This window comes from Durio zibethinus, chromosome 24, assembly GCF_047325235.1.
Source record: "Durio zibethinus cultivar Kanyao isolate XHJ-2024 chromosome 24, ASM4732523v1, whole genome shotgun sequence".
Taxonomy (NCBI): domain Eukaryota; kingdom Viridiplantae; phylum Streptophyta; class Magnoliopsida; order Malvales; family Malvaceae; genus Durio; species Durio zibethinus.
In genome coordinates, this window is record NC_143185.1 from 3,208,166 (window position 1) to 3,280,254 (window position 72,089).

At 31.4% G+C, this 72,089-nt stretch overlaps 4 protein-coding genes, 1 long non-coding RNA gene and 2 pseudogenes across 7 annotated transcripts in view; all 7 read right to left on the reverse strand.

The window, feature by feature from the left end:
* The window catches only part of LOC111316297 (uncharacterized), a 3,455-nt gene extending 686 nt beyond the window's left edge, over positions 1-2,769 (reverse strand). Inside the window, exon 1 of the mRNA XM_089753927.1 lies at positions 146-2,769. Within this exon, the coding sequence (XP_089610053.1) occupies positions 146-2,714 (2,569 nt within the window). The 5' untranslated portion in view covers positions 2,715-2,769. The remainder of the gene's footprint in view (positions 1-145) is intronic.
* Positions 2,770-12,746: 9,977 nt separating this feature from the next.
* On the reverse strand, positions 12,747-15,911 carry LOC111315973 (uncharacterized). Its single transcript, XM_089753432.1, has 3 exons — positions 14,810-15,911; positions 13,662-14,732; positions 12,747-13,323 (listed from the first exon to the last, which is right to left on the reverse strand). The coding sequence occupies exons 1-3, from the start codon at positions 15,909-15,911 to the stop codon at positions 12,938-12,940; spliced, it is 2,559 nt and encodes an 852-aa protein (XP_089609558.1). The 3' UTR covers positions 12,747-12,937.
* Positions 15,912-16,355: 444 nt separating this feature from the next.
* On the reverse strand, positions 16,356-19,724 carry LOC111316294 (DExH-box ATP-dependent RNA helicase DExH18, mitochondrial pseudogene; annotated as a pseudogene).
* Positions 19,725-19,973: 249 nt separating this feature from the next.
* Positions 19,974-21,340, reverse strand: LOC111315976 (protease Do-like 8, chloroplastic). The gene is made up of 3 exons (XM_089753850.1): positions 21,185-21,340; positions 20,849-20,935; positions 19,974-20,718 (listed from the first exon to the last, which is right to left on the reverse strand). The coding sequence occupies exons 1-3, from the start codon at positions 21,323-21,325 to the stop codon at positions 20,569-20,571; spliced, it is 378 nt and encodes a 125-aa protein (XP_089609976.1). The 5' UTR covers positions 21,326-21,340; the 3' UTR covers positions 19,974-20,568.
* A 266-nt stretch (positions 21,341-21,606) lies between these two features.
* LOC111316299 (uncharacterized) lies at positions 21,607-22,804 on the reverse strand. The gene is made up of 4 exons (XR_016333330.1): positions 22,670-22,804; positions 22,492-22,558; positions 21,824-21,916; positions 21,607-21,728 (listed from the first exon to the last, which is right to left on the reverse strand). It is a non-coding gene; the product is annotated as an uncharacterized LOC111316299 (long non-coding RNA).
* A 10,125-nt stretch (positions 22,805-32,929) lies between these two features.
* Positions 32,930-41,179, reverse strand: LOC111316286 (uncharacterized). 2 transcript variants are annotated; one of them, XM_089753849.1, is made up of 2 exons: positions 38,377-41,179; positions 32,930-33,731 (listed from the first exon to the last, which is right to left on the reverse strand). In XM_089753849.1, the coding sequence occupies exons 1-2, from the start codon at positions 41,081-41,083 to the stop codon at positions 33,694-33,696; spliced, it is 2,745 nt and encodes a 914-aa protein (XP_089609975.1). In that variant the 5' UTR covers positions 41,084-41,179; the 3' UTR covers positions 32,930-33,693. The 2 variants fall into 2 exon arrangements, with proteins under 2 accessions (XP_089609975.1, XP_089609974.1); XM_089753848.1 differs by lacking the exon at positions 32,930-33,731 and adding an exon at positions 37,506-38,045.
* Positions 41,180-51,983: 10,804 nt separating this feature from the next.
* On the reverse strand, positions 51,984-55,301 carry LOC111316301 (uncharacterized; annotated as a pseudogene). Its single transcript, XR_016333396.1, has 2 exons — positions 53,265-55,301; positions 51,984-52,600 (listed from the first exon to the last, which is right to left on the reverse strand). The product of XR_016333396.1 is annotated as an uncharacterized LOC111316301 (transcript).
* Positions 55,302-72,089: the final 16,788 nt, after the last annotated feature.

Sequence of the window (72,089 nt, forward strand, 5' to 3'; positions counted from 1 at the left end):
ATTGATGTGTGATTTTTTTCTTTTTTATCATCACTCAAATATTATAATATTGAAAAAAAAACAAATATAATCGAAAGAGGATCAATATTGAAAAAAGAAAAGAAAAGAAGGCCAATGATGTAATAGAACATAAACAAAAAATTACCTGGGGCTAAATAGCCATATGTACCGGCGAGAACAGTCAGATTAGATGAATCAAGATGTAGCATTCTAGCAGTTCCAAAATCAGCAACAAAAGCCTCCAAGCTTGAGTTTAGCAGAATATTGTTACTTGAAATGTCTCGATGAACAATTGGAGGGGCGCAATCATGATGCAAGTAAGACAAGGCATGAGCAACGGATCTGATGATCTCAACTCTTTTTATCCAATTCAATTCTACGGCTTCATCATCATTACTTAGGACCCAGAACAAGCTTCCTCTTTCCATGTATTCATATATCAGAAACATGTACCGCCGGTGTAGACAATATCCATAAAGCTTCACAATATTTCGATGTCGAATTTCAGACAAAATTTTCACCTCATTCCTGAAACTCTTGTCGAAACCCAGATCCTCAGCTTCTAGGTGATGGAGTTTTTTCAAAGCAACTATTCTACCACAAGGTAGTTGTGCTTTGTAAACACTTCCATAACCCCCAGTTCCAATGCAGTATCGAATATCAAAATCTTCTGTTGCTGCAATAATGTCTTCATATGCTATCCTTCCATCAAAGTTCCATATTGAGCACAAGTCCCCATGTTTTTTTGTTTGTGAACCAGATTGGTTCTTCTTGGCCTTGAACCGCCACAAAAACAAACTCCCCAGAATAGAAAAAGTAGGGAATATGGCAATAGGGAGGAATCTTTTCGTGAAGTAAGGAGTTCTACTGCTCTTGGTTTGATTGGTTGGTGAAAAACAGGGGTAGGGTGCTAAATCCTTGTTACCTCCAAATGGATCGGGATAGATAGTTATATAACCAGTACTGGTACAAAAACTCTTAAGATTAGTGGCAGACAAGATAGGAATTTCACCTGAGAGTTTGTTGTAGCTGAGATTTAAAAGTTGTAGCTTTGAAAACTTGCCTATTTGAGAAGGGATCTTCCCCTCTAAATTATTGCTGCTTAGATCCAACAGCCGCAAATTTAAGCAACTCCCAATTTGAGGAGGGATGTACCCCTTCAAATTATTGTTGCTTAGGTACAATCCCCGCAAATTTAAGCAACTCCCAATTTGTGAAGGTATAGAACCACTCAATTTGTTTTCAGAGATGTCTAATAGATATAGTGCTTCTAAATTCCCAATTTCTTTTGGTATAGGACCTTCTAGAAGATTTGAATAAAGGAACAGATATTGCAATTTTGATAAATTGCAATTCCCAATAGAAGAAGGGATTGAACCACTCAATTTGTTTCCAGACAGGGATAATTGAGTTACTGCATTTAAATTTCCAATTTCTTTTGGTATAGGACCTTCTAGAAGATTTGAATCGAGGGACAGATATTGTAATTTTGATAAATTACCAATAGAAGAAGGGATTGAACCACTCAATTTGTTTCTAAAGAGGGATAATTGAGTTAATGCATTTGAATTCCCAATTTCTTTTGGTATAGGACCTTCTAGAAGATTTGAATCAAGGGACAAATCTTGCAATTTTGATAAATTACAAATAGAAGAAGGGATTAAACCATTCAATTTGTTTCCAAAGAGGGATAATTGAGTTATCGTATTTAAATTCCCAAGTTCTTTTGGTATAGGACCTTCTAGAATATTTGAATCAAGTGACAGAAATTGCAATTTTGATAAATTACCAATAGAAGAAGGGATAAGGCCAGTGAGGTAGTTACCGTCGAAATTTAGAGATTCGAGGTTGCTAAGCTTTCCTATATCTGAAGGAATGGAACCATTGATTTCATTTTGGACAAGGTAAACTTCTTCCAATTTTGTCAAACGACATAAAGCTAGAGGAATAAGACCAGTAAATCTATTATTAGTGATGCTTAAAAACCTGAGGTTCATCAAATTTTCAATATTTTGAGGGATGGAACCTTCAATTTGGTTATTATCAAGGTACAGATCAGACAAATTGGTTAATTGATATAAAGTGGAAGGCATTGGACCAACAATTTTGTTGTCTTGGAGGTATAAAACAACTAAATTCCTTAGATTTCCAATTTCTGATGGGATGGCGCCGCTAAGACAGTTGTCACTCAAATTTAAACTAACAAGCTTTTCCAAATTCCCTAGTTGTGGAGGGATGGAACCATTAATGTTATAATTATAGGAAATGTCAAGAAATTCTAGTTGGGTTAGGTTTCCAAAGGAAGAAGGTAACTCACCAGATAACTCACAATAGGACAAGTCCAGGTACTTCAACGCGGAGAGATCACCTATCTGAGGCGGGATATTTCCACCAAGTTTACGATCGCTAAGATCAAGAAGGACAAGATTTGCAAATGAAGAGAAATTCAAATTTCCAAATCTATCACCAACCTGAATCAAGTCAGGAGATGGGTTGATTTTGGTGATGCTTCCTGCATTGTTGCATGAAAGACCGGGCCAGTTGCAACGTCGTGAAGTATCGTTGCTATAGCTACTCCACCAGCCACTCTCTAGCAAAGCCACAGCTTCTGATTCCAGTGAAGATACTGCTGCTAACAGGGTTGTAGCAAAGGAAAGAAAGATGGTACTCCAGAACACCCCCAGAAAATTGGAATTGGTTAAGGAAGAGGCCATGTCTATTTAGCTTGAATATCTGGGAAAGGTTCAGTTGTAGTATGTTATGATTTCCAGAGACTAATGAATTTATATGGAGATGGAGTAGTCGAGGTCTTCTACTTTTTGTTAGTCAATTGTTGTCATTGATTGTTCTGTAAATGTCATGGAATTATACATATGAATAATGCATTTTCCCAGCAATTTGTTGCATAGACTTGCAATACCGTGTTTAGATGACTTGAAAAAGACAAGTATCTTTCCCTGTTGCTAGCTAATCTTTAAAATGCATAAGGTATAAGGTAAAATATTTACCAATCTAAAAAACTCAATCCTCACTTTGATTTTAGTACTTTAACAGTTCTTTCTTTTCTTTTGTTTTCGGCCATAAAATTAAAGTTTTTTTTTATCTAAAATTAAGATGTAAATAATTTATATTAAAATTTACTTTTTTAATAAAAATTATAATAAATTAAATTTGAATCAGCCGAATCAAATGCAAATTATACATATTTTTTGGGTTGAGATTAAAGACCAAAAATAATAACAGGAAATCAAGATGGATTATATTCAAGTGAAAGAATTAAAAAGTCTAGTCAGATTCAATGCGAAAAAAAAAAACAGTCGTCTCATCTCTTCACTATCCTTAATTTTTAAGGCATGCCATCTCTTTTATTTCTTTTATTCTTTCTTGTTTTTAATTCTCCTTACAAAGGAAGCAAAAACTTGTACCTGTAACAGCCACATTTGTCATACGTTTTCCATTGAACAGGAGTACAAGTTTATTGACTACTATTCATTTCAAATAGAAAAGAAAACACGTTGGATCGAAGTGGAGAATTTGTCTTCCATAGCAGCCAAATAAACAAGATCATTTCACATATTGTAGCATTGTGTTTAGACGAGTGCAAGCAATAGCCACATTTTTCATGTATTCTATCTCTAAAAGCTAAAAGTAAATTAGAAAAGGATCCAATGCGGATTAGCTTTTGCTTGGATGTTTACTTAAAGTCTCCTTTTCTAATTGATTAATAATATTATTGCAGAGAAAGTTCAAAGAAAGGACATGTACTTGCTCTTTCTTCTCCACCATACAATTTCTTCAATTTGCATGTATTTTTTATAATTGGAATGTTACCAATTTTATTCTATGTATAATAAGCTTCTAGTAAATAGCACAGATGAAATGTTATGTAAAAACTGGAAATTTGTCTTTCAAAATATTTTAGACATTGTCTCCATTATTTTTTTTTTTGGATAATTGATAATTGTATTAAAATCCAAAAAAAAGAAGCAGATGTTAGTTCGCTACACGAAAACATTAAGAGTCGAAGTCTTACCAAAATTAAACAAAACAAAATAATAATGATAAAAAAAAACCAATTTTTGGAGTCGAAGTCTTTTCTTCTATCTTTCTTCGAAATGTTCTATCTTTCAAACGAGATAAGCCCATGCAAAGGGTCATATTAAATGTGGTAACTATTCATACTGATTAACTTTGAAGTGTTCTATATTCTAGGAATTAAGCAATAATACTAGCTAGTTCTCAGTAACAACAAACCTTAAGTGTCTTTAACGTCTATTGACTTGGAATGGGAAACAGAATCCATTGGACCAAAGTGGAGAATTTTTTTCCTTGATGGTATGGACAAAGAACAATTTTATTTTCCCTGTATTTTGGTGCATGTTCTTCTGCACTTTCCAACCTTTTTTTTTTCTTACTTCTAGAGTACTTTAGAAAGCAAGAAAACTGATTACTAAAGGTCTCTTCTTTCATGTTTTCTATACATTAATTGCAAAGAAAATTCCAAGGTCTCTCCCTTTTCCAATTCTCTGTTTTGAATCTCGCTTCCTCCTCCTAGGCAGAAAATTTTGTGATGGGAATTCAACCTAAAATTAACTAATAATAAGACGATAATTCAATTTAACAATTTTTTAATATACCTTAACTAATTATTTGTTGAAACAAGTTTTTTGATAATACCATTTAAACCATCTTGATAGAAATGTTTATGCTCTTACACATTTGTGGTATGCCATTGATGATATAAGAGATGATGTTGGTATAATATAGTACAAACTCTTGAAAATTGGAACTTTCTTTTTTCTTGTTTTTTTATTATTTTTTTATTTTTTTATAAGATTTATTTTAAAAATAACAAAATTATCATAAATTTTTACTATATATTTCATTATTTATTTTTATTTGTTAATATTATAAAACAACAAAAATTTATTCTAGCAAATTTAAACATTTTAACATGTATAAATATTAATAATAAAATTTAAAATAACAAAAATAATATTTAAAGAAAATCAAAAAATTCAAAAAAAAATTTTTTTACCTGAACCGGATCGATCAATGTCGGTTCAACGATCTGGTCGCGATCAACAGTTCGGGACCTGTCCGACTCAGGTTCAGCAGTTCGGGGCCAATCCGGATCGGGTTTAGCAATTTGATGTTGGTTCAGTCAGACCGATCAGAAGTTAAAGGTGAAACAGGTCGTTGGGTCGGGTGTGCGAACTCCGGGTCAAGTCAAGGGCTAACGCGCAGATCCTTCGGGTCAAAACAATGTCGTTTTGACTCTTTAATGAAACATTGTCGTTTTGGCTTTCGGCCTTTTATAAAGTCAAAAAAAAAATTTTCTCTCATTTTCTCTTCTCTTTTTCTCTTTCTACATTCTCAAACCCTCTCTCTCTAGAACCTGCTGGCGGTGGTTGTCCGTCATATCAGCCTTTATCTTTAGTCACTGGTTGCCAGTCACCGATGATCGAAAAATCATTAAAGGCTCTAAAAAGCTCTTTGTATCCTCCTGAACTTCAATCCGACCTTCCTTTCACTATAAACTGCCTCGATCGACGTAGTTCGGGGTTTGAAAGTTTTTGTTTCTTTTTTTTTTTTGTAAAACGAATACTGATATATTTTTTGTTTTTGCAAGGGGCTTTGACGTTGAGGTTCCTCCTTGTAGGGAGGACTGTGTTTGTTTTTATTTTTTTTTGTTTGCATACTGTTTTTTTGGGTATGAGTGTGTATTATTTTTTTCTGTTGTGTTTGGGGTGTGTTTAGTGCAAGAAGGATATAAGGGCACGACTAGGATTGGTGGGCTTGGGATTCATAATTGGGTGGTGTTGTGGTGGTTTTGAGCATGAGTTTGTGGATACTGAGTTTAGGAAATGAAGGTACAGGCCGTATGCCAAGGCTCTCCAGTTGGGGGTTCTCTAGAATGGGTTGGTGCTTGAGGGTAGAACATAGAGGCTCATGGGGATCCCTTTTGATTAGGAGTTCAAATTGGTTTTTGTAGAGATCTAGGATTGACATGGTATGAGGCTGTGGCATAGTGGTTCATGATGTACGATGGAGTGGATATGTACTAATCAGATTTTATTAGATGTGGTCAGTTAATCCATATCTATCCATCTATCCATTTAGTAATTTCATAGAGAAATTGGACAAAATGACTGAGAGGAAAAATGCATTTTAGACAAATACGCCTGAATTGCATGCGTATTCAAAATTTCCAGTAAATTGATGATAGGATTAGACAATGAAGTTGACAATAACCATTTACTATAAATTGATACAAAATTTTACGAATTAGGAAATTGGCAGCTTTAAACATGATAAGTTTCTTTATTGCCTCCGATATGCATTTGATGGTTCACAAGTTGTAACAAAGTGATCATTCGGAGAGGAACCCTCAAGGATGTTTGGGAAGAAAGCAACTGTTTGGACACTTCATCCATCATTGGTCGAGACTTTGGTTTCGGATGGAAGCAAGTAAATGCCAGTGTAGCGGCTTGAACAATATTTTGCGCAACCAGTTGGCTTGTTGGATGTGTTAGACGTATGTCTAACACATCAATTAGCTTGATATTTTGCAAAAAAGATGGTGATGACAATGACGATGACACAAGTTCCCTAGGATGTTTTCCCATTAATGTTTCTAATGCCAAAATCCCGAAACTATAAACTATAGGTAGTTTAGAATGTGATGTATCCCACATTAGATAGAAAGATTTAATTATTGATGAATAAAATTAAATTTTGTATCACTTTTGTTCATATTTTAAATAATTATGTTTGAACATAAACAATTATTATATAATAAAAGGTCATAACTATTTGAATATAAATAGATTATTATTCATAAAGATCATGATTAAACAGAAGGTTATAATCATCTGAATAGAAGTTTATGTTTGTTCATTCATTAAAAATAATTTTTTTAGTATAATCATTTTCTATACTTTTAACTGGAGAGTTTGAGATTTTATTGTATTCTAAAGACATAATTGCCTTTAAGAAAGTGTTCTTCATGCCTTAATATTCATAAAGATCATAATTAAACAAAAGGTTATAATCATCTGAATATAAGTTTATGTCTGTTCATTCATTAAAAATAATTTTTTTAGTATAATCATTTTCTCTACTTTTAACTGGAGAGTTTGAGATTTTGTTGTATTCTAAAGATATAATTGCCTTTAAGAAAGTATTCTTCATGCCTTAAAGCCAAAAAATTTTTCTATTATTTCTTTTCTCTTATTTATTTTTTTCTAACAATTTAAAGTCAGTTATGGGAAATTTATATTTCACACAATGAAGATACAAGGAAAAGAAATTGGCATGCTTTGGAGATCAATATTAAATGAGGCTAAATGTGTCAAAGGTTTAATTTTTTTTTTGGATAATTTGTAATTTTATTGCCTAAAACAGTTATTCACCACTACCAATATACAACTTATATAATTTCATCTACCACTCTGGCTTCTATACAAATATATCCCTTATGAAACCCCATTTCTCACATAAATATTTACACTATCAAAAGCAATATTTTTTAGCCCCATCAATCTTAATTGTATTACTTCTTTTATCATTTTAAGGATTTGCCCTTCATTACTTTCCACAGCAGCAAACTGCCACTTGTTCCTTTCACTCTAAATCATATAAATGTATGCACCCCATGCCAGTCTCAATATGATAGATATTAGTGCCTTCCCTTTCACCTTGCTTACAGCCTAATGGAATTTCTTTTCCCAACCAGATACCTCTCTATGTAAGTTGCAAAGCTATAAAACCTGTTTCCACATAGCTTTAGAGTTATTGCAACTAAAAAAGATATGGCTCATAGACTTATCCTTTTGTTTGCATAGCACACAAACTGGTTCATTTGTAATTCCCATGAGTTCAATCTATCCTTGGTAGGGAGTCTATTTAATATTGCCATCCAAGTTATGATTGCATGTTTGGGTACATGCATCTTGCACCATATTAGCCTGTGCCACACTACCTTCATTTGTTTTGATCTCAATTCTTCCCATATAGCTGTAACTGAGTTCTCAATACCTCCCCCATTCCATCTTATGCCTTCCTCTGTTTGAAATCGAGTGGCATGTCTCCTCACTTGTAATAGTTTTTTCATGCTCCAACTGCTACTTTGTGTAATAGGTACCTCTCATATATTGTGCCCTTTAAGCATATAACTATGCACCCATGCAATCCACAATGGATCTACTTGTGAGAAAATAGACCATAGATTTCTAATCATACAAGCCTGATTCTAAATGAACAAGTCTTTTAACCCGAGTCCTCCTTCAGATTTAGGCCTTTATAGAGTTTGCCATTTAACCCTTGCCCCTTAAGTTGATTCATTCTGCCCTTTCTAGAAGTACCTTGAACCATAGTTGTATAGCCTTTTGGATCACCCTTTGTGGCAACATAAAATGTCTGCACTAGTAGCTTTGAATACTAAATATGATCGATTGTATCAGCTGCAATCTACCTGTATATGATAAATTTTTTGCTACCCATCTATGTATTCTTGTTGTTATCTTCTCTATTAGTGGAGTACAATCCTTTATGAAAATCTTACATGTAACTAATGGAACCCCAAGGTATCTTATAAAGAGTGTGCCTAGTTTGAATCCTGTCACCTGCACTATCTCTTGTAATGCATAGACCAAAATGTCATTTCCATAGACCAAAATGTTAATTTTCACAAATATCTTAATTAGAGGTATGTATTTTATTTTTTATATAATTGCGGGTAAGAAAATTGATTAAATGAGATAAACACGTTAATAATTAATTTCATTAGTGTGTAAAGTCAAAACACAATATGCAAAATATTGATTACATTGCATAAGTTTATGCATATACTGAAATTTGCTCCACAATTAGGTTTAATGAATTATATAATATCGATTTGAAAAATCGATGCTTACAAAGATTGATATGGGAAATAGCCTGAAAACATAAAAGAGAATGAGATGAATTGATTTACAAACAAAAGAATTATCATTTGTTATCAAGTAACGAATTAAATTGAGTTCTAGTGTAATGGCCGATTATTTAATTGTCATGTCTTAGTTATATGTAGAATAGGCAAATTGTCCCATGGTTTCTATGAAAAGTAATTGGAGATGGGTAAAGGAATTTACCATGAAAAATTAGATGTAAGTAGAGAATATATGCAAAAAATAAGATTTCACTGCAAGATAAGTTTTATTTTTGATTCATGGCACTAAAATTGAGATAATAAGTTAAGTCGAGCTATTTGTATAGGTCTATTTTTGTTAGTCATTTATAAATTAAAGGTTGATATATATATTTTTTAAATTTATTATTGGTTCACATTTTGATAAGTGTTCAGTTTTCATGAATACCAATTAAAATTAAATTGATGTATGTGAATAATTATCATTAAGATATGATATTTCATGGATTAATTGGTGGATAATAAACCAAATAATTGTTATTATCAGAAACATTAACAATATGACATGTATTTTACCTGCTGGATGTATTACACTAGAAGTAATTTTATAAAATAAAATTTTATTGTATACAATCACAAAGAAAAAGTTTAAGGTACAATTCAATTTATGTTTAATGGTTAAAATAAGTAAGACAAATAAACTCAAGAATTTGAAATATAATTATTCCTGTTGTATAACTACGATTGATGAAACTGGCTTACAAAAGTCAAAAAATTAAAGAGATGCTTGTTTAAAAAGAAAATATCAAATTATTATAACTATGAGGTTTATAAAAGTCTAGGTTTTGAAATATTATTTCCATTAATAATAACATTTATAAATTGTTTAAATTTATAATATAATAAGTTAATACAAGTTTATTATGTGCAATAAATTTATAATTTCATGAAAAATTGTGACCGGTGGTAATGTAAAATACATTAGTATAAATATCTATGCCATCTCTATATTTTGTAAGTTTTATGTTAGCATCATTAACTAAAAGTTGGCCAACAATTTAGACTAATTAGTTAATTGATTAAAAAAAAGCATGTGATTAAAAAATATTGAAGCATTTGTTGATTACTAGCATTTTGAATGATACTCATCACCTATTTGAGGCGGGATATTTCCACCAAGTTTACGATCGCTAAGGTCAAGAAGGACAAGATTTGGAAATGAAGAGAAATTCAAATTTCCAGTTCTATCACCAACCTAAATCATGTCAGCAGATGGGTTAATTTTGGTGACGCTTCCTGCATTGTTGCATGAAATACCATGCCACTTGCAACGTTGTGAAGTATCATTGCTATAGCCCGACCACCAGCCACTCTCTAGCAAAGCCACAGCTTCTGATTCCAGTGAAGATACTGCTGCTAACTGGGTTGTTGCAAAGGAAAGAAAGATGGTACTCCACAACACCCCTAGAAAAATGGAATTGGTTAAGGATGAGGCCATGTCTATTTAGCTTGAATATCTGGGAAAGTTTCAGTTGTAGGCTTGTAGCATGTTATGATTTCCAGAGACTAATGAATTTATATGGAGATGGAGTTTTTGTTCTTCAACTTTTTGTTAGTCAATTGTTATCACTGATTGTTCTGTAGATGTCATGCAATTATACATATGAATAATGCATCCTCCCAGCAATCTGGTGCATAGACTTGCAATACCGTGTTTAGATGACTTGAAAAGACAAGTATCTTTCCCCGTTGCTAGCTAATCTTTAAAGTATCTTTACTAATCTAAAAGACTCAATCCTCTCTTTGATTTTAATACCTCAACAATTCTTTCTTCTCTTTTGTTTTCAGCCATAAAATTAAAGATTTTTTTTTTTTTTTTATATATAAACAAGATCATTTCACATATTGTAGCATTGTGTTCAGACAAGTGCAAGAAACAGCCACATTTTTCATGTTTTCTATCTCTAAAAGCTAACCGTAAATTAGAAAAGCATCCAATGTGGACTAGCTTTTGCTTGGACGTTTACTTAAAGTCTCCTTTTCTAATTGATTAGTAATATTATTGCAAAGAAAGTTAAAAGAAAGGACAACATGTACTTGCACTTTCTTCTCCACCATACAATATATTTCTTCAATTTGCATGTATTTATTTTATAGCTGGAATGTTACCAATTTTATTCTATGTATAATAAGCTGTTAGTAAATACCACAGATGAAATGTTATGTAAAAACCGAAAATTTTGTCTTTCAAAATGTTTTAGACATTGTTTCTATTAAATGTCCTCTTTTTGGATAATTAAAAATTGTATTAAAATCCAAAAAAAAAAAAAGATTTTAGTCTGATACATGAAAAATGTAAGAGTCAAAGTCTTACCCAAACTAAACAAACTAAAAGAATAATAATAATAAAAAAAAAAAAACCAGTTTTCGGAGTCAAAGTCTTTTCTATCTTTCTAAGAAGTGTTTTATCTTTCAAATGAGATAGGCCCATGCAAAGGATCATATTAAATGTGATGCTTACCAAAAATATATATATATATATATATATATATATATTAAATGTGATGACTTCTCAAACAGATTAGTTTTGAAATGTTCTATATTCTACGAATAAGTGATAATACTAGATACTTCTCAGTAATAGCAAACCTTGCGTATCTTTCACGTCCTTTGACTTGCAATGGAAAATAGAATCCATTGAACCAAATTGTATTAAAATCCAAAAAAAAAAAAAAGATTTTAGTCTGATACATGAAAAATATTAAGAGTCAAAGTCTTACCCAAACTAAAAGAATAATAATAATAATAATAATAATAAAAACCAGTTTTCGGAGTCAAAGTCTTTTCTATCTTTCTAAGAAGTGTTTTATCTTTCAAATGAGATAGGCCCATGCAAAGGATCATATTGAATGTGATGCTTACCAAATATATATATATATATATATATATATTAAATGTGATGACTTCTCATACAGATTAGTTTTGAAATGTTCTATATTCTACGAGTAAGTGATAATACTAGATACTTCTCAGTAATAGCAAACCTTACGTATCTTTCACGTCCTTTGACTTGCAATGGAAAATAGAATCCATTGAACCAAATTGGAGAATTTTTTTCTTGATGGTATAGACAAAGAACAATTTTATTTTATTCTTCTCTCAAAAAAGAAAACAATTTTATTTTTCCTGTATTTTGGTGCATGTTCTTCTGAACTTCCTAAACTTGTTTTTTTCCTACTTCTAGACTTCAGAAAGAAAGAAAACTGATTACTAAAGATCTCTCCTTTCATGTTTTCTATACATTAATTGCCAAGAAAATTCTAAGATGTCTTCCTTTTCCAATTCTTTGTTTTGAATCTCACTTCCTCTCCCTAGGTAGAAAACTTTATGATGGGAATTCAACCAAAAATTAACCAATAATAAGAGGATAGATAATTTATTTTAACAATTCTCTATTATACCTTAGGTTTAATTGATTTAAAATTAATTATTATGATCATTGAAAATAGTTTTTTGATAATACCATTTAAACCATCTTGATAGAAATGTTTATGCTCCCACACAATTCTGGTAATTAAGCCAATGATAAAATATGAGATGATGTTGGTGTAATATAGTACAAACTCCTGAAAATTGAAAATTTTGATAAAATGATACTACAATATTGCCAAACGCAATGAATGATGACTGAGAGGCAAGAAAAAAAAAAGCATGAAGAAGCAAATAATTCTTTTCAATTTAAAGTTGAAACTCATCATTCATGTTTATGCTCTTAAACAATTGTGGTAAGTCAATGATGACATATGAGATGATGTTGGAATAATATAATGCAAACTTTTGAAAATTGAAATCTTAAATTTTATGATATTAAAATATTACCAAACACAATGAATGATAGCTAAAAGGGAAAAAAGCTGAAAGAAACAAATAATTCTTTCCGATTTAAAATTGAAGCTCAACATGAGATCGAAGATGGCGGAACAATTGAACCCAAATTGCCAGCATGCATGATGTGAAGAATATGATTCATTTGCAGCCCTTTCCTTCCACATTTATTTCAGGATCCATGAGTTGCAATAATGAAATTTCTCCGAGAGTCTTTGCTACAGGCCTTAGCTGACGAAGAAACTCATCGGAGACCTGTTTCATCGTTGGTCGCAACTTTGGTTCTACAGATAAGCATGCTAATGCTAGTATTGCAACAAGAACAATATCTTTGACAACTGAATAACTTGTTGGAGGTGATAGACGAGGGTCTAATACATCGTTTAACCTTATGTTCTGCAAAAGGGGCTTTGAAGGCAACAATGATAAGAGCTCTTTGGGATGCCTTCCCATCAACACTTCCAATGCCAGTACTCCAAAACTATAGCCATCACATTTTGCAGTTACTGCCGTTGTATAAGCAAGCTCTGCCAAACAAGATTAAAAAAAAATGTGAATTAGGATATGTAGAGCAACAACAAAATAGAATATTAAAATAGTAATTCTCCAATTACAGGTCCTAAAGATTCCTCCAAATGTTTTACATAATTACTTATATGTCTTACTCTTCATTTTACTTAAGATATACGTGTCGAACATAAAGTCGATGGACAAAACTTAGAAAAAATTGAATGTATCCCATGTCGGACACATAACCGTACTTGTCGCTTACTCTCAAATTCAAGTAACATAGCACAAGGCAAATAAAATTAAGGAGGGAAAAAAGGGAAAAACATTAAATTGCAATGCTAGTCGAACAGCTGACCTGGAGCTACATAACCATAAGTACCGGCGAGAATGGTTTGATTGGATGAATCAAGATCTAAGATTCTCGCAATTCCGAAGTCAGCAACACAAGCTTCCAAGTTTGAATTCAGCAATATGTTGTTACTTGATATGTCTCGATGAACTATTGGAAGTGCACAATCATTATGCAAGTAAGACAAAGCATGTGCCGTCCCCTTAACGATGTTAACTCTTTTTGACCAATTTAATTCCATAGCTTCAACATCGTTTTTTAGGACATCATTCAAGCTGCCTCTTTCCATGTATTCCAATACCAAAAACATGCTCCGTTGATCTACACAAAACCCATGTAGCTTCACAATGTTTCGATGACGAATTTCTGACAAAAAGTTTATTTCATTCATGAAACTTTTGTCGAAATTGAGATCCTCAACCTCTAGAGGGTGAAGCTTCTTCAAGGCAACTGTTCTACCACTAGCTAGGTTTGCTTTATAAACACTTCCATGGCCACCAACTCCAATACAATACCGGATGTGAAAATTCTCTGTTGCACTGATAATGTCTTGGTATGCTATCTTTCCATCATAGTTAAATATGGAGAACAAAAATCCATTTTCTGGTGTTGGTACACCCATGTTCTTCTTCTGCTTAGATGGAGAAAATAATAAATACCCCAAAATCACCAAAGCAGGTAGTGTGGAAAGGGGAAGAAAAATTTTGAGATAGTGAATGATTTTCATCCTGTTGATAATTGAAGAACAGGTATAGGGTGATAAATCCTTGTTGCCAACCAATGCCTTGGAATAAACTTTATAACAGTTGTGACCTTTGTAATTCTTGAGAACGTCCGGAAATGAAGCAACAAAAATTGGAGTGATGCCCGAGAGATCATTGTAGCTAAGATCCCAGTCAGCTAGACGCGATAAATTCCCTAGAGGAAAAGGTATCTGTCCGCTGATAGAGTTATGACTAAGATTAATAGAGATTAGCGGTGTAAGGTGGCCAATTTCATGAGGAATATGCCCTTCTAAGTTGTTGCTGCCAAGTGACAACTTATTTAAGTTGCTGCAATTACCAATTTGAGGTGGGATTGGTCATTCAATTTGTTCTGAGAGAGGTCCAAGGAAGTCAGTTCCTCTAAATTCCCAATTTCTGGAGGAATTCGACCTTCTAAAAGGTTTGCATGAAGGTGCAAAGTAGTCAAACTCAACATATTTCCGATTTCAGATGGGATGGATCCATTGAGTTTATTAGAAAAGAGGAATACTTCCTCCAAATCATGCAAAATTCCAAAAAAAGAAGGGATTGGACCAACAAGCAAATTGTTGGATAAATCTAGATACCTCCAAGAACCTATTGAGCCATTGAAAGGGATGGAACCAACGAGCATATTGTTGGACAAATTCAGAGTTTCTAAAGCAGTTAATTCACTTAAAGTAGAAGGGATTGAGCCAACAAGCATATTGTTGGATAGATCAAGAGTAGTCAGATTGGACAATTGGCCCAAAGTGGAAGGAATTAGACCAGTTAGCTTGTTATTAGACAGATCTAGAGATACCAAGTTCTTCAATGCCCCTACTTCTGGAGGGATGTAATTGTTGAACTGATTAGATCTCATGTCTAGATGAGTAAGACTACTCAAAACACCGAGAACACTCGGAATGGGTCCAGTAAGGTTATTCCAACTCAATCTTAATTGAACAAGATTCTTCATATTTTCAAGTTCTGGAGCAATAGAACCACTCAATTCATTATGGGAAAAATCAAGCTCTTTTAACTGGCTCAAGCTTCCAAGTGGAGGAATAGAACCACTCAATTCGTTATGGGAAAAATCAAGCTCTTCTAACTGACTCAAGTTTCCAAGTGGAGGTAACTCACCTGTTAGATGATTCGAGGCGAGGTAGAGGTATTTGAGTTTCGATAGACCACCGATTTCGGGCGGGATACTTCCATTGAGACCTTGATCAATAAGGTTAAGATGAACAAGGTTTGGAAAAGAAGAGAAGTTCATTTTTCTAAACTTATTACCAACCTTGGGTGGTGGGTAAATGTAGTCGATGCTTCCATCTTTGTTGCATGATATACCAGGCCAATTGCAGCGTTGGGAAATATTGTTGCTGTAGCTACTCCACCAACCACTCTGAACTAAAGCCTCAGCTTCTGATTCTAGTGACAATGTTGTTGTTGCTGATGTATTAATTGAAGCAAAAAGAAGAATGATGGTGATCCACACTCCTCTCATTATGAAAGAGATCAAGGATGAAGCCATGGTTGAACTTATCTGATAGAATCAATTATAGAACATTGATTTTTTTCACTTGTGAACAATTACAGATAATTATATGAAATTTATAGAAGGTTTTGTAGTCCAAGTCAAGGTATCAAGCAAATAGCGTGCAATGACTTGAATAGTCAACAATGACTTTTCTAACGTAGACGTAATGCACATGTATGATGAAAATGCAGCATAACAACAGTAGGTCGACAAATGTCCTACCGTGGGAACAATTTTTCATATGGTCCATGTTTTTTGGCCAATGATGTTTACTTCAATATTTTCCTGGCCTTGTCTTACTCTTTGCCGGCCCAGAAAACTCAGGCAAGTTTCTCATTGTCTTCTCTCCTGTCTCAGTGTTCACATTGTAGCCAAACTTTCTTCAAGCAAGGGAAAGAGGGTGCAGCACTGATTGACTTTGACTTGGCCTTACCCTTTCCTAACAGAATAAGAAGGTGTAGGTTCAGTTTCAGTAAAATTTTCACCGAAGGAATTCATGTATGAAAAGGACCAAATCTTTGCTACACCGAATAATAATTTAGAGACCAAAATTTTCAAAATTTCACGAGAAATTTATGGGTTTTTGTTCACAACTGCTGCAGGGAGAATACCAAATTAATAGCATGAAGGGTCAATCGCAAGGAAAAAAATATAGCCAAATAAAAATTTTTACATTTAGCTGAAAGCAACAGTAGAATGTAATAAACAACGGAACACAATTAAAAATGGAATCCCATGCCGTATTTCTTATTCTGGGATAACCCATGTGGTTATTTTAATTGCAAGTTACTTCTCAAGTAACTCGATAAGTGACCTTGGTCTCTGATATCCCTCTTCTTTTGAGGCATAGGTTTCTTTGCCAGTCATTTCTGGTTACTAGCATGCATTGACAAGAGATTTACCCAACAAGTGAGCAACAACAATAGCCATTTCTTCTGCTTTTTTCACGCAAGGAAAGGTTTCCTTTCCTCCTTGAAGTGGTGAGATAGCCAATGCTACATAGATAAAACTTGGTTTTTAGTCCCAAGATCCAAGAGTTCTGCATTATTTTTAGCAGAACCTTTTGGCATGCCCATTGCTATGCTAACCGGGACATTTTGATTGTAAGCTGAAGAAAAACCTAAGCAGATGATACATTGCTTTCGGGTCTCTAACATTGACTGGAGCAAAACAAAAGTTGAACCGGTCTTCCAAAGATATTCCCTGTATCTTTTCCAACATATTCGCTACCTTCTTAATATGATGATGTCGGCACAAAAGGCATGAACCACCAAACCCAAATTTCGCCAAAATTTTCAAGTAACTGGCAGAAACTATCATTAGGGAATTGCCCAGCAAACAATTCAACCTGCTCAAAGAAAGGAAAGAGACCCTCTTTCTCCACTTCTTCAAAGGGTTGCTTTAAACACTTAATTAGATAATCCAAGTCATTTAAATGCAAGGTTGTTGTCAGTCCATCTAGATAACGACTTCCTCTACAACCTGCTCTTCACGCAATTTGCTTAACCTGTGATGCTGGGACTGCAACAATCTTGTCACCATTTTACTTTGAAAGACTATAAAAGACAACTCTCCTAATATTAAGATTCAATCCCATTCCCACAGCATCCCTGGCAATAAGCACATCAAACTCTGATCATTAAACAAGTTAGCTTGCTGTCTACAAGTCTCTGGTGGCAAGGCGCCATAAATAACAAGCAGCGGTGACTTGTGTGTTTCTCAATAGCCATTTTCAGCTCAAATATCTCTCTCCTTGAGAAAGCAACTACACAGTCACCAGATTGAACATTTCGAAGGTCTCCCAACAGAATCTTGGCTTCAACTACTAATGGTTTGAACCTAACATATTGATGTTCATGCAACTCATCTCCAGTATCTGAACAGATCTTTCTGACAATATTCAGAACAGTTGGATCTCCACACAAATGTATCTCATCAGCTTTCAATCAAAGCAATGGACGTGTCCGTGCATAACCTCTATACAGGTCAAACATCATCTGGATTTCATCAATCACAGCTACATTATATAATTCTTCTGTTGACACCATTTCTACAGTGCAGGCAACCTGATTCGAAAACGAGGCATATTTCTTTTCTTGCCCTGTGTGGAGGGTACAATAAACTCCTTGTGCATTCACTTTGTCAAAAACTTCCATAGCCAAAAGACAAAGTGGACTGCAATAAATACCCTTCTTTGCTTCCATAAACCACTGAAAAGCATTGTAATCTTGCCACTATTTGTTGGGCCACAATGATGAATAATCTTATGCTTCATTGCCCGTGCAAAGGAAACCATGTATGTGGCTCTCTAAGATCAGCTGATTAAATCATACTTCGAAACCACTTGATCTCGTTGGGAAACTCTTCAATAGAAAACTCCACAAATATAGGGAAAAGAAACTCAACAGCAGCATCAGATGGACCAAGTGATATCACGTGCTTAGCAACAACAGCAGAACATTTCATAAAGAAAAAGCTACGAATCTTATGAACAGCAGTAGGGAAAAATGACCTGCCAATGTAAATAGCAAGAGACTGATTGGCTGCCCACCCAGATTTACTGAAATAAGTGAAAACTTCCTCTACAATTTCCCAATCTCCAGCTTTGCAAAGTTTCAATATTATGAAGTTGCTGATACAACTCCACAGGATCACAAAAAGCAACTTGCTTGCTACCCACAGTTCTATCCCTACCTACATCATCACTTTCATATTCAGACTCAACAAGTGGTGAAGTACACATACCATTTTCCTTAAAATCTTCACCATTATCCTCATCCAAATTCTCATGGACGCCATCAAAATCATTAATTCTCATAAAATCCACAATATCCTTTTTCTCTTTATCACTTCCATGTTCAGACAACGTCACTCGAACCACACATACTGTTCTCATTAAAACCATCAACACCATTCCATCTTCTCCCTTTCTCCCTTACTCCCTTTGACACCATCAAAATCAACACTTTTTACAGAATCCACAAGATACTTCCCCTTCTTACTTCTTTTCCTTCTCGAACAACGCATTTCACAATCCTCCCCATCATTATCATCATCATCATCATCTCCATTTTCAACAACAGACGAAAAAGGTTTCAAATTAGCATCTACATAGTTCCTAAATTTACCAACTAAACCAACCAGAGTCGTTGAAAACTCTCACTTGGGCACATCCAAAGATGGCACAAAAGGGTCTTTATCCAAAATCCAATTTTCTAATTGTCTAAAAGAATGAAAATATCGATTGGATAACATAAACTTAACTCTACAAACATTGCACTTAGATGTATAGATTCTAAACAGTAACGTTGCCAAGCCTCTTTCCATTTAATACCCACCTAAAAGGGTAAAAACTCAACCTCCTAAGACAATCAAAATTTGAAATTGCAATAAGTTTTTTTTTTTTTTTTTTGCCACCGAAATTGCAATAAGCTAAAAGGTGTTAAATTGTGAAAATAGAAAAGGAGATTAAGGCAAAAAGAAAATGGAGATTTGATGTAGCTTACCTGGAGAGGATTGAGAGACAGGGTGAGAGAGAAGAAATGGAGGGAAAAATTATGGTTAGGCCACCAAAAACCTTAAACCCAGAGTCCGTTTGGATTAATTACTCAGGAACTGGGGCTTTAAGGAACGCGGGGGATAGACTTAGTCAGATTTGAGTCCATTGCCTCGAAGTTTAATGGGTTTTTTAGCCTTTGAGTTAGCCCAATTGTCTGGATAGTCAGTTATGAAACCCTAATGTTTTATTTTTATATGTGTTATAATAATAATAAATCAATGTACAAGTGCTAATTGTCTTATTAGACATTTTAATTTTAAATATGATGCCAAAATTCGATATAAATTGATAAAAAATTAAAAATATCATAATTTAAAATTTTAATAAAAATTAAATATGAGTGATAAAAACAAAATAATATATATCATATTTAATATGTCAATGTAAATTATAATACGATGATTTTTATATTTTACACATATTTAACATAAAACAAACATGACATTATATACAAATTATCAGATCTAATATCATAATTAACAATGTATTTGCACCCCATACATTTTTAATAAAATGGAGATTATCAATAATCAAACGATTATAATGAAGACATGAACTGACAACATTTGTGTTCAAAAGCCCCTCTCTTTTACCCTATATTCCCACAAGTTTAATAATCCTGCTTCATAAAACTTGGGAAATTGAAAAATCACGGGAGTTTCAACATGGGATTTTTGTACGTGTTAATCATCCTGAAAGAGATGTTGGGAGGCCCTGTCATGAACTTATTTCCTCTAGAATTACAGGCAGCTCCATACTCTCCTCGCCCCTTTGAATCTTTAAGATTACCTTATCTCCCATATTGTATTCATCCGAAGCTTTGTATAACTCTCCTTTGTTTTTAACCTGATGACAGGTTGCAAAAAGAGAAAACAACAATATTTTAAAAAATCGAATGTCATATTCATAACTACATTGAATCATTGAATGCGATGCACATGAATCAAAAGCAGCTTATTCAAACATGATTTGGCACCCCATGTTGACAAAATGACAGTTTAATTTGTACAATGGCTCATATCTTGCTCAACTGGAAGAATATGAAACCTGAACGGAATTTACCATACTGAGTAATGTTAAAAGAACCATATTTTAATGGATACTAGAAGGACGAAAATTTAAGAGAAAACTCACAGGTCTGTTGTCAATTGCAAGGATGATATCACCAAGTATAATATTACCAGCGAAGCCTCTGGTGGTGGGGAGTAGCCCAGCCTTGGCTACAAAACTGTTACTAGGAACCTAGATTACCATGTAGTAAATGTAGGAAAGTTTTGAAAATTCTACAAGCAACAGCTTATTGACAGAATAAAATCTCTAAGTTATTGAAAAGATGGTTGCACTTTAAAAGTTTGAACTAAATTTGGAATACCTGAAGGATAAGGGCCCCTTTCCGAACATTAAGTTGATTAGCAATCAGGTCAGGAGCAATTTCAATATTCAAACCTGCTCGAACAGCCTGATAGAGGATGAACAATGAGATATGAAGCAGTCGAGCTTGTTCATTCAGGGTAACATTAGGTTAAAGTTGTTCAGATGCTCTACTCTCAGTAATAACACCCATCCTTTTACCCCCAAATATTGGATAATTATGATTGTACTGATGGTTAAAATGCAGAGAAGGTGAAAGCAAAAGGTCTTTATTGAGAAGTAGTGGCAAAAAGCGGACAGCAAAGATCAAAAAATAAGAGGAGACCAAGAACTTGACCTTGGATTTATATATAGTAATGAAGCTTACTTTGCCAAACTGGATCATTTGAGGTACAATCTTCAGCACTGTGGAGGATGGGATGGCAAATCCTACACCTGCTGATGTACCTGAAATACAAGTAACAAAATCAGAACGCATTACACAAGAAGCTGCTAGCTTTTATTATTACTATTATTTTTGGCCAAGGGAAACATCTAATCATGAAATATATCTTCTCATCAAGATAGAATCAATATTCGATAACATATGCAACTAAAAAACGGAATGTACAATGACCTTTGTGTAAATATAGCTGTATTAATCCTAATCAGGTTTCCTTTTGATCCAAAAGAGGAACTCCACTGTAATAAATAAAGAAAGCCAAGAAATAGCAAGCAGTGAAGAACTTGTTTAAAGACATTAACTTTAAAGTTTCAAGAAGGATACTGAGGATTAGACAAATAATTTGGTGAACCTGTTTCCTGGATTTATGGCTGCATCTGTTTGAATTCCACCACCAATCGTCAATCCAGTTTGACTAAAAATGTCTCGATTCAATCCACTAATAACTGCAACCGTAAGGGTATGATCAAAACCAAATGGATCTTCAATTGCTAGACATTGCTGTCCTACTCTTAAAAAAGAAGATTGCCTTACCTTAATTGGCCTCAACAAATCTTCAGAGGCTTCTACCTAGCATGTTGAAGAGATCAGAACCAGTTGCTTGTAAACTTTCAGCAAATTAGCATACTGCAGAGTATATGCACAATAAGAACAACATTAGCTGGATGGATAAACGGATCAAGCCTATGCTATTACAGGTAATATAGATTTTTTTTTCCATTTTGGTACAAAGGAGATGTCCGTTTGTTTCTAATTTTGAGTTAGTACAGATATTTTTCTTCATCTCATTGTTTAGGAAATTGCAGTTTCTATGTTAAAATTATTCATTAAACATTCAGTGATAAACATTGAAGCTCAGATATAAATAGGCCTGCATAATTTCTCTTGTGAGAGTAGACTAGTTCTCAAATTGATGTGCAATGATGTGAGCATGCATATATACACAAGTTATGGACATCTTAAACCTGTGTAAACAATTAAAGATGGTTACACATCTTTTTGATTAATTTGGTTAACATAAATTCTACTAACCAGAATCAATGTCTACTTATGTAGATTGTAGATCTGAATTTCCAGTTTCAAATTGATTGAGTATGTCAAACAAAAAGGTAAGCATATATTGGTGTAGGTTGTAATATAATCAGACCAACCAATGATGCAGTTCAGGCAGTACTTTACAGGAAAATCAAAGGAAAACTTACCTTTAAAACAGCATGGTCTTTAGTGCGATCAGCACCAATCAACTTACCCTCAAAATTCTTTTGTACCCTATGAAAAAGCAGTTAAACTATCAGAGAAACTGCTGCAGCAGTCAAAAACTTAATACCAGATAATGCAACTCAATTTACCAGCAAAGGCTAAGGGCACTGCAAATCTCACCCTTCTGATGCTAGGATATTAACCCTTGCAACAACTTGCCCAGGACTTGGATTTCTTGAAAGGGAATTACCTATCACTGAACATGGAAAATAAAATAGTTAACCTAGAAAAGATAACAAAAGAGGAGACAGGAAAGTCATAGAAGAAAAATATAAAGGAAGAACGTTAATCTGATATAGTTGACATTGATTATAGATTAACATTACATAGGGGGATGTTTCAATTAGGCATCAACTAGGATTCTCATGTAATTGAGATTCCTTAAATAATCATGCTATGGAAACAAATAGTACTTATGGTTCATTTATTAGCTCTTACCATGATAATTTGTCACGATATGTCCCTGCTGATCCCAGACAGCACCAGAACCATTTCCTCCTGGAATCTGCCAGTAAACATAATGTTGCAGCACCCTTAGATGAGTTAATAAACAAGAGAACATTTTAAAGTTAATGCAGATTGTACAGACCCCAATCTGGTTGGGATTCTACTTGAGTTAATTTTGTTAATAAAAAAATAAAAAATAAAAAATAAAAAAATAAAAACGAAAAAAGAAAAAATCTGGCAGGTTGAGTTTGTGTAAAATTGTTTGAAGAGTTTAAGTTGAATTAAAATTTAGAGTTAAAACTTAGAAGGGTTAAACCCTTTTTGGTTTAGGGTTCTTTCAATTTTAAACCATATAAATACATACCCACACATATTAGAAAAGACAGAGGAAAGAAGAAAGCAGTTAAAAAATTTTCGAAGATTTTTGGGTCTAAAAAAAAGATTTTTTTTTTCTGGTAATTTTTTGAAAAATTTCCAGTTCCAACAAATTTTTCAGATTTTGGTAAATTTTTTGTTGTTGCTTGAATTTTTTGACTAGGTTTTAGAATCCAATAGAAGATTCTAACGAAGTTTGAATTTTTTAGCGAACTTTCAACGAATCAACTCAAATTTCGATGACTTTTTTAAAAATCTGGTGAAGATTTTATTGGAGTTCTTCGGGTGGTAAAGAAAAAGAGAGAGAAAAGAGAAGATGAGAGAGAGGGAAGGAGAAATATGAGGAAAAAGAGGGTTTTTTGCCTTTTATACTCTACGAAAATGACTTCGTTTTGACGTTTAACTTAGCCCAAAATTTGTCGTTTTACTGTTTAGAGGTTTGAACTGCAGCTGACCCGCTTTTGACTCATGTTCCAGCTGAACCCTTCAAACAAGCCGAGCCATACTGAGCCGTCAAGCCGCATCTCTGGTGTTGTTTTCTGTTCTTGAAGCCGAGCCGCACCGCAACTACTAAACTAAGTCGTTTCTTTTTGGGTATTTGTTTAATTTAATTTAATTTAATTTATTTATTTATTAATTTTTAAAGTATTTTTTTACATGATTAAATTTTAGGAAAAATAAGAAATATAAAACAAAATAAAATTTTTTGAGAATAAATAATAATTATTCAATGATAAAATTTTTAAAAATTTTAAATGGTAAATTTCTATAAAATTTTTAAGTGAGAAATTTTTTCTAAATTTGTCTCAAATGGTGGAATAATTTAGATAAAGTTTCAATAACAATAATTAATATTTATTTTCAAACAAAAAAAGAAAAAAAAATAAAAATAAGTTAAAATAAAAATTTTTGGTTGAAAATATTTGACAATTATCCAAGGATGAGAATCTTAGAAATTTCAAATGGTAAATTTTTTAATAAATCTTTAAGTAAGAAATTTCTTTAAAATTATCCCGCATGATGGAAGAATTTAAATGAAATTTCAAGAAAATAGTTGTCATATTATTTTCTTTCCAAAGAAAAATTAAAAAGAAATTTTTAAATATGCCCAAATGGTAAAAAATTTAGAATTAAAAAGAGAAGATATTTCTAATTTGGCCCAAATGGTGGAATAATTAGATATATTTTCAATAAAAAACCAAAAAAATAAAAAAATAATTAAATTTTTTTCGACAACGGAGCTTTTTCAAGAAAACAAATGGGATTCTCGAATACTCTTAAGGTGAAGAAGTATTTTTAAGAATTCTACTAAATTGATTGAAAAATCTTAAAAGTTATTTCTAATATTTAACATAAAAATGTAAGACCATTAGAATCAAAACTTTAAGATAAATTTAAAATAAAATAGTACCTTCCTTCGAATCGGCATATGGGGGTGCTATACCTTTCGCATATGTAACTGAACTCTCAAACTCTGTTCTGATTAGTAGATCATAACTTATTTTTTTAAGGACCCTTAGTCAAGCTTAGGAACTCCTTAGATTCATTAGGTGGCCAATCACACCTAGTTAAAAAAAATTAGTGGTGACTTTATTTGTTATGTCTCGCTATAGATTTTGAATTTATATATTATGACAGTTTGACAACTCCACTAGGGACAAGCTAAAGAGTTAGGCTATAACAATTTTAAATTTATCCTATCCTTTGATCGAATGGTTTTAATTGTAATTATTTGTTTACTAACATTTTTTCTTTTTTGTCTCTCATTTGATTTATGGGTTTGGAAATTTTATGTTCCTTCAGATACACCATCACATGCATTTGCATTACATGAGCTTTATACCTAGGCTTCGTCCATCATAGGAGGGACTAAAGTACTTATGCTCTTATGATATGATAATCTTCGTAATGGCTAGCAAAATACTCCCATTCAAATTAAATCCTTTCTGTTAGTAGCCTATGATGGGTCAGGATTGGAGTGCCTTATTGGTCTATGATGGACAATGATGTAAGGAACAATTTTGGAACCTTTAGTGGTCAAAGTCACTAAACCCTGCATATAATCTACACTTAAAAGGTTAGCCTTAAGATAGAATCATTCTTACCCATTGATAGATGTACCCCAAAGTTAAGACAAAAGAAAGAACAATTTGTGTGACATATTGATTATCTAACCATTTTGTTTGTTTGACTTTGTGAATTTGCATCATTCATATCATTTGATTCCATGCATCATTTTCATTATCATATTTAACATTGTGCATCTGCATCAGTTTCATATTAGATTTCATACATGAAAATGTACATTCCATTTATGCCTCAACATTCCAAACATAAAAGCATAGCATTTCTAATAATACATAATTATAGTACTCAAGGTTCAAGGATAGCTTTACCAAGCAAGAATCATACACAATCAACTCATTAATACAATACAATAACTCGAGCCAAACAAATGAAACAAAAAAATTTCAATCATCTCGAAAAGGATAGAGAAAGCTCAAGAAAAGCTTAAAAGGGAGTTGAGTAAAATTCTGAACGCCTTTGAATAAGTTAAACAAGGGAAAGGGTATAGAAAAAAGTACTAGCCAGCAAGATCATTCATCACAAAAAGTGGCTGATCCTCTGTACCCTCCTGGTTTTGTTCCACAGTAAGCTCAGTCTATACAGGATGCACCACCATAGCAGTTCACATATCCTGTAGTGTATACATATCCCAGAATGCCATTAATTTCAAATCCAAGGCAGTACCAAAGTTATGTAAATTTTTAATTTCAAATCCAAGGCAGTACCAAAGTTATGTAAATTTTATCTTTATTAAGAAAGCAGTAGAATCAATCCCCAACTTGGATAATCTAAAAGAGAAAGAAAAGCTAAGGCCTAAGAAGAATAAGACTTTAGAAGGCTTAAAAGCTGAATAAAAGATGAACTTGTTAGAAAAAAGGTTACGAGCAATGGAGAAAATTAACTTTTATGGTTTCGTAGATGCTGTTGGGCTTTGTTTAGTCTAGATGTTATTATTTCTACAAAGTTCAAGGTTCTAGAGTTTGAGAAGTATAAATGTACAAAGTGCCCAAAGACCCATATTATAATGTACTATTAAAAAATGGCTATCTATGCCAATAATAAGAAGCTGCTAATGCATGTGTTTCAAAATAGCTTTACTGACTCTGTTGCTAGGTGGTATGTTCAGCTGGATAAGACTCGCATTCAATCTTAGAGTGATATGGCCCGTGACTTCATCAGTCAATATCAACATATCATAGTTTAGCTCCTGATCGTTTATTTTTGCAGAATATGAAGAAAAAGGCAATTAAATCATTCAAAGAGTATGCTCAGAGGTGAAAAGACATAGCTACTCAAGTGTAATCTTTTTTAACTGAAAAAGAAATCATAATGTTATTAGTCAACATTTTAAAATCTCTTTATTATAAAAAGATGCTAGGGAATACCACAAAAAATTTCATTGATATGGTGATTTCAAGTGAAATCATTGAGAATACCATTAAGAATAACAAGTTGGAAGGAGAAGAAGTTTCCACTAAGAAAGCCCTAAAGAAGAAAGATATTGAAGCTTAAGATGTGAGCTTTAACAAACTATAGTTCAGGGGTTACCAGCCTTATCCACCACAAAATTACTTCCTATATTACCCTACAGTGAATAATGCTTCACCCTACCCATATTAGCCAATCCCCTAGCCATCTTATCCACCAACCTATTAGCCCACTTTTAGACCCCAAACTCCCATATATAGTCCTAACACTGAACCTCCCACAAGACCTCAGTTTCGTCCTATTAACTTAACAAGTGATTCACAAGAGCTACGAACTACCCAAGAAAAATTCATATTTGATCCAATCTTTATTACTTATACAAAATTATACAAAGAGCTCTACAACAACCATTTAATTGCTCCTAGTCATCTAGAGCCACTTAAGCTACCCTACCCCAAGTGGTATGATCATACAGTTCATTGTGACTACCTCTTTGAAATTATTGGTCATTCCACTAAAAATTGCATTGCTCTAAAGCATAAAATGCAACAATTGATCAATGATGGAATGATAACTATGACATAAGAAGGATAACAATACCTAATGTTAATGTCAATCCATTGCCTAATCATGATGCCAATGCTTTGAATGAAGATCAAAGGTGAGCTTTAACGAATCAAAAGGTCAAATACCAATAAAAGCCCTTCTCCTGATCACATGGGGGAATAATTTTGAAAAGGATATCAAGGCTAATTAAAAAAGGCTTGTCATTTAAAAATTTCTTTTAGAGTAATGTTAGAATTTCTTTTATGCAATAGGATTTCATGTGTTATCATTTTAATAAAAAGCAAGTTGATACATTTCATTATATTTTCTCTTTCATCCTAACCATTATTCCATGTTTTGTTACTTTTCATATATTTTCATTCTCATTCTCAAATTTTAAATGATGAATGTTTAGACAATGATAAGAATAACTTTGAGATTTAATTTTGAAAACTCATTTACATTAATTTGTGGAGACTTTTTAAGCAAAAAAAGTAAGCTACTAACAATGTACAATAAATACGTCTTGAAGACATGCAGTCCTTTATAAAGATTTATGAGCTTGTTTTTGTTTAATAGATGGTTTTTAAGAAAAGCATTCACATTTGAGATGAAAAATGGTCATCTTTCTTTTACCATTCATAAAACCATTCATTGCTACCTCTTTTGAACCTGTTACGATTTTTTTCTAAAGAACCCTAACCAAGAATCACTCTCTATACTAGAGGGCAAAATTTGAGAAAACATGCTTGAAAAAGGTAAAAGATAAAAGATCACAAAAGGTCTTGAAAATAAAGTCAAAGAAAAAAAAGGAAAAAATCCCCTTTACAAAAAAAAATAAAAACAAAAAAGGAAAAAGGAAAAAAAAGAATACCACAAATGAGTTAGGGCAAAGTAATGAGAAACCTTTTATGAGAAGAGAAAAAGTAGTGAAATGATATGAAATTGAGGTAAAATGCCAAGTTGTATCAAATTATGAGAAATAATCTTTTGGTTTTAAACCATTTGAACATATGTTTTGAGCCTATTTTATCTATTTTTTATGACCCCTCACTATAACCTATATTACAATTTTTAAAAGTCCATTTTGATCAAATGTGAATACTCAAATTGGATGATCATATGTTAGGCTAAAGCATGGTTGTTATAAAATAATGGATCATGCTAGGTTGTTTTAGAGATTAACGTATGAGAGATATCAATAATGAATGAAAAAAAAGGAAAAAAGGGAAAAAAATAAAAAAAAGAGGAAAAAAAGAGAAAAAATGAAAAATGAAAAAAAATGAAATTCAAAAGAAGAAGAAAAAAAGAAGACTCAAATTGAAAACCCGAAAGAGTGATTTAAGTAAAAAAATCTCTGAGCTGAAAGTCGGATGGACAGTTCATATGGATGAAAGATCAAAGACATTTGAAGATCCCTTAAAGCTGGGACAAAGTTCAATAAGCTCAACGTAATGTTGAAAGTTAATGGAATAAGTTTTTGAAAAAAAACTTTGGATTAATGTTTAGCATTGTCTAAGTATTCATTGTTTGGATATTGAAACGCCATCCTAATGACATACTTTGAACTTGTTCTTTTGCCTATTTATTTTTGTACTAGAACCACTCCTCATTAATTATCTTTCTCTCAATTCACCTTATACTTTTTTATCCTCAGAATAAATCGAGGAAATGTCTGATTGCATTGTATTTGTTTGATTTAAAATGATAATGAATGAATGATAACATAAATAAAAGATTCTTGTATTTCTTTGAAAAGAAATCCAAGATAATAGAGGGCAAAAAAATGAAAAGATGGCAAAAATTGATTTAGAAGGACACATGGTGTGACCAAGTGATGAATATGGCAATGGATTAATCAACATAACTTATGGGTTATGATCAAATGATAAAAATAATATGGATCAATAGATGAAATTTGTTTTGAAATTGATAGTGCTGAAAAGCCTGTGAGTTGTGAGCAAATAATGAAAATAATGTGGATTAGTGAATGAAATTTATTTTGAAATTGCGAGTGGTGCAAAGGCTATAAGTTGTGATCAAATTATGAAAATAATGTAGATCAATGAACGAAATTTATTTTAAAATTGCTAATGTTGAGAAGCTTGTGAGTTGTGATCAAGTGATGAAAATAATATGGATTAGTTAATGGAACTTATTCTAAAATGGTTAGTGTTGAGAAGCTAAAAGGGAAAAATGTGAGATGGTGGGGACTTGAAAACCATGGTACCACATTCAATTAGAATTTCATGACATTGACATTCGTATTACATGCATTGCATTTGCATTGTTGTTTGGAGAATATTTAATACTTTGGTTTGGCTATGCACTTACATCATGCAATCAACATTTAAATTATGATTTAGAATATGGCATTTATAGTATTGTGAAAATCAAACTGTTGCATTTGCATTATTAAGAAAGCATTTACATCATTATCATGACAAAGTTTTGACTTTAATGAAAGATTAAGAATTTTTATGACAAGAAATTTTGAATTTTTGGAAGAAAGCATACATGCATTGCATTTTTGAATGTTTAGTGCATAGCATACATTACATTTAAGAATGTCCAGTGCATGAAGCAGGAATATTTTAAGATTCCCCATAGAGAAGATAAAGATGAAAACTTTCCAATGAAAGAATTCCAACTTCTCATTTGAAAAAGAATACCTTTGAGGTAAGGTTCTGATCCTTGAAAAATGATATTTCTCAATATTAGGAACGATTTGTAAGACTTCCGGGTATAATCTCCTAAAATTTTTTCAGACATGTTCTATGAGTCCTCTAGACATGATTGTCAAGGAACTTTATTTACTTTTCAAAGTCATTAAGCTCTGTTTAGAGGAGTCTTATTTATTTTTTTAAAGTTATTGAGCCTCTGTTTAGAAAAGCTTTATTTATTTTCAAAAAATGTTAAGCCTCTGTTTAAAGGAGTTTTATTTATTTTCCAAAGTTGTTGAGCCTCTGCTTAGAGGAACCTTATTTTATTTTTTAAAGTTTTAGAGCCTCTACTTAGAAGAGCCTTATTTATTGTCTAAAGTCATTGAGCCTCTGTTTAAGGGAGCCTTATTTATTTTTCAACATCGTTAAGTCTCTATTTATAAGAGCCTTATTGGTTTTTTTTAAAGTCATTAAGCCTTTGTTTAGAGAAGCCTTATTTATTTTTAAAAATGATTGAGCCTCTGCTTAGAGGAGTTTTGTTTAGTTTTCAAAGTCGTTGAGCCTCTACTTAAAGGAGCTTTATTTATTTTCAAAGTTGTTAAGCCTTTATTTAAATGAGATTTATTTATTTTTCAAAAGTTGTAAAGCCTTTATTTAAATGAGCTTTTATGAAGTCTGAGTATGCTTAAAAAAAAAAGCAAAAAAAAAAAAAAACAAAAAATGTGTGTTGATTCCTGATTAAATTGTCTATGTCTTTGCACAATTCCTATTTCACAAAAAATATGCAAATGGGAGTAACTGTAAACACCCCCATCTGTTTGAGATCTTACTTGAGTTAATTTTGTTAATAAAAAATAAAAAATAAAAGCAAAAAAAAATCTGGTAGGTTGAGTTTGCCTAAAATTGTATGAAAAGTTTAAGTTGAATTAAAATTTAGAGTTAAAACTTAGTAGGGATTGAAACCCTTTCTAGTTTAAGGTTCTTTGAATTTAAACCCTATAAATACATGCCCACATAGATAAAAAAAGACACAAAGAAAAGTAGAAAGCAATCAAAAACTTTTTGAAGATTTTTTGGGTTTAGAAAAAAGATTTTTTTCTTTTCTAGGAATTTTTTGGAAAATTCCTAGATTTCGGTAAATTTTTTTGAATTTCGATGATTTTTTTAATGCCTGTTGAATTTTTTGACGGGTTTTTTAGAATATGATAAAAGATTCCGATGAAGGTTGAATTTTTCGATGAATTTTGGATGAACCAACCCAGATTTCAATGACTTTTTTCAAAATCATGTGAAGATTCCACCGAAATTATTTGGGTGGTAGAGAGAGAAAAAAAGAAGAAAAAAAGAGAGAAAAGAGAAAAATGAGAGAGAAAGCAAGAGAAATTTGAGAAAAAATAAGGGTTTTAGCTTTTTATACCCTACTGAAAATGACGTCATTTTGACGTTTAACTTAGCCCAGGATCCACACATTTTATCACCTGCGATCTGACTTGCAGCATTAAGCCACTTCCGACCCGTGCTCCAGGTGAACCCTTCAGCTGAGTCGAGCCACACTAAGCCATCAAGCTGCATCTCTTTAGTTGTTTTCTATGCCTAAGTCGAGCCACACCGTAGCCACCGACCCAAATCATTCCTTTTTTGTATTTTTTTAACTTAATTTAATTTATTTGTTTATTTATTTTTAAAGTATTTTTTACATGATTACATTTTAGGAAAAATAAAGAAATGTATATAAAACAAAATAAAATTTTTTTTGAAAATAAATAATAATTATCTAATGATAGAATTTTTAGAAATTTCATATGGTAAATTTTTATAAAATTCCTAGGTGAGAAATTTTTTTAAAATTTGTCCCAAATGGTAGAATAATTTAAATAAAGTTTCAATAACAATAATTAATATTTATTTTCAAACAAAAAAATAAAAACAAGTTAAAATAAAATTTTTGGTTGAAAATATTTGACAATTATCCAAGGATGAGAATATTAAAAATTTCAAATGATAAATTTTCTAATAAATCTCTAAGTGAGAAATTTATTTAAAATTGTCTCAAATGGTGAAAGAATTTAAATAAAATTTCAAGAAAATAGTTGTCATATTATTTTCTTTCCAAAGAAAAATTAAAAAAAGAATTTCTAAATAAGCCAAAATGGTGAAAAATTTAGAAATTAAAAAGAGAAGATATTTCTAATTTGGTTCAAATGGTAGAATAATTAGATATATTTTCAATAAAAAATAAAAAATAAAAATAATTAAATTTTGTTCGATGACGAAGCCTCTTCAAGAAAACAAATAAGATTCTCGAATACTCTTAAAGTACGAAATTATTTTTAAGAATTTTATCGGATTGATGGAGAAATTTTAAAAGTTATTTCCAATATTTAACATAAAAATTTAATACCATTAAAATCATGACCTTAAGATAAATTTAAAATAAAACGGTATCTTCCTTCGGATGTGCATGGAGGGTGCTATAACCTTCGTTATATGTAATCGAACTCTCAAACTCTATTTTGATTAATAGATCAGAACCTGTTCTTTTAGGAACTCTTAGTCAAGCTTAGGAGCTCCTTAAAATGATAGATTTATTAGGTGGCCAATCACACCTAATTAAAAAAGATTGATGATGACTCTATTTATTAAATCTAGCTATAGATTTTCGAATCTATATATTATGACATAAATAGCTTTGAGTGTATAGATGAGAGAAAAAGAGAGAGATAAAGAGTTTCTTAGCCTCCTCTATCATAAGCTTGCCTATGTGAATTAGAAGATTACAGACAATGATTGATCAAATGAAAATAAAAAAAAAAATACCTCAACAGCACCAGCTACATTAAGTTGAGGGCGCAATGTTATATAAAAAATGTTGACAACAGAGTATGTATTCTTGTCAAAGAGTTGGACAGTTCTTTCCTGTCAAACTCATATGTATAAGCTTAACACATGGTAAATACCAGTACAGAAGAGCTCGAAACTATAAACTAATCACTGAATTCCAAAACAACAATGATTTATCGAAAATGAACCTCAGAAGGGAAGAGAGATCCAAAAGGGAAAACAGGAGGAGTTACACCTTCAACCATCACTGATGGATTCCCCAATGCTTGAGCCGCAAATCCACAATGTATCCTATCATCAGAAGCAAATTGCTTAAAAGTATAGAGATAGTAAGAAGGAAGGAATAACATTAACTTGAAGTGGCCACCTACACCAAATCCTTTCACCAGCATGGTTTCCAATTATAACTTTTTTGCACCTTTTCAAAACAATGAAGGCTTAGTTGCCCACCAATCTGTAGTTGCCAGTTTACTGCTGCTATAAGTTTTACTGGCGAGTGCATTCAAATGGATGACACCATATTTCAACTCATTTACATAAGTAAGTTTAGTTGTCAATGATAATGCAATCTTTTAAATAAAATTATCAATAAAATAAGGAAGACTTCATTGAGCAACAAAATCGATTTATGTGACTCAAGTTCTTAAAGTGGCAAAGGGGAAACCAAAGCTGAAGTGTGCAGACCTGATAAGTACCTTGAAAAATGGTAACTCCAATAGGCAAAAAGACTTGCTAGCAGCACCCTCCCTGTTGCAAAGGGAATACTTTTGCCTATTATTAATTCACCCAAATCCGCCATTCGTTCATTAACCAACCTAAAAGCATCAATCAACAAAAATATTATAATAATAATAATAACTCCAATGAGAACTCAAGAAAAAATGAAAGTTGAAATCATTTTTTGTAACATGAATGACAAGTCCATAAATTACCAATCTTGGCCATTACTACTAGCATTCACTTTGTTGAATAAAGAAAAACAGAAAAATTTTCACATGCAAGTATATATATGAATATAACACACGTGTATTTGTATATAGTGACATTCATATACGCTCACATACATGCATAACCAGATGCATATAAACTCACATACATAATGATGCTTGATTGATAAACACACACACCAATACTCACATTTTAATGATGCTTCTATGTATATATAAACGGATACATTGATACGTACATAAATTGATACGTACATAAACACATACATGAATATACATAGATACACATGAAAAACAAGCACAAATACTCTCATAAGTACTAGAAAAAATTACACCCACATTAAAATGAGGCAAATAAATAAAAAAAGCAATAAGAAAAAAAAATGAACTTTATTAATTTCACCAAGCAAAAGCTAAATGGGTATAAAAGATTAGCAGAATTTATCGAAGGAAACGTGAAAACTAACCTTAAAATTGAAATGGGTTTGTGAGAAACGTTGTCTTTATGGGAGCCAGCGGAACATAATCCGCACAAGAGTTCGCGACGACCCATGAACAAGTGGCTCTTACCGTTGTTTTTGTTAAGGTTTAATGAAAAAGAATTGCTGCAAACTAGAACTTGCATTTTTGTGAATTAATTGTGAATTATGATAAATTATAGAAATTACCAAAAAGGGAAAAAACTAAAGAAATCAAATAGAATTTTTTTCTTTGAAGCTAAAGTTGCAGTGGAAATGAAGGGGAGTAGATAATGATAATCCAATATTTTTCGTGTTTTTTTTTTTTTGAAATATTTAATTACCTTAAAAACTCCGTTTATGGTCAAATTGCCAAAAAGATCCTCAACTGTCATTTATATGTATTATTACACTAGCTCCTTTTTGTTTTAGTGCTAGTGGATACCAATGGCAATGGCATGTTTCGCAGCATATAGCTTAACAATTGTACTTAATTTATTAGGATGTAACTTTCCAAATTTTATCAAGATAAGTTTAAATTCTTTTGTTAATTTTAATCAATTAGTGAAATTCAATCATTACTAGTAATTAATCAATTATGTTGAGGCAACAAAAGAAATTAAATATGTCCCAAAATCGAAATAATCAAATTTTTTATTTAACATTTTATTATAATGGATTTTACTTATATTTTTTATTTGCTTTTGTATTAAAATTGATTTGTTGATAGTCAAAAGTTAAATTAACACCAACCACGGTTGCCTGACATGTTAGTGTTAGATTAGTTTTTCGTAATATATAATCATAAAATACAATGAATTATGTAAAATTAACAAATTGAATATTATTATACATGAAAAAATACTCAAAGATTTGTTTCTGTAATTAGATGAATATCACATTTTTATTTTTAATCATTTATTTTTTACTTTTATTTTTTTATAAATTGAATCATGTTATTGAAAAAATTGTAAAAAAATAGAAAGGAAAAAAATGAAGAGATTAATCTATTTCTTCTACTCTTTTTTTTTTTTTAATTTGTTAAGCACATTCGAAAATACTCAATTGTTATTATTGTCAAATTAACTAAGAATGTAATGTTTGAGATTCTAACTAGATTGTCAGAGAAATTTAACATCTCGACCTAATTCCGAATTTCTTTGATAGAATTGCTTAGTACATTCATATTCAGGATTCTTGCATTAATGGCATAATCTGTCTTTGGAGGGATAATAATATTGTCATTTGGAACCATGCTACCAACAAGTTGAAACCCTCATTGCAGTCGCTGTTCATAGTCCAAGCACTAATTCTTGGAGAAACCTTCCTAAATAGTTAGCCCATATTCAAAGATTACCCAGGATCATTGTCCAGACTTTCAGGTTTACTTAAAATGGGTCTTATCATAGTGGGCTATAACCAAAGGAGAATAGATTATTCTTGATACAACTGATATGGAAATTCTTCTTACATTTGATATGGCCAATGAAATTTTAATTGAGACATCATCTTTTGATTGCACTTTTAATCATTCTTTTAATAAAAGAAACATAGGATAAAGAATTATAGATGTTAAAATTTGAATTTTAAATTTGTTAAATATGATCATATAAACCAATTTAGTTAAACTCTAAATTTATAATAATGAATGGATCTACTTTTGGTAATTTTACTTCACAAGCTAGATTACTCAATTCATGGTAATGAAAGCATTTGTTGCCAGAGTTTGTTTGTTCCAACCATGAAGAGATATATAGTTAAAAGGTTTGATGTGTGGGTGTTAGGTCAACTAGGTTTAAAAGTATTTTGGACAAAATTATTCACGATTGGACCTATTTTAGATGTCCAACGTCCATTACCAGCTAACAACAACGATGGGTTTTACTTTGGGAATGAAGAAAGGAAACTGGTCAGGTTAATTCAAACATTCAAGAGATGAAGACACTCAAAATCCCAGATCACATCAAGTTTCGTGCTATTTATTTATTGATTAATTTAATGCGCTTATTGATCTTAAATTAATTGGATAATTTTGTTAATCATCTCATTCATTCCTTGTGGACCAAATGGGTCTAGACTCTACAGACAACCCACGTAATTTAAATAGATTTGTGCAATTTTGATTTTGTGTTGTCTTTTCCTTTTTGTTTCCATTCTTGAAGCACTCTTGTTGGAATCTTAAACTTCACAATCATAGTGACATTTTCCTTTTAGTTGGATTTTTTAGAACATAAAAGTAAACAGCATTTTAATTTTAGTTAACTATACCAATAATTAAGTAATATATTGATAAAATGTTAAATTTTTAATTTTAATAATTAAATTAAAATTTTAATAATTTTAACATAAAAAAATTTAAGCAATCAAGCACAAAAAAATTGATGCCAAGAGTTTTTTGTTGTCTAAGACAACTAATTAATTAATTAAATTCTAAATTAGGTACCGCTCAAGTTTTAGTTCAAAACTTCAAATGATGTTTAGTAGCTTCGAATGAACAATAAAAAGAAGATAAGAGTTGAGTTTTAACTTTACAAGAAAGCAATCAAGTTATTGCAACTATAGGATTATAAAATATTCATAATGAGACAAAGTGATTATCCTCATGCTTCTATCAAAGTTCGGCCCTTTGCATGATTGAGCAATTTGATGGCATGATGCTAGCTATAAAGTAGGAGTAATAGCTTAAACAATTACAATTTGGTTATTTATGTATTATATTGACTTATTTCGTCTATTATTGACCCCTACTTTAACAACATGATATTTTCTATTAAAAATATTTTCGTTGCCAATCAAATTTAATATTCAATTGCCGGTTAATTTGTTTTTTATTTGTGAATGATCTCAAAAACAAAAATAGAAGCATTTAGAGTCTTAATTTAAAAATAAGAGAAATTGTAAGTATTGATATTTTAGTTCTAATATTATTATATGTCATTTTTTTAAAATGACTATATAAATTAATTTAATTAAAACTTTATTCGTTCAAGATTTCTTTTACTACTTCTTTAATAAATGTTTGATGTATTATTAATATATAAATATCATATCATCATATAATATTATTTTGTTAAGAAGTAAATATGAATTTTTTACTCTAGAGTGATCAAATATGGCCTGGTTAAATCAAGTAATTCCAAAGTGATATTAAACAAAACGACTAAGAAGATAAAAGGGACCGATTTTAAACAAATACACGTGAATTGCATGCATATTCAAAATTTTCTAATTATTTCATAATAGGATTAAACAATAAGAGATGACAATAACCATAAACTACAAATATATAAAAAAATTTTACAAACGAAGTTAGTTAATTAGCAGCATTAAACGGGACAAGTTCCACTTTGGCCACCAATAAGCATTTGATGCTTCACAAGTTGCAACAAAGTAATCATTTGGAGAGGAATCCCCAAAGATTTTTGGGAAGAAAGAAACCCTTTGCACACTTGTTCCATCATTGGTCGAGACTTCGGTTTTGTATGTAAGCAAGCAAACGCCAGTGTAGCAGCGTGAACAATATTTTGTGCAACCAGTTGGCTTGTTGGAGGTGGTATGCGTTTGTCTAACACATCAATTAGCTTGATATTTTGCAAAGAAGATGGCGATGACAATGATGATGACAAAAGTTCTCCAGGATGCTTTCCCATTAATATTTCTAATGCCAAAATCCCGAAACTATATACATCACATTTTTCAGTTGCAACAATTGTGTAGGCTAGTTCTGCATAAAAAAAATTACATACATGAAAAAGAAAAATAAAACATGATAACATAATAAAAAAATAATTGGTAATAATGTTTGGTTATTATGTTAAATCCCTATCTATTAAATTTTGAAATATATGTTTAACGTAAAATTAATTGACAATAAATATAAAGTTCATTGTCATATTTATATGTTCAGGATTGATGTGTGATTTTTTTCTTTTTTATCATCACTCAAATACTATAATTTTGAAAAAAAAAAACAAATATAATCAAAGGAGGATCAATATTGAAAAAGGAAAAGAAAAAAAAGCCAATGATGTAATAGAAGATAAAAAAAAAATTACCTGGGGCTAAATAGCCAATTGTACCGGCAAGAACAGTCAGATTAGATGAATCAAGATGTAGCATTCTAGCGGTTCCAAAATCAGCAACAAAAGCCTCCAAGCTTGAGTTTAGTAGAATATTGTTACTTGAAATGTCTCGATGAACAATTGGAGGGAAGCAATCATGGTGCAAGTAAGACAAGGCATGAGCAACCGATTTGATGATCTCAACCCTTTTTACCCAATTCAACTCCACAGCTTCATCGTCATTACTTAGGATGCAGAACAAGCCTCCTCTTTCCATGTATTCATATATCAGAAACATGCACCTACGGTGTAGACAATATCCATGAAGCTTCACAATACTTCGATGTCGAATTTCAGACAAAATTTTTACCTCATTCCTGAAACTTTTGTCGAAACCCAGATCCTCAGCCTCTAGGTGATGGAGTTTTTTCAGAGCAACTATTCTGCCACAAGGTAGTTGTGCTTTGTAAACACTTCCGTAACCCCCAATTCCAATGCAGTATCGAATATCAAAATCTTCTGTTGCTGCAATAATATCTTCATATGCTATCCTTCCATCAAAGTTCCATATTGAGCACAAATCCCCATTTTTTTTTGTTTGTGAACCAGATTGGTTCTTCTTGGCCTTGAACCACCACAAAAACAAACTCTCTAGAATAGAAAAAGTAAGGAATATGGCAATAGGGAGGAATATTTTCGTGAAGTAAGGAGTTCTACTGCTCTTGGTTTGATTGGTTGGAGAAAAACAGGGGTAGGGTGATAAAGCCTTGTTACCTTCAAATGGATGGGGATAGATAGTTATATAACCATTACTGGTACAAAAACTCTTAAGATTAGTGGCAGACAAGATAGGAATTTCACCTATGAGTTTGTTGTAGCTGAGATTTAAAAATTTTAGCTTTGAAAGCTTGCCTATTTGAGAAGGGATCTTCCCCTCTAAATTATTGCTGCTTAGATCCAACAGCCGCAAATTTAAGCAACTCCCAATTTGAGGAGGGATGTACCCCTTTAAATTATTGTTGCTTAGGTACAATCCCCGCAAATTTAAGCAACTCCCAATTTGTGAAGGTATAGAACCACTCAATTTGTTTTCAGAGATGTCTAATAGATATAGTGCTTCTAAATTCCCAATTTCTTTTGGTATAGGACCTTCTAGAAGATTTGAATCGAGGGACAGATATTGCAATTTTGATAAATTACCAATAGAAGAAGGGATTGAACCACTCAATTTGTTTCCAAAGAGGGATAATTGAGTTAGTGCATTTAAATTCCCAATTTGTTTTGGTATAGGACCTTCTAGAAGATTTGAATCAAGGGACAAATCTTGCAATTTTGATAAATTACCAATAGAAGAAGGGATTGAACCACTCAATTTGTTTCCAAAGAGGGATAATTGAGTTAGTGCATTTAAATTCCCAATTTCTTTTGGTATAGGACCTTCTAGAAGATTTGAATCAAGGGACAAATCTTGCAATTTTGATAAATTACCAATAGAAGAAGGGATTGAACCACTCAATTTGTTTCCAAAGAGGGATAATTGAGTTAGTGCATTTAAATTCCCAATTTCTTTTGGTATAGGACCTTCTAGAAGATTTGAATCAAGGGACAAATCTTGCAATTTTGATAAATTACCAGTAGAAGAAGGGATTAAACCATTCAATTTGTTTCCAAAGAGGGATAATTGAATTATTGTATTTAAATTCCCAAGTTCTTTTGGTATAGGACCTTCTAGAATATTTGAATCAAGTGACAGAAATTGCAATTTTGATAAATTACCAATAGAAGAAGGGATAAGGCCAGTGAGGTAGTTACCTTCGAAATTTAGAGATTCGAGGTTGCTAAGCTTTCCTATATCTGAAGGAATGGAACCATTGATTTCATTTTGGTCAAGGTAAACTTCTTCCAATTTTGTCAAACGACATAAAGCTAGAGGAATAAGACCAGTAAATCTATTATTAGTGATGCTTAAAAACCTGAGGTTCATCAAATTTTCAATATTTTGAGGGATGGAACCTTCAATTTGGTTATTATCAAGGTACAGATCAGACAAATTGGTTAATTGATATAAAGTGGAAGGCATTGGACCAACAATTTTGTTGTCTTGAAGGTATAAAGCAACTAAATTCCTTAGATTTCCAATTTCTGATGGGATGGAGCCACTAAGACTGTTGGCACTCAAATTTAAACTAACAAGATTTTTCAAATTCCCTAGTTGTGGAGGGATGGAATCATTAATGTTATCATTATTTGAAATGTCAAGAAACTCTAATTGGGTTAGGTTTCCAAGGGAAGAAGGTAACTCACCGGATAACTCACAATATGACAAGTCCAAGTGCTTCAATGCGGAGAGATCACCTATCTGAGGCGGGATATTTCTTCCAACTTTATGATGGCTAAGGTTAAGAAGGACAAGATTCGGAAATGAAGAGAAATTCAAATTTCCAAATCTATCACCAACCTGAATCACATCAGCAGATGGGTTAATTTTGGTGATGCTTCCTGCATTGTTGCATGAAATACCGGGCCACTTGCAACATTGTGAAGTATCGTTGCTATGGCTACTCCACCAGCCACTCTCTAGCAAAGCCACAGCTTCTGATTCCAGTGAAGATATTGCTGCTAAAAAGGTTTTAGCAAAGGAAAGAAGGATGGTACTCCACAACACCCCTAGAAAAATGGAATTGGTTAAGGATGAGGCCATGTCTATTTAGCTTGAATATCTGGTAAAGGTTCAGTTGTAGCATGTTATGATTTCCAGAGACTAATGAATTTATATGGAGATGGAGAAGTCGAGGTCTTCTACCTTTAGTTAGTCAGTTGTTATCAGTGACTGTTCTGTAGATGTCATGGAATTATACGTATGAATAATGCATTTTCCCAGCAATTTGGTGCATAGACTTGCAATACCGTGTTTAGATGACTTGAAAAAGGCAAGTATCTTTCCCTGTTGCTAGCTAGCCTCTAAAATGCATAAGGTATAAGGTAAAATATTTAACAGTCTAAAAAACTCAATCCTCACTTTGATTTTAATACTTCAACCGTTCTTTCTTTTCTTTTGTTTTTGGCCATAAAATTAAAGTTTTTTTTTTTTTTTATATATATATAAAACTAAGATGTAATTTATATTAAAAATTATTTTTTTTAATAAAACTTATAATAAATTAAATTTGAATCAGTTGAATCAAATGGAACTTACACATATATTTTTGGGTTGAGATTAAATACCAAAAATAATAACAGGAAATCAAGATAGAGTATATTCACGTGAAACAATTAAAATTTCAAATTAGATTCAATGCGAGAAAAAACACTCGTCTCATCCCTTTACTATCCTTAATTTTTAAGGCAGGCCATCTCTTTTATTTCTTTAATTCTTTCTTGTTTTTTTTCTCCTCACAAAGGAAGCAAAAACATGTACCTGTAACAGCCACATTTTTCATACGTTTTCCATTGAACAGGGGTACATGTTTATTAACTACTATTTTCAAATAGAAAAGAAAACACGTTGGATCAAAGTGGAGAATTTCTGTACACCATAGCAGCCAAATAAACAAGATCATTTCACATATTGTAGCATTGTGTTTAGACAAGTGCAAGCAACAGCCACATTTTTCACGTCTTCTATCTCTAAAAGCTAAGTTAGAAAAGGATCCAATGTGGATTAGCTTTTTCTTGGATATTTGCTTAAAGTCTCCTTTTCTAATTGATTAATCATATTATTGCAAAGAAAGTTCAAAGAAATGACAACATGTACTTGCTCTTTCTTCTCCACCACACAATTTCTTCAATTTGGATGTATTTTTTATAGTTGGAAAGTTACCAATTTTATTCTATGTATAATAAGCTTGCAGTAAATACATCCGATGAAATGTTATGTAAAAACTGAAAATTTTTCTTTCAAAATGTTTTAGACATTGTCTCTATTAATTTTTTTTTTGCATAATTGATAATTGTATTAGAATCCAAAAAAAAAAAAAAAAAAAGAAACAGATGTTAGTTTGCTACATGAAAACATTAAGAGTCGAAGTCTTACGGAAATTAAACAAAACAAAATAATAATGATAAAAAATAACCAATTTTTAGAGTCAAAGTCTTTTCTTCTATCTTTCTTCGAAATGTTCTATCTTTCAAACGAGATAAGCCCATGGAAAAGGTCATATTAAATGTGGTAACTACTCATACAGATTAACTTTGAAGTGTTCTATAGTCTAGGAATTAGGTAATAATGCTAGCTACTTCTCAGTAACAACAAACCTTAAGTGTCTTTCACGTCCTTTGACTTGGAATGGGAAACAGAATCCATTGGACCAAATTGGAGAATTTTTTCTTTGATGGTATAGACAAAGAGCAGTTTTATTTTCCCTGTATTTTGGTGCATGTTCATCTGCACTTTCCAACCTTATTTTTTTGCCTACTTGTAGAGTACTTTAGAAAGCAAGAAAACTGCTTAATTGTTTTTTAGACTAAAATTTCGCAAGACAATTTCCTCAAAATTGATATTATTTGCCTTTGACTAAAAAACTGTTTTCAAAATTATGTTCTTTTGATTTGGTCATTTTTTGATATTCAAATACAGAAAATTGTGAAAATTATAACTTTCAGAAATCGTTCTCCATTGAAACAAATGAAATCTAAAAGGGGAAAAAGTACAAAAAAAAAAAAAACAATTCTTTCCAATTTAAAATTGAAGTTCAACATGAGATCTAAGATGGCAAAACAATCACCCTAATTGCCATCATGCATGATGTAAAGACTATTATTTGCACCCTTTGCCTTCCACATTTATTTCAGGATCCATGATTTGCAACAATGAAATTTCTACAAGAGGCTTTGCCAAAGGCCTTAGCTGACGAAGAAACTCATCAGGAACCAGTTTTATCGTTGGTCGCCACTTTGGTTCTATAGATAAGCGTGCGAATGCTAGTATTGTAACAAGAACAATATCTTTGATGACTGTATAACTTGTTAGAGGTGATAGACGAGGGTCTAACACATCGTTTAACATTATGTTTTGCAAAAGGGGCTTTGATGGCAGCAATGATGAGAGGTCTTTGGGATGGCTTCCCATCAACATTTCCAATGCCAATACTCCAAACTATAAACATCACATTTTTCAGTTACCACCGTTGTATAAGCAAGCTCTGCCAAACAAGAAAAAAAAAAAAAAAGAAATGTGAAAAAGGATACGTAGAGCAACAACAACAAAATAGAAAAACAACATCCTGTATTAAAAGAAATTTATCATATTTATTTAAAATTTTAATTAATTTTGTTTTATAAGAAGTAATTTATATATATATATAATATTATTTTATCCTTATAAAAAATATTTTATTTAGTTGAGATATCAGTCATCTGTCAAAACTAACAGTATAGTGCACTGCCTATAATTTCATCCATTAAATTTGAAGTCTTTAATTGTTACTTTTGAAATAAATGATATCCAGATTTATTAAAATTAGAAAATTAGATTCTGATTTAAGGAATTCTCAAAGTTTAGAGATCAAAATGAACATTTAGCTATTATTAATTTTTTTCATATTTTTACATCGCTGTAATAGAATCATTTTCTTCCAAACAACATAATTGCAATTCTTATAGGATATTTTTCTATATGTTCGCAATATACAATAAAGAAACTATTTTATTTTTTCCTAAGTTATCTTTTATTTTTCAACATTACTTTATATGCATATCCTACCTTTTTTTTTTTTCGGATCTATTTATCTTTTTCTTAAATTAAATAATTAAGTATTTTTTTTTGAATAATTAAGTTAAAGTTATTGATTGTAATGATGATATATCTAGCTAATTTCATTATTATTTCAAAATTTTGATCTTAACAAATATTTATAACAATTTCATTGACACTTCAAAAATCATGGTGTCATATTTTAATTAGTGTTAACTTACGATTGTGATTGTTTTTGTGATTATAAATAGTTTGATTATTATGGTTGATAATTTGATCTCGATCACTAAATTGTTAATTTAGATTATTAATTATTTAATATACTGTAAACATCTATATTAATTTGGAGTTTTTTAATATTTAAAATTTTGATTTATATTTTTTTAATTAACTTCTAATCTTAGCCCATTTAAAGTTTTGATATGCAAATGAGCTTTGAACTACCATCATTAGGACTAGAGTGTTTTTTTGGATTAGGTATGGAGGCCCATTTTGATATGAACCATATTTTGCTTGTTTCAATTTGTTTTGTATTTTTGTATTTTTATTTTATTTATTAATGAAAATATTTTTTAAAAAAGATAAAGATAAAAAAAGGGGAAATAAAAAATCAAATTAAAAAAGGAAATCAGATAAGGGATATCAATATCACAACTGTTAAAAGTCTGCAAAAGAAGATTTGAAGTCGGATTAAACTTGTTTGAAAATAGATTTGGATTAGCAGATAAAATTTCTAAATACAAAATTTAAATTCTAGAATCTTCATCCCAACCGATACTCAACCCCTATATACCCCAGCATCATCAACATCATCCTGATTGCACATGATTGAGAAAATTGATATGATATTTGAGATTCAAGGGGTCTGGGAGCATTTTCTTCTAAATTTTTTGCTATTGGCAAAACGGTTGGAGGCGGCATATGAAGGACGGCACCGTAAACATTCACTGGATTTTGTGACTTAGTTCTTTGGGTTTTAGAGAAAATTCACGGAGTTTAAGAACAGAGAGAGAGAGAGAGAGAAAAAAAAAAAAACTAAAAATTAATAACATTTTAGATATTTAAAACAAGCTTAAACGGCATCGTTTGAAGAATAACAGGATCTATATATATCCATCTTCGTCCTAATTGCACATGCTTTCCTCTTTTTGTTTTGTATTTTTATTTCATTTGTTTTATTTTATTATTAGGTTTGTTAATTAGTTTAATTCATTAACTTGAATTTCTAAATTAGAATAGATTTTAAATTACTTAATAATATAATAAATAAAAATAAAAAGTATTAGGTTAGCCAAAAATAAATAATTAGTAAACTCAAAAATGTAATTTTTATGAATCTTTGTAAATAAATGATAAATTATCCAATGATCAAGTTCTAATAAAGTAAGTACAGTATGTTTTAGAAATTTTTAGATGATAAGTTTTCTCTCAAATTTTCAGAAAGGTGGAAAGTTTAGTTTAAAAATTTTAATAAAAGTATTTGACATTTTTTTCAAATAATAAACAAGAATTAAAAATCAAATAAAAACTTTAAAAAATACTTTGAAAATAAATATAAGTTATCTAACGATAAAATTTTAAGAAAGTCAAGAATAGTTGATTTTTTAAAAAGTTTTAGGTAAGAAATTTTTACCTAAATTCTTCAAAATGATGAAAAATTTAGTTGAAAATTTTAATAAAAGTAATTTACATTTATTTTCAAATAAAAATAATAAATAAATAAACCTAATGAAAGACTTTAAATTTTACAAATAAATCATAATTATCCCAATGATGAAATTTTAAAAATCAAGAATGGTTAATTTATTAGAAATTTCCAGATGACAAGTTTTCTTTTAAAATTATCATAATTGTAAAAAATTTAGATGAAATTTTCAATAAAAAATAATTTACATTTACTTTCAAATCAAGAAAAAAGGTAAAAATGTAAATTTCATAAATGAATGGAAATTGTTCTAATGATGAAATTCTAAAACTAAAAAACAGTTGATTTCTTAGAAATTCCTAAGTAATTCTAAAACTAAAAAACAGTTGATTTCTTAGAAATTTCTAAGTAAAAAGTTTTTTTAAATTCTCTAGAATTGTTGAAAATTTAAATGAAATTTTCAATAAAAAAATAAATTACATTCATTTTTCAAATCAAGGATGAAAAGAAAAAAAATTAATTTTCAACAATGAGTGGGCATTATTTTGATGATGAAATTTTAAAATATCACGAACTGTTATTTTTTCAGAAATTTCTAGGTGAGATAATTTCTCCTCAATATTTTTCGACTGATGAAAAATTTAATTCAAATTTTAATAGTGATAATAGACATTTGTTTTCAACTAATAAGAGACTAACAAAAATAATAAAAAAAAATTAGAAAGTTTAAAAATAAATGAAAATTATTCAATGATAAAATTACAAGAAATAAAAAATGGTTGATTTCTTAGAATATTTTTTGTGAGAAGCTCTTATCGATAAAAATTTCAGCATTAATAATTGACATTTATTTTCGAAAGAATGAAAAATAAGAATACTAGAATTAAACCTTCCTCATAAATTACTTAATAAATTCGATGATAAGGCTTCTTAAAATGAACAAATGTATTATTTGAATAGTCTTAGGTGAAATTTTTTTTAAGAATTTCACATAATGGTAGGTAAGACTTAAAACTTTTCCAATATGTAAAGAATAAAATTATGGATAAACTCTATGTATACCCTTGTGATATTTGACTTTTCCATTTACACACTTGCCGAATTTTTTTCCTATTTTAATTAATTAGTTAACCACGTTACCAAAAAAAGTTATTATGTTAAATAGATAAGAAAAAAACATTTAATACGCTTAATATCAACTCAATTTTTCAAATTCATCCATACCATTAAAAAAAAAAAAAAAAACCTAAAACTTGTATTTCTCATCAAACTCAACCCCTACTACCCGAGCCCCTCAACTTAAACCCCTTTGGTGTGATTCCTTTCACCCCATCAACCTCACAAAAAAACATAGCTCCAAGGAATCAAAGTCACTTATTACTGGGAAAAAAGTCAAATGAAAAATCTAATTTTTCCCACATTGGGGCATCTAAAATATACATAGTATTTGGGGATGTAAATGAACAGAGTTTTCGATGAATTGTTTACGAACTTGTTTAGTTTTTGTTTGTTTATTAGGCTTAACAAACAATCTTAAACAGTATTTTTATGTTTGTTTATTAAACGAACCGAACACAAATAGAGGTTCGTTTGGTTCGTTTATGTCTGTGAGCAAATTCGTTTAAAATTTATTTAAAACTCATTCATTTATTATTCATTTACTATTTGTTTGTTGTTCGTTTATAATAATACTAATAATAATAATAATAATAACAAAATTATCTTTTTATCTTTTACCTTAATCATATTTTAAAGTTTGTTTATATTCATTCAGGGTTTATTTGTTTAAATTTGTTGGATAAGTTGTTCATGAACAAGTTCACTAAAAAATTCAATAAAATCTCTTTAAATCCCTTTCAAATTAATACTTTTAAGCTTTAATATCTTTTAACTAAGTTCAAAACACAACTTTATATTGCATCATTAATAAGTATATATTACATATGTTAAAATCAATCATAATTTTTATAAAAATTATTATTGTATATTAAATTTTGATAGACCAAAAAAATACCACTAGTGATAAAAATGAGACTTAGCTACTCAACATCCCACATAAAAAGAACAAGTGAAAGTAAAGAGCCATGGTTCCTATAAAAAGTTCTTCCTAACATCCCACATCAAAAGAACAAGTGAAAGTGAAGAGCCATGGTCTTTATAAAAAGAAATCCTCCTATACACTTTTTTCTTTTGAAGTCAATAGTCAATCATGTGCTTGACCCACATAAGGTGAGCTAGTTTAGACATTGGCTTTTTGTTGTCTTTAGGACTAGTTAAATTTTTTTTAGCTAAAGTTGCAACCTCTCAACGAAATTTGAACAAAGATTTTTAGTTCATGAAAAACTTGGCTTGTTTTTAGGATCTATTTAAGTTAGATGAGTTGAATATAAAGATATTTGGTTTGCCTTGTTTACAGTTATTTTTGTTTGTTTGGTTTATTGTTCATAAACTTGTTTGTATATGTTTATGTTCGTAAACATATTCGTTTAATGTTTGTGAACGAGCTTACGAGCTCATTTAACTTAATTGAATCGAATATGAACCGAACACGAATATCCTACCATTTATACCAATCAAACTTGAATGAACAGAGAAATTTTTTTATTGAACATGAATCACGCTTGAATACCTCTAAAAATAAATAAACAAACCATATATATATGTTCATTCATTCATATTCAGTTTGTTTACAACCCGAACAATATTGAAGAAAAGTTTTCAACTTCCATAATATAGGTATATAAACTAAAGAAATTTCATATTTTATTTCCAGCATGCAAACACTCCATTTTATCTAAAAAATTTTTGGACATCAAAATGGCCTTCAAATTCTATGCAAAATTGTAATTAGGCCTTAATTAATGAAATTGAATTTTAGGACCAATGATTAAAAGCCCAAAGTATTTCTACTATTTTTACTTTAGTTTTTATTTAAGTTTTTGGTTTTTATTTTTTATTTTTTATTTTTATTTACTTGGTTAAAGGGCCAATGGATAAAAAAAAGTTAGAAAAAAATAAAGGAAAATGTGGTGATTTTTGTAGAAGGAAAACTTGTAGATTTGGTTCTTGGGTTCCATTGAAAAATAAAAATATAACGATTCATTGTTAAATGAAAATACTTGGTCCCCAATTCATGGAGAATAGGAAAGATCACAGAAAAAATAAAATTTTAGAAATTTTACCAAAATTCAATGGGATTCGAGTTTTTCAAATTGAGGTGAGATTTCATCCCAAAAAAGGGACCCCAAATATTTAGTCAAAAACACACAAGTAATGAGCAGTCAATATAGCTAGCAATATTAAGTAGCTAAAGCAAAATTTTTCTGGGTTTGGTTATGGGTTCTTGGTATTTAAAATTTTTTTGGTGTTTTGTTTTTTTGGTTTAATTTTTGAAGATTCTAGGGTTATGTTGAAGTTGTTGTGTTTCTGGAATTTTAGGAAATTCTTGAAGTTTATGTTTTGGTTTTTTGAAAAATTTTAAGATTTTTTAAGATTTTTCTAGGTTTCTATTTGAATTTTGCAGCAAGGTTCACGGTAATCAAAGGTTTGCACGGCGGTCAAATTCTTGGTTTTTAAATATTTCTAAGGGAGGCTTGAATTTTTTGACACCATTTGAATTTTTTGGTGTCAAAATCTAGGTTTTTTGGCCAGTTTCTAGAACTTGTTAGGTTTTCTAGTGGATTGTTTAGAGAGAAAGAGGAGAGAATAAAGGCTAGAGAGACGAGAAAAGCAATTTTGAGGAAAAAGGCTAAATTTTAACTTTTATACCAAGTTGAACGAAGTTGTTTAGAGGGGGTAGATTCGCGCCTTGACCCAAAGCAGATTTGCACATCAACCCGCTTTGGACCTAACCTAAATTGTAGATTTCTATTTTTCTTTTTTTTTTCTTTTTGATTTTATTTTTTGGTTTTCCTTTTCTAATTTTTTGCTGTTTTGTTTTTTTCTTATTTATTATTTTTAATTGTTATTGAGTTAAAAGTATGAGGAAAAGAAAAAAATTGGTCAGATTTTTATAGTTTATTTATTTGCATGATTTATATTATGATATTTATATGCATGACTATTATGATATTTATGCATGAATGATTATAATATATATTGGCATGATATTTTGCATCGATTTAATTTATTTGTATAAGTTATTACATAATATTGCATGGGTTACAATGATTTACTTGCATAATATTTTTGCATGATTTTTTTTATATTTATTGCATGATATCCTTGCATGATTTTGGTATGATTTTTACTATAATATTTTGGCAAGATTTTTTTAAAGATATTTGCATGATTTATTTGCATATTTTGATTGTGATATTATTACATGATATTTTTTTATAGAATTTTGTATGGTATTATTTTGTAAATAAATGAAAGGAATTGAAATTCGATTTGTAATAAAATATTTAATAAATCCAATGATAGAGTCTCTTCAAGTAAATAATAAGTTTTTCTTAAACATTTTTGAGATGAAGGAAATTTTTTTTTAGTGAAAGTCTAAAACTTTTTTCTAATATTTAAATATCAAAATTCATAAAAAAAAATAATTTTTGATTAAGTCTTAAACAAGATAACGTGTAATTAATTTAGTATAAATTTTAGAGAAAAGAAAAAACGTGAAAGAAATAAATAACAAATATTTACAGTTGCTGATGAAATTCAATGAATTAGACTTACTGAATAAAAATGGAAACTTATTAATTTTTTTCATATACAAAAAACAAGGAATAGAAGAACACTTCAATAACCTCTAAATATAAGCAAAAACATATAACTGAGAAAGGAAGACCAAAATCCAACAAAAACTCAAAACAGGTTCTGAAAGTTATTACCTAACATACCATTAATTTAATATTCAAAGAAGCTATGAATTCAATTTTAGTATCTTCTCTTGGAGGAGGTAATGGGTCAACAACTGAGACCTCGTCAAGAGCTGATTTTAAAACAAAACTTCTTTTCTTTTGAGGATGCCGGTTAACTTTAACAAGAAAAGGAAATCCATTTTGTAGATTGAGAGAGAAATTTAAAATTAAAATGAAGGCCAAGGGTTTAGCTTGAGGGTGCTTTTAGAATTTTATAAAAATTTAAGTCAAATTTGACTCCGTTACCCTTTTTTTGGTAATGGCAGTCAATCACAAGGTTATAAGCACGAAAAAAATTTACAAGTGTGTAAGTGAGAAAGTTGAATACCATAGGGGATATATGTGAAATTTACCCTAAAATTAAAACATGTAATATTAAAAAAATAGAAAGACCATTTAGTCAAGACATTTTAGGATGATTTAAAATTATTTGATGTCATAGTTGTTATAGGAGTATTAAAATTTTCTCCACGCAAAACCAAATATTTGAACCTAATTTTGATTAATAGATCAAAATTTATTATTTTTAGGCATATTTAGTCAAATTTAGAATTTTTTTTTTAAAATAAATTTACTTAAGTGTTTAATCACATTTAGTCAAAAAAATTAGTAACGACTACATATTTTGAGTTTAATAGATGAGTTCTTGAACTTATATGTTAAAAAACATTATAAATTTAAAAAAAAAAAATTATTAGACCCGGTGAACATCATTCATATGGTCTCAGTCTCACCTCTTATTTTCTGATCTTCATAATTCAAGGATGAAGACCCTGAATTTGCCTTGGCTTCAAGTCCTTCCCTATAGAGTATAGTATAAGGATGTTGATCATCGATCATGCCAATGACTCCGTCTTTTGTGGAACAATTTAAAGACGTGTATTTCGGGTGTCCAAGTCTTTTTTCTATCTTTCTTTGAAGTGGTGTATCTTTCAAACAGCATAGGCCTATGCAAAGAATCGGATTAACATTTTCCGTACAGTTCTGCTTTTACCGCAGTCTTTACTTCAAATGGGTTATTTTTATTTTCTCATCCTTCGTTGCAAAACTTTCGGCGAAATTTCTCATCTTTTATAGTCTCTGTCTGCAAGGCTCATTCTCTAGTAACTATAATTCCAGAATGCATTCTCGCTGCGTGCATCCAAATCAGGTTGAATTTTCTACAGAGATACGAAAATCTCTGTCCTCTGGCAATGGCTGTGGTATATATTCGGAAAGTGGACTAAAGAAAGCATTTTAGTTTACAAAAAGAAAGGATGGGAAGGGATTTGGTGGAGAATAAACATGCTTACACAAAATTAAAATTGTCGAATTTAATTACTTAATTTTTTTTATCTAGTTTTAACAATTGGGTATCTAAAAATAAATAAATAAATTAGATAATATCAAATAACAACCGTAATTATAGAAAATCTATCTTTAAGACCTGAGACCTGCATTAAGTAGATTTATGTCATAGAATATAACAACCAGTAATTTTGAACAAAATAAATTCAAGCATGGGAAACAGAAAGAGCAAGCCAATTGCTGGTTTCTAATTATTTCCCATGGAACCAGCTATCTCTCTTTGAGGCACATTCTTGTGTTGTGTCACAATGAATTACAAATGAAATTAGTTAATAAGCAGCTTTAATTAAACATGACAAGTTTCTTTCCTGCCTCCAAAATGCATTTCATGGTTCACAAGTTGTGATAAAGTAATCATTCGGAGAGGAATCTCCAAGGATTTTGGGGAAGAAACAAACTCTTTGGATACTTCTTCCATCATTGGTCAGAACTTTGGTTGCGGATTTAAGCATGCCAATGCCAGTGTAGCGGCCTGAACAATATTCTGTGCAACCAGTTGGCTTGTTGGGGGTGGTAGACGTTTGTCTAACACATCAATTAGCTTGGCATTTTGCAAAGAAGATGGTGATGACAAGAGATCTCCAGGATGCTTTCCCATTAATATTTCCAATGCCAAAATTCCAAAGCTATACACATCACATTTTTCAGTCACAACTATTGTGTAGGCAACTTCTGCATACACAAATTATATGCATGAAAAATTATAACATAACATAAGATAATAAAAAATTAATTCACAATAATATTTTACTTATTATTTTCAATTAATTACGATTGAATATTTACTACTAAGTCCAAAAAAATTTCATCCCTTTAATCTTAGTGCCTCATATACTTTTTGAGGATGTGCTTACAAATTAAATTTTCTTAATTATATGGCTAGAAAATTAGAGCTAGATTATATAATTTTTTAATAATTAATTAATGGTGTGTTTTAATTGATGATTAAATATTTAACCTTTACAAGTTTTTAGTGATGTAACTAATCAAGCAATATCTAATTACTTCTTTTTATGATGTTACATATATCACGATTATAATCAAATAAATCTGTTTGATTGTATTATTGGTAAAAGAGTCTGGGAATTTATTTATTAAATTGCCTTATGGTTTTTATATTTAAAATTTCATTTTAGACAAAATTTATTATATATTAATGTTGTTCATGAAAAGATAGTTATTAGATGTTTATTAAATAAGGATTACTAATCATGATCCACAAACTTAACATACTACTTATTAATGTAAGCGTAACAATTAATTACTCAATTATTTGTTCAATTATAAATTTATTTTGAAGCCAATAAAGTAGTATAAGATGAAAAAAAAAATTTACCTGGGGCTATATAGCCATATGTACCAGCAAGAACGGTCAGATTAGATGAATCAAGATGTAGCATTCTAGCGGTTCCACAATCAGCGACAAAAGCCTCCAAGCTTGAGTTTAGCAGAATATTGCTACTTGAAATGTCTCGATGAACAATTGGAGGGGTGCAATCATGATGCAAGTAAGACAAGGCATGAGCAAAGGATTTGATGATCTTAACTCTTTTTATCCAATTCAACTCTACTGCTTCATCATCATTACTTAGGACCCAGAACAAGCTTCCTCTTTCCATGTATTCATATATCAGAAACATGCACCGCCGGTGTAGACAATATCCATGAAGCTTCACAATATTTCGATGTCGAATTTCAGACAAAATTTTCACCTCATTCCTAAACTCTTGTCGAAACCCGGATCCTCAGCTTCAAGGCGATGAAGTTTTTTTAAAGCAACTGTTTTACCACAAGGTAGTTGTGCTTTGTAAACACTTCCATAACCCCCAGTTCCAATGCAGTATCGAATATCAAAATCTTCTGTTGCTGCAATAATGTCTTCATATGCTATCTTTCCATCAAAGTTCCATATTGAGCACAAATCCCCATTTTTTGTTGTTTGTGAACCAGATTGGTTCTTTTTGGCCTTGAACCGTCACAAAAGCAAACACCCTAGAATAGAAAAAGTAGAGAATATGGCAATAGGGAGGAATATCTTCGTGAAGTAAGGAGTGGTTGGTGAATCACAGAGGTAGGGTGATAAATCCTTGTTGCCTTCAAATGGATAGGGATAGATAGTCTTGCAACCATTATTGGTATCAACAATTTTGAGATCAGTGGCCTCCAAGTCAGGGATTTCACCTGAGAGATTGTTGTAGCTGAGATTTAAATATCGTAGATTTGAAAACTTGCCGATCTGAGGAGGGATGTACCCCTCTAAATGATTGCTGCTTAGGTTCAAATAGGATAAACTTAAGCAACTCCCAATTTGAGGAGGGATGAATCCCTCCAAATTATTGTTGCTTAGGTCCAATCGCCACAAATTTATGCAATTCCCAATTTTTGAAGGTATGGAACCACTCAATTTGTTGTTAGAGATGTCTAATATGTTTAGTGCTTCTAAATTCCCAATTTCTTTTGGTATAGGACCTTCTAAAACATTTGAAAGAAGGTCCAGTGTTTGCAATTTTTATAAATTACCGATAGAAGAAGGGGTTGAACCACTGATTTGATTTTTTCCAAGGGAAATTATGAGCAAGTTTGTCAAATGGCACAGAGCTGGAGGAATCGAACCTGTGAATCTATTATTATAGATGGCGAAAATACGGAGGTTCTTTAGCTTTTCAATATTTGGAGGTATGGAACCTTCAAGTTTGTTAGAAGCAACGATCAGAGTTGCCAAATTGGTTAATTGATACAGAGTAAAAGGTATTGAACCAACAAGCATATTGCCCGCAAGAATCAAAGACTTGAGATTGGTTAATTGACCCAAACCAGAAGGGATTAGACCAGCAAACTGATTCCAACTCAAATTTAAACTAACAAGGTTTTTCAAATTCCCTAGTTGTGGAGGGATGGAACCATTAATGTTATCATTATAGGAAATGTCAAGAAACTCTAGTTGGGTTAAGTTTCCTAGGGAAGAATGTAACTCACCAGATAACTCACAGGAGGACAAGTTCAGGTACTTTAATGCGGATAGATCACCTATCTGAGGCGGGATATTTCCGTTAAGTTTACGATCGCTAAGATCAAGAAGGACAAGATTTGGAAATGAAGAGAAATTCAATTTTCCAAATCTATCACCAACTGGAATCAAGTCAGCAGATGGGTTAATTTTGGTGATGTTTCCTGCATTGTTGCATGAAATGCCGTGCCACTTGCAACGTTGAGAAATATTGTTGCTATAGCTACTCCACCAGCCACTCTCTAGCAAAGCCACAGCTTCTGATTCCAGTGAAGATACTGCTGCTAACAGGGTTGTAGCAAAGGAAAAAAGGATGGTACTCCACAACACCACTAAAAAAATGGAATTGGTTAAGGATGGGGCCATGTCTATTTAGCTTGAACTTCTGGTAAAGGTTCAGTTGTAGCATGTTATGATTTCCAGAGACTATTAAATTTATATGAAGGTGTAGTAGTCGAGGTCTTCTTCTACTTTTTGTTAGTCAATTGTCGTCATTGATTGTTCTGCAGATATCTTGGAATCATACATATGAATAATGCATTTTCCCAGCAATATGGTGCATAGACTTGCAATACCGTGTTTAGATGACTTGAAGAAGACAAGTATCTTTCCTCGTTGCTAGCTAATCTTTAAAGTATCTTTACCAATCTAAAAGACTCAATCCTCTCTTTGATTTTAATACTTCAACAGTTCTTTCTTTTCTTTTGTTTTTAGCCATAAAATTAAAGTTTTTTTTTTTATCTAAAATTAAGGTGTAATTTATAATATTAAAATGATTTTTTATAAAAATTATACTAAATTAAATTTTGAATCAATCGACTCAAATGCAAATTACACATATTTTTCAAGTTGAGATTAAATGTCCAAAAAAATAACAAGATATCAAGATAGAGTATATTTAAGTGAAACAATTAAAATATTAAATCAGATTCAGTGTGAGAAAATACTCCCATCTCATCCCATTGCTCTTCCTAATTTTTAAGGCATGCTATCTCTTTTATTTCTTTTATACATATGAATAATGCATTTTCCCAGCAATTTGTTGCATAGACTTGCAGTACCGTGTTTAGATGACTTGAAAAAGACAAGTATCCTTCTCTGTTGCAAGCTAATCTTTAAAATGCATAAGGTATGAGGTAAAAACATTTAACAATCTAAAAAACTCAATCCTCACTTTGATTTTAATACTTCAACAGTTCTTTCTTTTCTTTTGTTTGCAGCCATAAAATTAAAATTTTTTTATATAAAATTAAGATGTAATTTATATTAAAAATTATTTTTTAATAAAAATTATAATAAATTAAATTTTAAATCAACTGAATCAAATGCAAATTACACATATATTTTTCGGATTGAGATTAAATGTAAAAAATAATAACAGGAAATCAAGATAAAATATATTCAAGTGAAACAATTAAAATAGCGAGTAAGAGTCAGTGTGAGAAAAAACACTCCGATCTCATCCCTTTGCTATCCTTAATTTTTAAGGCATGCCATCTCTTTTATTTCTTTTATTTCCTGTAACAGCCACATTTGTCATACGTTTTCCATTGAACAGGAGTACTAGTTTATTGACTACTATTCATTTCCAATGGAAAAGAAAACACGTTGGATCAAAGTGGAGAATTTCTGTCTCCCGTAGTAGCCAAATAACAAGATCATTTCACATTGTGTTTAGACGAGTGCAAGCAACAGCCACATTTTTCATGTCTTCTATCTCTAAAAGCTAATGTTAAGTTAGAAAAGGATCCAATGTCGATTTGCTTTTGCGTGTGTCGTAACAGTTTTGTGTCCATTTGATGAATTTGAAAACAAAAATAAAAGAACGAAAAACGGAGTCGTCACCAATCTTTTTTTGACTAGGTGTGATTGGCCACCTATTAAAACATATCATTTTAATGAAATCTTAAAATTAATTAAAATTTATTAAAAGGATAATTTTAGGGTCTGCGTAACAGTTTGGGTTCGAGAGTCGGTTATGCGTAGGGAAGGATTAGCACCCCCACAGCGCCCTTTTAAAACGGTACCAATTAACTACGTGTTATCCTTTGATTTTGATAAAAAATAGTCCCATTTTTTGTATTTGAAAAATAATTTTCTGGATTTATTCATTTATTGAAATTTGGTTTTTAATTTTTTTAATTTAAAAAAATTTATTCGAGAAAAATAAATTTGAATCTTTTTATTGAAATAATTCTTCAAATGTTCCAGTGTGTTGGTAACATTAGAAGAACTTTTTCTCACCTAGAGATTTTCTAGGCATCACTTCTCGGAATACCTTAGAATTTCATCCTTAGAGGTTCGAAATTACTTTTCGTAAAAATTATGTCATGCATGCAATGTAAAATATTACCATGTTAATGCACACATTTTATTCTTTTCTTGGTAATTTTATTAATTGTTTAATTTATTTTTTTTGTTTTCAATTGAAATTTTGAAGAAAAAGAAATTTTATTATATTGAAGATTTTCTATACATATTTCAATACACTGGTAATATTAAAAAAATCTTCTCACCTAAGGATTTCGTAAAGTATCACTACTCGAAATACTTTTCGAATCCCATCATTGGATAAAATTTTCTTTTCTCTCATTTTTATTACTTATTCTTAATTTATTAGTTAATTTTATTATTATCATTTTATAACCAAAAAAAAGGAAAATTTTTATTTTATTGAAAATTTTTTATAAATACTCCAATACACTGGTAGTATTTAAAAAAAAATCTTCTCACCTAGAGATTTCGTAGGTATCACTACTCGGAATACCTTTGAATCTCATCGTCGGATAAGAATTTCCTTTTCCTACATTTTTTATTAGTTTTGTATTATTATTAAATTTATTTTTATTTTATTTTGTTTTTTAAAGTTTATTTTAAAAATTAACAAAATTATAAAAATTTTAACTACATATTTCATCATTTAAACTAACAAATATAAATGTTTTAATATGCAAAATATTAATAAAATAATATATAAAAATAATAAAAAAAATTTAGAAAGAAAAAATTTTTTTTTACCTAAATCCGATCATGTGGGTCCGGTCAGTTCAAGCGCGATCTGGTTGGTTCGACGATTCGAGTGCAGTTCGACTTAGTCTAGGTCAGTACAGCTAAATCGATCTAGGTCTATGGGTGAGTCAGGTCACGAGTTGATTGACGGACCCCGGATCGGGTCGACAGGTTGAGGATCGGATCTTAAGGTTTAAAACAGCGTTGTTTTGAGGTTTTATTGAAACAGCGTCATTTTGACCTTGACAGATTTTATAAAAGCCAAAAAAAAATTTCTTTCATTTTCTCTTCTCCCCCTCTCTCTTTACACTCTCAGAACCTCTTTTTCTAAGGTGATCGATCGATCACCAACCGCCGCTCCGACCGCCAGTAGCCAAAAAATTTCAAAAACCCCAAAATGTTCTTCTCGACTCCCTGAACCTAAATCTGGCCTCCGTTTTACCAAAAAGCAACCTAAATGGCCTAGATCTGCTCTTAAAGTTTTGGTTAAAACATTTTCTCTCTCTTTTTTTTATGTATTCGGACTTGATTTTTTTTTTGTAGGTTTTTTTTTGGACATTGGGTTCCCGTTCCAAGGGACTATTTTGGATTTTTTTTTTTAGCAAAATGGTTTTCTGGCAGCATCCCTTCCTTTTGTTCATTTTCTTGGGGTTCAGTTAGGAGCTCTATTTATAAAGCTCCGACCGTGCATGGCACAAGGCTTGGCATAGGGTGCAAGCACGAGCTTCATGCCTTTTTTATTATTTTTGTCTGATCTAGCAGTGGTAGGGCTAGGAGCCAACAGGATGGGTGATCAGAGTATGGGTGGTAGGGTAAGGTATGGTGGGTAGGGCATGGTGGCAGTGGTGCCAGGGAAGGCACCACTGTCATCCCTCTTTTTTTTGTTATGTTTTTTTATATTTTTTTTTGTTTTTTTGTTTAATTTTTATTATTGTATTTAATAATATTATTATTATTTTATTTATTATTTTTTTTGTGACAAGACAAATTTGATGTCCACAGCTATCCCTCTTTGCACATTACTGATAATCAATAATAAGGCAAAGACAAAGACAACAATTTTATCTGGAATCCAAATGGATTTTTTTTCTTTTTTTCCACTTTTTTTTTAACATAGACTACTCAAAAAGTTTTTCTCGTCAAATCGAAAATGCTCCTCTCACTTGAGGCTCGACAACTTTTGAAAATTTTAAATCTGAAAAAGACTCCTTTTAACAGAGGCTCAACAACTCTAAAAATCTCATCTTGAAAAGGGCTCCACTCAGCAGAGGCTCAACTACTTTAAAAATTTCATCTGAAAAAGCTCTTCTTAACAGAGGCTCAACAACTTTAAAATTTAAAATCTAAAATAGGCTATTTTCAACAGAGGCTCAATAATTTTAAAATTTCATCTTAGAAAAGCTCCTCTTAGCAGAGGCTCAATAACTTTGAAATTTCATCTTGGTAAAAGCTCCTCTTAATAGAGGTTCAACAACTTTAAAAAATTTCTTAAAAAAGCTCCTCTCAACAGAGGCTCAACAACTTTAAAAATTTCATCTTGAAAAAGCTCCAAATCGAGTTCTCATCTTTGAACAAGAAAATTTTTCTCTTTTGAAATCTTTTGTTTGATTAGGAAATGGAAAGTCTCTGTCCTCATTATTCATGGATGCATGTACTGAGTGCTCTAAATGCAATGCATGTAATGCAATCAAAATTATTCATTGTGGTAAAAAGGTTCTCGAAATCTCTCGTTTTTTGCTTCTTTTATCATAATTCTTAATAATTACCATATGATCAATCTGTTCTTAACATCTGACCATTGAATTCTTCTCTACCAATACTTTTCTTCAAAAGTCTACAACATCAATGTCTTGTCATGCTTTTCTCCTCTTTTTTTATTTGTCTTTGTCAACTTTTAAAAAGTAATGCTAAGATCTTTCATGTTTGTTTTTCTTTTGATTATTTTAAGTCCAAGACTAATAAAATGCAATCACACATTTCTCTTATTCGTATGGCAGACAAAAAATGAGAATAAATGAATGGATAGGTGTTATTTCCAAAGGAAAGATAACATATTTTATTAGAATGGTAACAAGTGCATGGCAAAGTATTTAAGTTGAAACAAAAGTGCCCAAATAATGATCATAAGATAATCATGAACAAAATATTCCCAGGTTCTTTTTCTAAAACTAAATTAGATGACTTCCTTGATCCTTCAGAGTTCATCAAACTACACTTGCCCCTATATTTTGGAATGATGCTTCTTCTTCACATCAAAGCCACCTTTTTCAAGTTTTTAGCTTAGATGAGTCATTATTTTTCATTTTTTTCTTTTTTCTTTCAAGCAAAATATTTTTTCATAGCATCTGAGTTTATTGAAGTAGGTAAATCACTTCTGTCCATTTCTATCAAAATCAATGCTCCATCGAAAAAGGTTTTTTTCACCACGTATAGACTTTCTCAATTTGGTGTTCATTTTTTTTTATTATCATGTTGATTTGGAAGGATACTTTTCAACACTAAGTCTCCTTCTCTAAAGCGACGAGGATGAATTTTCTTGTCCTATGCTCTCATTATCCTCTTTTGATATAATTGACAATGACAAAGTGCTGTAAGTCTTTTCTCTTCAATGAGGTTCAATTGCTCGTAGTGATTTTGAACCCATTTTACTTCCTCTAATTCTACTTCTATCAGAACTCTCAGCAAGGGAATTTTCACTTCGATCGGTAGCACAGTTTCCATTTCATATACCAAACAGAATAAGGTGACCCCAGTAGATGTTCGGACTGATTTTTATAAGCATACAAAGCAAAAGGCAACTTCTCATGTTAATTTTTATAAGTATCAATCATTTTCTCCAAGATTCTTTTGATATTCTTGTTTACAGCCTTCACTACCCCATTCATCTTTGGATGATAAGGTGTCGAATTATGGTGACGAATCTTGAACCGAGTGCAAACTTCATTCATCATTTTACTATTTAAATTTTTGGTATTATAAAAAATAATTATCTCTAAAAGCCCATATTTACATATTATCTCTCTTTTTACGAATTTGCATACCATAGATCGGGTCACACTAGCGTATGATACGACTTTTATCCATTTTATGAAGCAATCAATCATCACAAAGATGAACCTATGTCCATTTGAAGCTTTTTGAGTGATGGGACCAATGACATCCATACCTCACATAGAGAATGGCCATGAATGAGCTAAAACATGTAATATTATTGGAGGAGTGTGGATCTTGTCAGCATAGATCTGACACTTATGGTATTTTCTAGCATAATCAATAGAGTCACTTTCCATTATTAACCAATAGTATCCAGCCCTCATAATTTGTCTAACCATCATATGACCATTTGCATGTGCCCCATAAACTCCATCATGCACTTTTTCAATAATCCTTTTCGCTTCAGCTGCATTCACACACCTTAAGAGTACTTGATCTCAATCTCTTTTATAGAATATGTCTCATTCAAGAAAGAAACTCATAGCCAACCTTTTAATAGTTCTCTTATCATTTTCTGTAACATGTTCTAGGTATTGCTGGCTTTTAATATATTGCATGATGTCATGATACCATGGCTTCCCATTAACTTCTTCTTCAACACCTGAACAATGTGCTGGTTCATCCTTCACATCCAACTTGATGGGTTAGATTTCAGTATTTACATCTATTTTAATCATTGCAGCTAGAGTAACCAGTGCATTAGCAATTTGGTTTTCCTCTCTAGGCAAATGCTCAAATTAAACTTCTTCGAATTGTTTGACCAATTGAGAGATATACTATGGTACCATATCAACTTGGAATCTCTAGTTTTCCATTCTCCTCGTAACTGATAGATGACTAGAGCTGAATCTCCAAACACATCTAATACTTTAATTTTTTTTCAATTGTTGCTTGCAGACCCATAACATAGGCCTCATACTCAACCATATTATTTGTGCAATTAAAATTTAACATGGCTGTAATGGAATAATAGTGCCCATCATAAGATATTAAAATTGCCCTAATACTATGACCCAAAGCATTAGCAGCTCCATCAAAATACATCCTTCAAGACTCTTCAACAGGTTCATTTTCTTTAATGGCCATCACATCTTCATCAGGGAACTCCAAGTTCATTGGTTCATAATTTTTGATAACACGATCAGCAAGAAACTCGGCTACGATACTTCTTTTTATAGCTTTTTGAGTCACATAAATGATATCATATTTTAAAAGCATAACTTATCACATCGTTATTTTTTCTGTCAATGAGAGCCTTTTAAAGATATACTTAATAGGATCCAGCTTTGCTATGAGCCAAGTAGTGTGATAAAGCATGTATTGTCTAAACCTTCGAGTTATCCAGGCTAATGCACAACATATCTTCTCTAATGGTGAATACTTGGACTAATAATCAGTGAATTTTTTGCTCAAGTAGTATATTGCTCGTTCTTTCCTATTAGTTTCACCTTTTTACCCCAGCACACATCTCATGAAATTTTCATGTACCATTAAGTATAAGATCAAAGTTTTTCTTGGAATAGGTGGTACCAATATAGGCGGATTTGATAATTATTCTTTGATTTTGTCAAAAGCTTTTTGGCATTCATCATTCTATTCTCCTGGATCATGTTTTCTAAGAAGCTTGAAAATAAGATCGCATTTGTAGGTGAGTTAAGAAATGAAACAAGCAATATAGTTTAGTCTCCCTAGGAAACCTCTTTTTTTTTTTGGAGTATGAAGAGGAGATAAGTTTTGGATGGCTTGTACCTTATCCGGGTCCACTTCAATTCCTCTTTCACTAACCATAAATCCCAATAGTTTTCTTGATTTGGCATCAAATGTACATTTAGCAGGATTCAACTTCAGTTGAAATCTTCTCAACCTATCAAACAGCTTTTTGAGATTGACTACATGATTTTTTCCTTCACAAGATTTCGCAATCATATCATCCATATATACCTTTATTTTTTTATACATCATGTCATGAAAGAAAGTCACTATTGCTCTTTGATAAGTGGCACCAGCATTTTTCAACCCAAAAGGCATAACTTTGTAACAGAATATTTTTTACATAGTCACAAATGTAGTTTTTTCTATATCATCTCGAGCCATCTTAATTTGATTTGTAGCCTGAAAAGCCATCCATAAAAGAAAATACGGAATGCCTAGCAGTATTATCTACTAGAATATCAATGTGAGGTTGAAAAAAGTTATCCTTGGGACTCACCTTATTCAAGTCTCGATAATCGACACACATTCTCACTTTTCTATCCTTCTCAGGAACTGGCACTATGTTGGCTACCCATTCAGGATATTTTACCACCTCTAAAAATCCAGAATCAAATTGCTTCTTCATTTTCTCTTTAATTTTTAACAGCATCTCTAGTTTTATGCGCCTTAGCTTTTACTGCATCGGCTTACATCCTGGTTTTAAAGGTAACTTGTGCTCTACAATATCAATGTTGAATCTTGGCATATCCTGATAAGTCTACACGAACACATCTACATATTCTCGAAGTAGCTTTTCTAGCTTCTGTCTTTCAGCTGGTAAAAGAGATATACCAACTTTAACCTCTTTTTTGTTTTCACCATCTCTCAAATTCACTAATTTGATAATTTCTTGGTGGGGTTCAATTGACTTATCTTCATGTTCTATTAATTTTAACAAATCAAAAGGCAGTGTGTAGTTATCTAGATCTTTCTCATTATCAAGTTCATTAACATGAATTAAGTTTTCAAATCAAATCTGAGACTATTGCCATGATTATCTTTATGTTCATTGTTTGGGACCCTGCAAAGGTAAGATGAGAGAATATTGGCACACAAAAATGGAATGGCAAGAAAATGATGGAAAAAGAAGAATGGAAAGCAAAATGAAAATGAAAACAATAGAAAAAATGCAAATGCATCTTCTAAGTCTTTTATTAAAATGACAAACATAAACACACTATAAAAGATCTCATAATACTCATAGAAAGTAATTAGGGATTTAAAGTTTCACAGTACATTACTTTTCCAAAGTTTTAAAAATAACATGTAGTTTTATAACTTTCCAATTATCCAGCTCAAAATCTGGAGGATAAGGGTACACAAATGGCTCTTCACTTTAACTCTTCTTTTCTCTATCATCCACCATTTGAATGGCCAGCACTAAAAAATTTTTCACGAATCTTGCACTTAAAGCTCTCGATAAATCTGGATAAATATATCCTTCCGAGTGAAAAGAATCATAGAGGTATAAAACAACCATAGGCTCTAACTTCGGCTCATATCCCCTAAGATTAGCTATCCTCTTATCTCTTTTTTCATTCACTATTCTTATTCTGTCCCCTCTTGTTGGGTTATATCTCAAGCCAAATCTGTTTCTCTTTTCATATATGGCCGATGGCTTCATTATTCCTTACAGGTTCTTCTCAAGTCTAGCTTCAGTTCACCATCCTATCTTGGTAAGCTATTTGACTACCATTTTAGTTATCATAGACAAGTGTGGTGAATATAATTTAGATCTTTTAGCTATATATGTTGCATTGGCAATCTCGAATGATCTATAAGAGCATTTCAGAGCTTTATCTGTTGATTTCACATAATGAGTATTTGTCAGCTAAGTTGCCAATAAATCTTTTTCTCTTGCCATACACGTTAACTTTCCTTCAACAATGAATTTGATTTTTTGATGTAATGAGGATGGAACAGCACTTGTCATATGGATCCATGGCCTACCTAATAAATAATTGTATAAATAAGAGATGTCCATAACTTAAAATTTTATGTTGAAAGTGCATGGGCCAATTTGTAATGGCATTTTTATGTCCCTCAACACCTCTCTTCGAGTTTCATCAAAGGCTCTTACTAGCATATGACTAGGTTTCATATAAGATCCATCAACATGGAGTTTTATCAGAGTAGTCACAGGCATAACATTGATAGATGAGTCATTATCAATCAAAATCTTAGCCATTATATGACCTTTACATTTCACAGTAATGTGAAGAGCCTTGGTACTTTCTCAACCTTTAGGAGGAATCTCTTCATCACTAAAAGAGATATAATTTGAAATTGTCAGATTACTAACAAACTGTTTCACATATTCAACAGAAGTATTATGGGATACATATGCTTGATTTAGCATTTTTAGCAAAGCATTATGATGCGATTCTGAATTGAGCAATAATGACAATAAAAAAATCCTAGCTGACATCTTGTTTAGCTATTCTACCACGTTATATTCATTATATTTTATTAGCTTTAAAAATTCAGAAGCTTCATGTTTAGAGACTGGCTTCTGACATTCTTTTTTTGGGATTACAACAGAATTATTCTGACTTTCTTTTTCTTTCTCACCTTTACTTTCTCTTTTCTAACCTTTTCTAAAGCTTTTGGAGTATAACATCTTTCACTTCGAGTTATACCTCTCATGCTCGTTATATTTGTAGTATATAGGTTGACTATGACATCATAATCGTACTTTTATGATATTGCTTTATCATTCTGGTATGAAAAAAAGCTAGAAACTTTAATTGTCACCACTGGTCAAGAGACTGGCTTTTCTAGCTTCAATGTCTATTTTTCATTATAATAGATAGTTATCGGTCTATGCACAAACTTATTTTTTGAATCAATGATAGACACTTCAACTTTCATCAACTCTTTTTTTTTCGTAAAACTCTATCCGACCCATATCCATAAATTTTTACACCTCTTGACGAAATTAGTGACAATTCTTGATAGAATGGCCCAAAGCACCTTTGTAAAAGTCACATCTTTCAATTGAGTTAATTGTTTCGGAGTGATTTTGAAGCTCTACTAATTTTAACATGTTAGCTTTGACCAAGGCTTCAAATACTTTAACCATCAAAGTTTTAACTTCTTCTACCCCTTTCTTCACATAGCTTGCTTGCCCAACAATCAAAGCATTTATTGATGGTTTAGTATGATTCGACAGAGGTTTTTCATTAACATTTAGAGTTCTTCATTGGCTGGTATCAAAATGTAACACCCTTCATTGATTAACCCCTGCACTTTGCACTTTAAAGTAGTACAGTTCTCAATAGAATGACCTAAATTCTCATAGTGATAATCACAATATGTATTGGGATCATACCATTTAGGAAATAGGGGTTTCAAAGGCTCAACAATAACAAGGGCTAATAAATGTTTCTCGATAAGTTGAAGGTACAGATCTGTGTATGTCATGGATATGGGATCGAACGTGATTTTTTCTTAGGTAGTTTTTGAGGCTCTCAAAACATTATTAGGATTAGGTATCCATTCTGGTCTGGTAGGTGTAGCAAGACGATTGTAGGTGGATGTTTGAAAGGATGGCTAAAAATGAGGTGGATAAGCTGGTTGTAGTAATGGCTGGTATGACTGTTATGGATAAGGAGTGGATGTAATATTATTTATGGAAGGGTAATGGGTTTGGTAGACTGATGTAGGATAAGGTGTGAAACTTTTGAATTGTTACCCCACATAGTTCACTGCTTAAGCTTCATTCTCTTTTTTTTAGAAGCTCCACCTTTCTTGATCCATTTATCTCTCTTGCATCGAGCTTACCATTCTTTATGATATTTTCAATGATTTCACCTGATATTACCATATCTGTAAAGTTTTTGGTTGCATTACCTATCAATCTCTCATAGTATGGTGCTTTCAGGGTGTTCACAAATAAAACAATTGTTTCTTTCTCAGTAAAGGGAGGTTGAAGTTGTGCAGCCATGTCTCTTCATCTTTGCGCATATTATTTGAAGCTTTCAGTTACTTTTTTTTTCATACTTGCAAAGATAGACGATTTAGAGTTAAATATTTGACATGCTAATATTGTGTAAGAAATGCTCTTGTGAGCTCTTACCAAGAATAAATACGAGTCCTGTCTAGTTGAACATACCATCTAGCTACAGATCTCATAAGGCTATTTTGAAATACGTACATCAATAACTTCTCATCACGAGTATGTGATGCTATCTTACAATAATACATGGTGATGTGAGTCATTAGACATTTCGTGCCATCATATTTTTTAAATTCAGAGACCTTAAATTTTGGTAGAATGACCACATCTGGGATTAAACAAAAGTCAGTTGCATCTGTGAGGCCATAAAAATTCATTCCCTCTATGGCTTTAAGTTTTTTTTCCAATAACTTCATATTCTCATAGGCACTGGTATCTTTCACTTTCTCAGGTATCTTTATCCCTAGTTTTTCTCTCTTTGGGATCATCTAAATCAGGAACTAAGATCGACTTAGGTGGTTTTTCCATCATGACAAGATTAACAAAATTTTGAAATTATCCTGGAGCAGGTGTGGATGTCATTCCTGGATAAAGATTGGGATATCCACCGGGAGTAAAAATTGGTACTCTAGTTCCTTGAGAAGGTTGAGTCGGTCAGGGCTCAAACCCTTGAGGGTAAACAGGATCTACCATATCTGGCAATTGCTCTTGAAAGCTAAGATTTTCTTCCACTATTTTTCCCTTGTCAAGTGTCCTGAGCATATCCATTATTATACTAAGATTCCCTCTTAATTCTTCTTAAACTTTTTTTATTCTCTCAAATCGACTAGCCTATTCTTGCTCTATGATTCTTGTCTGAGTCCTGGTATTGTATGAATGACGAGTAGGTTGGATCAAAATTTTTGATGGATGAGCTACTCTTGAACCTTTATTACCATAATTTTTTTTTTAAGGAAAAAAAAATCAGAATGCTATGTGTTGAAAATTTTATTTTGACTTATTTTATGAAAATGATGTATATGATGCATGAATGCAAGTGAGAGATATTTGTTCTTGGACGAATTTCAACATTAAAATTTTTTTTTGATTCCATATAACTTTTATTATAAGAGATTTATCATCATAGAGTTATATCCATAGAAGCGTTTGACTTGTTCATAATGGTCATTTGCATTGTCTAGAAAGTTCACTAGGCATTGTCCACATTCTTCTATAGGATTGACTTCTCTTCTTAATGCTTTTACCTTTTCAACCATCTCCCATGCTTTCTTTACTACCTTGCAAACTTGATTAGTCAGGTGCTCTATGTACTGTTGCCTCCCTAAGCTTTCTACTTTCCATCTCATGCGAGCATCCCTTTTTGAATCGCATGTGAAGATCCAATCTTTTTTCCTTATATGTCACTTATCTATTGTTGTTGAAATATGGCTCTTGTGGTCTTATAGTTGTATCTCTAACACTTAGATCACCTGGTGAAGTGATTCTTTTTCATTCAATACTTTGAAGTGCTTTCTTCTCTCTTTTGTGAGCATGACTTTCAACCTTTCCTTTTTGTTTTGGCATTCGACCAATCTTGCTGAGGTTGTAGAGTATAATCCCTTCCAATTCTGACATTCTTGAGAAATTCTGGTGGTCTCCTCTTGCTTTTCTTGAGCTTTGCCCTTCTATTAGTTCATTTCCTCTCGGAGGTCATCCATTTCGCGTTGTCAACTAAGGTAAGACTTGGTGACTTTTTTAATTTTGAATTAGACTCTTAACCTCTTATTTTTTTGATGTAGATCTTTCAAATCACTATTGGCCAGATCCCGTTCTTTTATGACTTCTTCTAATCTACTCTCTTTGTATCTCTGTTTCATATTTCAATTGTCTTACTTTTTCATGAAGTCTCAAATTTTCTCTTCTTATTTCTTTTTTTCTTCAGCTTCTAATTCTTTTTTGACAAGCTCAACTTCTGATAATTGCACCTCTTCTGAAAGATTAACCAATTGATATAAGCTGTCATCAGGAGGGAGTACTATGTTTCTAGGCTACTTTGCTTTCCAAATCTAGTAATCAGAAGTGACTTTATCAATAAGAGGCCCTAACCTTATTCTTTGTGTTCTCTTCCATACTTGGATCAACTGTTCTGAGATTTTTGATGAATTTGGTTCCCCATAAATGAATTCTACTTGGATCAGGCCATGAGTAGCAAGAACAAACTACTTTGCACCAAATTACCTAAACACCATTAATGAAGCATAACTTATAATGCCCCATAGACCTAATAATAGTATCCATGGCTCGTTTCTTCCATGGTACAACAAGGGCACCCGAGGCATCCAAGGTGCCATCCATTCAATTTCATCCTTGGTAAGCTTTCGTAAGAAAAAAACCCACTCTTCTTTAGTCTTCAATGTTGGCCATTGACTTCTGTAAAACTCTTCGATTAGTGCTTTATTTCATAGATACGACTTCGAGAAAGCACTATTCCCATACTTGAAATTACTTCTGATCTATACATATAATAGCGATGCACATCCTATGAACCGTCTTTTTCCATTTTGTCAACAAAAATTCAATAATCTGATAGTTTCAGCTAGGACTGCTGGCACGGGATTAATTGCTTAGGTTTTAATTTGCTCGAAAAAGTCTACCACAGTTATCTCAATGTAACCCAAAGTCTTCAGATAGATTACCATGCCATACAATGCTAGAGCAAACATAGCCATATCTTGATCATCATTTAAATGCTCCTGAATGAAGTTTCGAAGAAAGTCCTAATGAATGTTGAGATGTTCACCTTTAGACTTTGCAAAAGAATCAATGGTTTTCACTTTAACCCCCATAAGCTTGGTCAACTTTTTAAGATAACCTGATTTTGGCTTTCGGGTGAATACTTTATCTAAACACTGTAATTTTATCCCGAGCAAAATCGAATACTCCTCGATAGTTGGCACTAAATCCTCTTGATTAAAAATGAAGCATCTATAGGATAGATCCCAAAATTGTATAGCTACTATGATCAACTGTTCATCAATCAGTATCGAAATGAGGGATGCAATCTGTCCGTACTTTTTACAAAAGCTTTTTTTTCTTTTTTCATTTAACTGACCCCAGATGGTGGCTAAGTCTTCTAAATCATTCTGTATGATATCTAAATGCACTTTTTTAGGTAGTTCAGACACATAACTGGTCGACAAACAATCTTCACTCTTTTGTTAGGCTTCTTTTGACCAAACATGTACTTTATTACACGGCTCATATGGGACACTAACTGAGGATGAGCAAATCTGTAGTTTTATGGGATCTATGAAAACTTCTTGGAAGAAATATGTCTTAGAGCAAATATCTCGATGCAGAACTGTATGATATGATTAATGCAAAAAGAAAAAAAGAAAATAAAACAAAATTAAGTTAGTGTGATGATGTGGTTTAAGAAAAAAAATATTTTTTTTTATTTTAGAGATTTTTGGTTTTGTATTAGGCACAACTTTTATTCTTAGGTATTTCTTACAAGAAAGTGGATGAGGCTCTATCTAAGGCTAGTTTCTTAGGCTTATTACATGCTAAGTTTGGATTGACACGATCTAAAGGTTCCCAAATTGCTCTTCACTGTAGTCCATGTTAGACAAGTAAGGCACCTCGATCCTCACTCATTATAGGCTATGAACGAAAAGGGTTCAATTTGAGTGAAAGTATTTCGCTTTCCATTACGGAGGTTATCACCTCACGAGGGCATAAGTACTTTACTTTCTTCTATAAAAGATGAAGCCCGGGTATAGAGCTCATGCATGAGATGCATTGTGCCATTGTGTGCAAATATATCCTAATTTATTGAGAGTAATATATATACAGAAAAATAAAACATAAGAGCCATAGTAAAAGAAATGTGTGTGAATTTTTTTTGCTTTTTATTTTGGATTTGTTTTTTTTTTTTACCTTTTTTATTAAAAATAAAAAATAAAAATCTAAGAAATTGATTAAAATTGTTTAAATCAAAATTTGAGGATAACAAGTAGTTAATTTTGGCTTGACTCTCGAAAACAAAAGGCGTCCCCAGTGGAGTCGTCAAGCTGTCGTAACAATTTTGTGTCCGCTCGATGAATTTGAAAACAAAAATAAAAGAACGAAAAACGGAATCGCCACCAATCTTTTTTTGGCTAAGTGTGATTGGCCACCTATTAAAACATATCCTTTTAATGAAATCTTAAAATTTATTAAAAGGATAATTTTAAGGTCTATGTAACAGTTTGGGTTTAGGAGTCGGTTACGTATGGGGAAGGATTAGCACCCCCACAGTGCCCGTTTAAAATGGTACCAATTAACTACGTCTTATCCTTTGATTTTGATAAAAAAAATAGTCTCATTTTTTGTGTTTGAAAAATAATTTTCTGGATTTATTCATTTATTGAAATTTGGTTTTTAATTTTTTTATTTTAAAAAAAATTATTCAAGAAAAATAAATTTGAACCTTTTTATTGAAATAATTCTTAAAATGTTCCAGTGCGTTGGTAATGTTAGAAGAACTTTTTCTCATCGAGAGATTTTCTAGGCATCACTTCTTGGAATACCTTAAAATCTCATCCTCATAGGTCCGAATTTACTTTTCACAAAAATTATGTTGTGCATGCAATGCAGAATATTACCATGTTAATGCACACATTTTATTTTTTTTGGTAATTTTATTAATTGTTTCATTTGATTTTTTTTTATTTTCAATTGAAATTTTGATGAAATTTTATTATATTGAAGATTTTCTATAAATATTCTAATACACTAGTAATATTAAAAAAAAATTTTCGCATAGGGATTTCGTAAAGCATCACTACTCGGAATACTTTTAGAATCCCATCATTAGATAAAATTTCCTTTTCTCTCATTTTTTATTACTTATTCTTAATTTATTAGTTAATTTTATTATTATCATTTTATAACCAAAAAAAAGGAAAATTTTTATTTTATTGACAATTTTTTATAAATACTCCAATATATTGGTAGTATTTAAAAAAATATTCTCACATAGAGATTTCGTAGGTATCACTACTCGAAATACCTTTGAATCTCATCATCGGATAAGAATTTCATTTTCCTACATTTTTTATTAGTTTTGTATTATTATTAAATTTATTTTTATTTTATTTTGGTTTTTAAAGTTTATTTTAAAAATTAACAAAATTATAAAAATTTTAACTACATATTTCATCATTTAATATAACAAATATAAATATTTTAATACGCAAAATATTAATAAAATAATATATAAAAAAATTCAAAAAAATTCAAAAAGAAAAAAAAAATTTACTTGAACCAGATCGGTCAACGCGGGTTTAGTCGGTTCAGGAGTGGTCCAGTTGGTTCAACGGTTCGCATGCAGTTCGACTTGGTCTAGGTCGGTTCAACTGGATCAATCTGGGTCTAAGGGTGAGTTGGGTTGTGGGTCGGTTGAGCAGACCTCGGGTCGG

Bases quoted from the DNA above. Each gene is read 5' to 3' on its own strand.
- LOC111315973 (XM_089753432.1), bottom strand. From the start codon at position 15,911: ATGGCTTCATCCTTGATCTCTTTCATAATGAGAGGAGTGTGGATCACC. The intron at 14,733-14,809 runs GTCGAATTCCTC...TTGAATGACCAA, and splicing joins TCATGCAAACCTTTTAGAAG to TCCCACCTCAAATTGGTAAT. The intron at 13,324-13,661 runs GTCAGCTGTTCG...CTTGTTTGGCAG, and splicing joins TTATGGTTATGTAGCTCCAG to AGCTTGCTTATACAACGGCA.
- LOC111315976 (XM_089753850.1), bottom strand. From the start codon at position 21,325: ATGCGTTCTGATTTTGTTACTTGTATTTCAGGTACATCAGCAGGTGTA. The intron at 20,936-21,184 runs GTCAAGTTCTTG...ATCCTCTATCAG, and splicing joins TTACTATATATAAATCCAAG to GCTGTTCGAGCAGGTTTGAA. The intron at 20,719-20,848 runs GTATTCCAAATT...ATGGTAATCTAG, and splicing joins AAGGGGCCCTTATCCTTCAG to GTTCCTAGTAACAGTTTTGT.
- LOC111316286 (XM_089753848.1), bottom strand. From the start codon at position 41,083: ATGGCCTCATCCTTAACCAATTCCATTTTTCTAGGGGTGTTGTGGAGT. The intron at 38,046-38,376 runs GTAATTTTTTTT...TTTTTTATGCAG, and splicing joins AATTGGCTATTTAGCCCCAG to AACTAGCCTACACAATTGTT.